The sequence below is a fragment of the Tamandua tetradactyla genome, chromosome 4 (assembly GCF_023851605.1).
Source record: "Tamandua tetradactyla isolate mTamTet1 chromosome 4, mTamTet1.pri, whole genome shotgun sequence".
In the NCBI taxonomy this organism is placed as follows: Eukaryota; Metazoa; Chordata; class Mammalia; order Pilosa; family Myrmecophagidae; genus Tamandua; species Tamandua tetradactyla.
The window spans coordinates 147,923,088-147,990,719 of record NC_135330.1 but is presented as its reverse complement, the minus strand read 5'-3'; the positions used below and the strand labels follow the sequence as shown (position 1 = coordinate 147,990,719).

The following is a 67,632-nucleotide window of genomic DNA, read 5'->3' as shown; positions in this document are numbered from 1 at the left end:
TTTCAAATGCATTTATAATTGCATACTGATTGAATTGAAGGTAGATTTTTTTTTAAAATAGTGTTAATATTAACTACTTGAGCTATAAAAGAAATTTGTGAAAATCAGCTATATGCACAAAAATTGTGGGAGAATGTTTGATTTTATAGCTTCATATATACATGCATTTAATGTGATTGCAGATCTTAAATAAAAGATGAATTACAGTGATTGTTATAATGCATACATCATGTGATATTAAACATATAGTCATTTCTCAAAGATAATTCTCTGATTGACTAGGACGGAGTGTAGGTATGTGTGAAAGACCTTTTCTATCATTTACTTGTGGATGATAAGAAGAGACCACTCATTTTACTTCAGAGGCTGAAATGTCTAATAACCTTTAAGTGCCATGCTATTTTTCTTTCTCATTCAGGTCTTTCCCCTGCATTTCCCTACCGCTAATCCTTGTCTACGTGAATTGATGGAGCCCTTAACCAAAGCATAGTGGGGGTGAATAGCTAAATCCAGCTATTCTATTTTCAGACAGAAAAGTGGTCATTTGTTCGGAGTTAATGCATGTGGATTAACATGACAGACAGCAGCATCTGTAAATAAAAATGTGTCGAGTTCAAATCAGAGCTCAGAAAGGTATTTTTTAGTACACCTTCCTTGGCTCATAGGGAATATTTATTTCCTTCTATTCCCATCACAGGTTCAGAGTTCAAGGAAGAAAGTTGCTGATTAAAGTTACTTTACACAAACAAAATGCAATCCAGCTACACCTCATGATCAAACAAGTTGTGTTTGACTTCAAAAAGTTGCTTCGTTTGCAAGTTACCAAGTTTTATATGTTACTCTTGATAGCCAAAAACTGGACTAGGTATCAAAATCCCAAATAGGGAAGCAGCTTCTTGGGCTTATTATAAGGTCTTGACCAAACCACATTTTTACAAATAAGCTAACAATCACCTGCTCTTTTTCTATCTCATAGAATGTTGAGAAGAGAGATTACAAACAATGTGGTTGTTCATAATTATAGTAAAGTGTTAAAGTTAAGATAATTTGGGAAGGAGGCACAATCAAGTGTTTTCAGGAGCCTAAATTTTTTCCTTTCATCTTTAAAATAAGCCAGTTTTTCTACATTTAAATTGAAATAAATTGCCTTAATTAAAAAAACCTATCAAGATTGCCTAACAGCTTTCAGGAATCTGCTTTGAGAGAATTCTAATTAACATAGCTACTTCTACATAAAATGAATGATCCTTAAAATAATTTGTGGTCTAAAGAATTTTGAAAATTGCTTTTACTAATATTTTACCTACTATTTTCATACTAATAAAATCCAGGTATTTGTTTAATAGATTCCTTTGGGGTCCACTTGTGGTAGAAATTATGAATATAAGGATAAATATGGCATAGTTCCCACTCCCCGCTGTCTGTCTGGAGGTGGAGGTAACCACACGTGGTTCTTAGTGAAAGCCCTGGTAGGAAGATTGTGCAGTGGGTGTCCTGGAGTTTGACCATGGATGTGTGCCTGGGCATAATCATCTAAGTCACAATGTGGGCAAAAATAGCACATCACTGGCAGTAGGGCAGGGAGCTCACCAGAGCAGTTTCGAGTTGAGGTCTAGGAAGGGTGGAGTGCAGGGGTTGGGTCACTGACTCCTCAGAGGCAGAATATCATTAAGAGAAGATCCAGGTTGTTTGAAATCCTATGTCTGCTCCTAACTGTGTGATTTAGGCCAAATAATTTTCTTTCTCAGTGTCCTTTTCTTTTAAAATAGGGACATGAATAATAATTCCTCTTAGGGTTATTGTAAGAAAAAGCAATGATATAATGCATGGACAAGGCTTACAACAGTGCCCAGTACTAAGCAAACCTTCAGTGGCAATCGCCTGTCTTTTAAAAACATAGTTAATATATGAGGAAAAGGAAGAGAAAGGAAGGATGGAGGAGAAGGAAGGGAAGGAGGAGGGGAAGAAAATCCAGGAAGGCTGATAGTTGGTATCTAGCAGATATGCCACTGAAGGGCTCGGGCTAAGCTGCAGGTCATGGGTTCTGAGCAAAGCTTTTAGGGAAAAGTGAGCTAGGGAGGAAAGACAGTGCACCAAGCCTCATGTGTAGATTTGAGTTGCTACTAAGAGGGAAACCAAGGACACTTTGTCATTTTAAAGCTCTAAAGTAAATCAAGCCACAGGACGCAGGGAGAGCAGTGACCTGTGGAACCTTTACCATGCTCTGGATCCTCAGGTAGAAGACAGGGATTATCACAGGGAATTCAATTGTAATGCAAGAACCCAGGGGTGCCTCCTTCTTGCAGGAGAGGGATGCTATAAGTTTAAATTGTTTACATAGTTTGTCTCTATTATGCCCAATTTGGTTTGGGGATCTGGGTGAGACCCACTTTACAGTAGAGGGTAATCACTGGGAAACTGGGGAAATCACAGTCCTGGGAAAATAAGTTCATACACTCAAAGAACTCACAAGAGAATGGGCAGGGGTGCACATGTAAATGAAAAGTATATATTGTGGCATGAGTCATTTATCAAGTGTACTGGGGTCTTAGCAAGGAGTATGGTTAGTTCTGCCTGGATGGAGACAGGAAAGAGGCTTGGAAGGGTATCAAACTTTGGAGCCAGACTTTGGAGGATAAATTCCCCAGGAGACAGGCAGAGGGAAGGACATTCTGAGCAGAGGAACAGTATGAGCAAAGGCATGCAGGTGTGAAAGCGGAGGGCATCTGTGGAATACCTGATTCTGTGGATACAGCATGAAGGGCAGGTATATCAATCCTGGGAGGAAAGGAAGAGAAGGAGATGAGAATGGAAGGGAGGCCATGGCCATTTTATGAAGAGTCCTTATGTCTCATGTGTATTTGTAAATCGGGTTTTAAAGAATACATTGTTTAGTGTGCAATAGGTCACTAAAATTATATGTACTATACTTGTTTATTAATTTACTGTTTACAGAGTAGCTCCACATTCTATTTATTGCAACAGCAGAGAAGAAAGATAGGTTTTGGCATGCCTGATTTTGCAAATGAGGAAAAAGTCTCAGAGGATGTTAAGTTGCATGCCCAGGGTTGCCGCACTTAGACCGAACCCAGCTGCCTTGGTATTCATTCATATTCAGCAAACATGTACTGAGTTCTTACTCTACTGCCGGGTACCCTGCTAGACGCTGGGAATATGAAGACAATAATCAAATGAATTCACAGAAAGAAGGGGGAAATTAGTAAATAAACTGACTTATAATACAGTGAAGTAAAAACTACTTTAAATCCTTGAGGTTGTTACTTAGAAAATGTTCAGAGGAGCATAGGAAGCTGCCCAGAACAGGTTGCCACCTAACTACATTTAGGATGATGAGCAGGTGTTTAGCAGGTGGAAAAGAGGAAGGCTGTTCAAGGCATGGGAACTGCACATGGAAAGCCATGGAAACATGAGAAAGCATTATGTGAAGCCAAACTACAAGAAGTTCAGGGAGGATAGCTGCAGATTGCAGATGAAAGCCATAGAAGACTGATCAAAAAGTTTTTGTATGTTGTACTCAGGAGCTTGAGTTTTCACACTGTTTAAGTGGCTAGGATCCACTGGAAAATTTTAATTGTGTGCATAGCCAGATCAGGTTTGTTATTCAGAAAGCACACTCTGGCAGCAGTTTAGTGGATGGAAAGGAAAGTTGTTACCTTGGAGATGGGAGATCCATTAGGCAGCAATGACAATCATCCGGGAAAGAAAAAATGAGGATAGTGATTGGAGAAATGAGCAGAGTCAAATATTTTGGAAGTGGAACTCATGGTTAGGAAAGATTATTTGGAAATGAGTTTTGAATAAGAGGAAGAGTCAAGGACGATAGTCAGGCTTCTGTCTTAAACATCTAGATGGACAGCAAACAACTACTCGAGATGTGGAATACTGAAGATTTGGGGGAGAATAGGAGTGTCTAAGGGATGAATTGAATTTAAGGTGTCTCTAGGACTTTTAGGTGGAGATATTTGTGTGGTTAATGTAACATATTTAGAACTCAAAAAAGAAATTACGCCGAAAGATGGAGATTTAGGAGTCATCATCAAATAGGCTGTTGTTGAAGCTTTGGAAATCTCTAAGACAGTGAGATCGTGGTCTTGCTACCATTGCTTCTACCCATTCTCTTGGACCATTTCTGAACTTCTAGCCTGAGGTTTGTTTCAAAGCACAGATTAGCATAGCAGCTCAGTAAACAATGTCTGGGTAATGCTCAGGACTTCTGGAAAGAATGATGTGCAGCTGCCATAAGCCCAGAATTAACGAAAAGTCCTAGAAATAATAGTTCTATCCTCTAGTTGCTGTCGACCTTCAAACTACTCTTTGGGAACACAGCCAAAGAGTACAGAAATTGTCAAAGAGAACAGGGCAGCGAGGAACTTGTTTTTAATATTTGTTCTAAACCACGTATGCAGTAGTTTTTTGAAACTGCAAGTTCATATACTTGACCTGAATTTCTTTTCTAATTGAAAAGTCAATTTTTAATTTGATTATAGCATGTAATTTCTTTAGATAAATCTCCCATGAAATGAGTTCCCGCTTATCGTATTTTTACCAATAAAATTACAAGATCTGAATGATATTTGCTTATGTAATAAAGGTATTATCTGCATTTCAATTAGAAAATAGTTTTTGGGGAAAAAATGTGTTTGCTTGCTGGTGGGAAAGCATCAACAATGTAAATGTAAAAACAATCAACAAACAAAAAAGAATGTTTTCTTTCCAGTTGGGTAAAGGCAAACATAATGCTAGACCAGAGTATTTTCTATCATTAATACTTGGCAAAAACATCAAAAGCCTATAATTTGTCTCCAAATTGTGATAGATATGAAATAATCAATTCAGTGATTTTCTTCCCTTCCAATCTCTTAGCTTCCTACTTTGTGTAACAGTGAAAAGAGTAGGAGATTCATTTGCCACAACATATCTTTGGCATCAGCAGTAATTTCAGACTTACCCATAGCATTTAAGAAAAAAGAAGGAAACCCTGGCAGGCACTTTACATATGTTACCTTTGGTTGCAGTTAGCACTATAATCTTATTCTCAGAGTACAATGAGTTAATAAACCTAAGGCTACTAAAACAATAGTAAAATTATTAAAATAGCATTTAACGCATGATAAATGCTCAATAAGTGTTAAATAGTATTATTACTAATTAGATCTATCTCTCCCTTTTTTTTTAACCTAAGGAAACCCATACTCAGGGAGTTGAAATGCTTATGCAGAATGATAAAACCAGGAAAAGATGAGCCAAGGTTTTGAACCCAATTTTGCCTGCCTCACATTCTTACACTCTTTCCATTATTCTATACTGCCCCTTAGTGACAAGGAAACTTAGTCTCTATTGAAAATATTCCTTCTCAGTATATTCTCACGGAATAGGTATGAAAAAATTCCTGACTTCTATCCCTTGATAGCTGATCCCAATTAATCTTTAAATTTCCTGTGCATTAATTTCCTCATTTGGAAAATAAAGGTGCTGTTACTTACTCTTTTCTAACAATTTGCTATTCATATATTCAATATGATATACTATATTGCAATTTCTCTATTGTAGCTTTCATATGCATCATCTCATTGGGGCTTCACAATAGAGCTAAGATGGCCTAATGAAAAGCACATTGAGTTTGCAGTTTCCCAAACTTGGAGACATTACCTAAGTTAATGAAATTCTTTGGATCTTAGTTTTCTCACTTATGAAACTAGAGGGTTGAATTAGATATTCCCCCTCAGTTCTTTTTAACAAAGTTATAATATGCAGTTGTGTAGAGATTATTTTTAATTTTAAATGTGGAAAGGGGCCCAGAGGAGATAAATGACTTCTCCCAAGGATACCCAGTAAATAAATGATGAAATTCTAGGACCTAGGTCTTTGACTCCCAATAGAAGTTACTTTGCACTCTACAGAGCTTCACGTTTATTCAGATGGACAAAAAACACATTAATGATGCTTGATGTGAATGATAATCTGACTCATCAGATGATTGCTTTTGCCTTTGGGTAGACTGATAAGCTTAAAACAATTAGCATCTATAATTGTGAAGCTGAGATGTGAGTGACAATTGATGACCTGCCAAAAGGAAATAGTTGGCACCAGACTTCCTGAGTTGCTATTTGTCAACAGCTGCACTTTAACCCAGCAATATCCACCATGCTTGCACCTGGACTGCCCTCTTAAAAAAAAGTTACCAAGTGTGATCTTTCTCTTGAATTGTCTGGCCTGGCTGTGATTATCAGTTATCATATGCTATTCCAGAAAGCAACCGCGATCTCTACCTTCAAGTTGTCAGCAATCCATCTGGAGAAAAATGGAGTTTGGTTTTAAGGACCTGGCAATTCCTCTCATTGTTGGAATGAACAGAAGGATCCTTTAGTCACCTGAAATATCACTGAGTACTGTATAACTGTTACTTAATATTTCACCTGGGTGAAAAGCCACAAAAACTCAGGTTTCATAAAAGCAGAGCCTCAACTATCAAAGCTATCAGAGCCTTAAGGATTATCTAGTTTAACTACATTATTTTACAAATGAAAAATGTACCATCATCTGTGTGGTAAGAAGAAGAAATTGAAGCTATTCTAACTTCACGAGTTATTTTGTCTTAGGGAACTCTAAAAGGCAACAGGTACTTGGTGAACTTCAACTATACAAGAGTTACCATGTATTTCAAAAGGCACCATGCATTTTCTAAAGTCTGCCCATGTAACTCCAAACTAGTCTGCCTCTGCTTCATAGGCAAGAATCCCAACCCTTACAAATGCTTGAAAACCAATAGAGAAATAATAAATGCAGCAGCACTTCCTTTCTTTTTTTATCTAATCACATCTTGGTCAGGTGCCATCATCCACTGGCTCCTCTGATCCATTTGTCACACTGTCATCACAGATCTTCTCAAAGCTCTGTTTCCCTTCTAAGAACCGTCCAACAGAGTAACTCATGGGCTGCCCATGTTTTTCTCATAATGTTTTCCTCTCTCCCCCAACTTGGCAATTCATCTTTTTCAGTTGCAACTGCATTACTCTCACCATTTCTGGTTTGGCTTGGAAAATGGGAAGAATGCAAGGGCTTTTGAAGAAATCAGTGTGCTCTCTATTGGATCAGTTAAAATTAGAGAACAGCAACAATTTTTTTAGATAAATAATAATGTGTTCTAAATAATAATGTAGAATTTTATTAAATCCCTTTTCCAGACCCAAGATGAGCTGATGGAACAGCTGGCCTCAACCTCCTTCCACCATCTTTAGGCTGCAAGATATTATTTTTGGGGTGACTTTTCTCTTTCAAGGTTTCCCTTGATGTTCTGCTTAACCTGAGTTCACCTGGATAAAGCATGGATGAGGAGAAGGCACTCAGATGGTCAGTGTCCTGAGTTCAGCATCTGCCAAGGAGGGCGAGGCTGCAAAGGAAAGGGTCAGATGATATAATTTAAGAGGCAGAATTTATTGCAGCCTTAACAGAAGGAGAAATTAAGAATGTTAAATTAAAGAAATAATTACAAATGGATCTTAGATCCAAGTAACACATCATAATTCATTAATTTGTATAAGATGGGTAAATTACCAGCTTCATTACTGAAACTGATGACCAAAAATAATATTAAAGGACGGAAAATTTGTGGGGATTATTCTTTCTAAGGAAAGAAGATGCGACCAACTCACTAACAACAGTCAGAAATGTTTTTTTCAGCAGTGAGAAAAGATTTGTAACATAACTAATAACAATCCTTTGAAAGTACTGACTTATATAGCTATAAAGCTGATAATAGCTCACTGACTTTACCCTCATTAGTAACAAGGCCCATTCATTTTCCCTGCCATAGCAGCTCAAATACCAACACCCTCAAAAAGAAAAAGATTTTATGAAGCATAAAATGATTAGGGGTTCAGGCCAACCCTTAAACATATTTTGCTGTTGCAAACCTTCAAAAACATTCACAATTGTGTAAGTAATGAAATCAGATATTTAAAGAACACACAAATAATATTACAAAGAAAGGAAAATGGTATAACTGATCAAAGTTTTAAATTAAATATTATTTTCAAAAATTAATTTTGGTATTTCTAGATTGCCATTATCTGACTGATAATAAGTAGAACGAATACGTACTATTGAAATGTAAACAAAGATGAACCTTATTTTATTGGTAAAATTTTTGCATGGGAGGAACTTCTGCTTTGGATTATGAGGGAGTAGCTTGAATCAGACGAATCCTCTGCCATAAACAACTGTAAAATCTGTATTTGAACAAATAAACAAACAAAACTTGTTTGAAGGTATTAGAAAATAACCAATGCAACCAGGATTTGAGGATCCAAGGTTCCAGAGGAAAGGGAAATACTTTGAGGTGAGCCCCACAAGTCTTTGTGGAACAGGCTGGTTTTGGCATAGAACATGAGATAAAACCAAAAACAGTGGTGTGGAATCTGTAGACGTCTCACTACATTGTAGAGATAAATATCAAAATTTTAATTGTGGAAATTAGAAAAATTTTGGAATTGGATGATATCTATGTTATGCAGAAAGAGCAGTGTTTTAAGGGAAAATTTAAAGTCTTAAATACATGGAGTAGAAGAGAAAAAAGAGCTAAAAAACAATTGTATAAGCATTCAACTCAATAAACTGGAAAAGAGGACACATTTAACACAAATAGGAATGAAGAAAATATTTTTAAGGGTACTTAATAAAATAGAAAATAAATATTCATTTAAGAAAATAAAAAATCCAGAAGTTGTTTTTTTGAAAATTCAATTATAATTGATAAATTCCTCAGCAAAACTAAGGAAGAAAAACAGAGAGAAGAAAATATGAGGAACAAGTTATTAATCTCAAGAATAAAAAGAGAAATCACTGCAAACATTAAAACATAGGAAGAGGAGATCATTGTTGGGGACTGAATCATGTCTCCCTGAAAAGGCATGCTCAAGTCCCACCCCTGGTCCTATCGGGTGTGAACCCATTTGTAAATAGGACCATTGCAGATGTTATAAGGTAAAGTGTGCCCAAACTGAATGAAGGTGCCTTAATCCAATATGGCTGACGTCCTGATGAACAAAAGAAATTAGACACTGAGTGAAAACCATAGGCGAAACAAGAAGCTGGGAGTCAACAGAACTCAGAAGAGAAAGGAGAGGATATTGGCACGTGACAAAAATTAAAAGGCCAAGGAACCCTATGGATCACCAGGAGCCAGAGCCTAGCATATCACGTTGTTCAGGTAGAATGCACCGCCCTGTTGACTCTTCAATTTTGAGCTTCTCTTAGCCTCAACATAGTGGGCAATAAATTCCTCTTGCTAAACCAAGCCATTGTATGATATTTGTCTTAGCAGTTGGAAAACTAAGACAGTTATGAACAACTTTATGTCATTCATTAGATAAATGAGATGAAATGAATAAATTCTTTGAAAAATACACAACTTATCCAAATTGACAAAATAAAAAACCTTGAAATCTGAATGGTGTTACTATCTGTTAAAGAGATCAACTTCAAAAGTAAAAATCCACAAAGAATACTGTGAGCCCAGATACTTCAATGGGGAATTATTCTGGATACTTTACAAGAAACATTTCAATCATGCACAAGTTCTTTTAGAGCCCACATAAATGGGGAATGCTTCCGAATGCACTTATCAGACCATCATAATCAGATGAAACCAATATTTGACAAAGACACAAAACAGGCAAATCATATATGTGTCTCTGATGAAGAGAAAAAAATCTTAAATAAAATATTAGCAAATTGAACCCAATATAAAAAAAATGATAATAGATTCCTACAAAATTGGATTCAAACCAGGAAAGCAAAATTGATTTATTTTTTAAAATCACTATAACTCACTACATTAAAAGAATTAAGAAAAAAAAATACCCATTTCAACAAATGCAAAAAAAAAGAAGGAAAAAATAATCCATTTTATAAAATACTACAGACATTCATGATCACAACAACGTCTTCTTCGCAAAACAAAAATAGAAGAAAATGTCCTTAATATGATAAAGAGTATCTTCAAAGAAATGATGGCAAACATCATACTTGATGAAATATTAGAATATTGTGTCCTGAGATCAGGAATGAGAGAAAGATATCTCCATCACCATTTCCATTCAACATTGACCTGAAAGTCCTGCCAGTGCAATAAGGTGAAAGAAATAAAATACGTAAGGATGGCAGAAGGGACATGAATGTGTACATAAAATCCAAAAGATAAACTATTAGAATCAATAAGTGAATTCATCAAAGTCAGTGGAAAAGACAATGTATAAAAATCAGTTGTATTTCTGTATAATAACAACAAAAAATTAGAAAATGAAATTAGAAATCAACATGATGTTCTTTACAGTAACATACAAAAATATATAGGATTATGTCTACCAAAAATTGCACAAGAGAGAAAATGATAAAATATTGCTGAAAGAAAGGAATAGAATCTATAGCAGTCTCACTGCATTATAGATATGCCCTAAATCAACATAGGGCGTACTGTGTTCATGAATTGATGACCCAATATCGTATGAAAGTTTTTTTTTTCCCAAATTAGTCTATAAATTCCATGCATTCCTAATCAAAATCCTAACAGGGATTTTGGGGGATTTCGAGAACTGATTTAAATCAATGTAGAAATGTAAAAGGTTAAGAATAGCCAAGATAACCTTGAAGAAGAACAAAATTGGATTTTAAAACTTATATATAGATCTCATAATTAAAATAGTTTATTATTGAAGACAAGATAGACAATAAATGTATTGAACAAATGTAGTTCAGAAACAAACCCACACATATACAATTATTTCATTTATGGCAAAGGTATCATCACAGTGCAATGGAAACGATACCACCCCACCTCCACCCCCAACCACTAGTGCAGTGTGAACTGAATGTCATTAAAGGAAGAAACGATGGTCTTCGAGCCCCACCTCACTATCTCATATTAGATACAAAAATCAATTCAAGATGGAACACAGATCTCAAAGTGAAGTAAAACAATGCTCTTTCTAGAAAATAATATGAGCTTATTTATGAACGTAGGTAAGCAAAGATTTTTTTAAACAGAACACAAAAACATATCCATAAGAAAAAGATGTTAGATTTCATTAATTTAAAACTGTTGGATCATCGATGCTCTAGCTCTCTCTCTATGTGTTAGAAGAAGGTAGAAATCTAGGTTTTATTTTAAATATCCAACTTTAAAAGTTGATAATTATTTCAAAATTTCAAAAGCCAATACATGGGTAAATTACACCTTTATAATTAGCATAAAGCTTATGGTATTAAAAAAAAAAGTATAATCATTCGAAGACCATGGCGCCCTTCAAGCGAGATGCAAGATAAAATGAGATGATTATAATTCACCTAATCCTGTTTCAAATGATGCATTAGTAGACAAGAATTAAGTCTGTTCCACAGAAAGCATTTTAAAATTGAAAAGTGGTTTAAAAGGGAAAAGTTAATCAAAATGTCTGTGAACATCTGGCTTTACTCTTTTTAGTTAGGCTTTTCTGAAATGTATTTTTGACAGCATGAACTCATTTAGACACAATCTTAAAGTGGAACTAAGTAAGCTTTGGGAGACTATCAGGTAAAAAGCGAGTATATGAAACATGCATAGAGATTCTATCTCAGTCAGAGAACTAAGGCCACAAAAATGCATTCAGAATTTATAATGGAAGTTAGCCTTAGAGCTACAGCTCACATTATTACCTGTAGTCAACATGTCCTGTTACTAAAGTATGTCTGTGTTGGGAGTGGGGTAGGCAAGGGGTTCTAATTCTAATATGAGAGTAAGAATAATACCCTTCCAACCAAAAAAACCACGAGTATTCAAGTCCCATAAGTACAAATAAATCAGCCCCAAATGATGAGAATGCAATTTAAAGAAAAAAGTCTTCATACCATCAAAGCAAAAGGACTGAGCTGCCAAATGTAACAGGCAGATCCAACTATATATTTTTGGGGGCCCAATGCAAAATGAAAATTCAGGGCTCCCTGGACCAGATAAGTCCTGAAACCTAGAAGGGCCAGCCTTTCCAAAACATCAGCCAGTTTCACCTCCCGACCCCTTTTTATTGACAGCCCTTCTAACATGAAAAAGGTAGAATAGGTATGGCCCAAATACCCCTAAAGAATGGGAGAAAAATCAAAGTGATGGTGAAGTTATACCAGAAAGTAAGATTTAACAAACAGGTATGATTGCTGAATCATAAAATTGATATTTCTTTTAGTCCCCAGTATCTTAGAGCAGCTAGGAGTAAAAACCTAAAATTGTGGAATTGTAACCCATACAAACTCTGTAATTTGTTCTACAACTAATTGCTGCACTGTGCTTTGAAATTTATTGCCTTTTTTGTATACATGTTATTTTTCACATAAAAAAAAATGGTGTTAAAAAAATATGTATTCCTTCTAGCCTCCAATATTCTGCAGCAGCCAGAAGGAAAAATCTGAGATAATCGTATGGTAGCCCATGACAAACTCTGGGATCTATCCTGTAACTACTTGTTGAAGAGTGCTTTGAAAACTATTGTTTGTTTCTTTCTTTGCTTTGTATATATATTATATTATACAATTTTAGAAGTTAAAAAATAAAAACGCAGGGCTCCTTTTTAAAAAATTATTAAGAATGTCAACATGGTGACAGCAGAGCACGGAGCCCTTCTGAGCCCAGGTCACACATTCATAAAGTCAGCCTTGTCATTGGGCAAAATCTGCATGGCCCAGACCAAAAAGAGATTCAATAGCCTTCTGAGGGTGCCAAGCAAAACCAAGCTTTTCTTTTATGCTTGCCTTCAGAAAAAATTCTACTATGAGCAAACTTGCTTGTCACTACAGAAAAGTATAGTGTGAATGTCTGGAGTTTGATGTGCTTTTCCTATGAGGTTAAACAGAGGATACGATCCTCACATTGAGTCTTCGCTGTGCTTTTACTTCTGAAAATGATAGCTTGCTGATTCAAGGTTGTGATGAGAATACATTCCCATTTCTGTCTCCAGTCTTGTGTTTGTTAGACTGCCCAGAAAGAAAGCATTATGTGATGATTTTTTCTTCATGCCCCAGTAAGCTTTCAAACCGGGCCAATCAGAAATAACACATGTAACATACTATCTAGCATGCTTTGATTCCATCAATTAATATAGAGGGGAACACCAACTTTTTAGAACATTTAATACAAAGAACATAAGGATGCCATGGCATGAAAAATGTTAAGAACCAGTTTCAGCTGTGTGTATTCCATCCTCCTTTATCTAGCCACTTTATCTGCATGGATTTCTTCCAGGAGATAAATCTTTCAATCAAATAGATTTGTGTGTGTGTGTGTGTGTGTGTGTGTGTGTGTGTGTGTGAGTGGTAGCCAGTATCCTGTCAGGTTATATATCAAAATTGCAGGTAAAATTTCCCCTCTTGATTAACTAAACTGTAAAAGGGCTTGCAAAACAAGAGAATTTAGATGTTTCATTCATTCTAGAAACTGAGAAACTATAAAAATAATTTTTTGCTTACCAAATATCAAATACCCATCTCCTAATATGTTCCCCTCAAGATAGGACAAAGCCCAGGTCTTTGTTTTATCTGAAGGACATAAACATAGATTTAAAGTTGAATTTTAAGATATAGTTGGCTATCCCTACCATATAAAGAAATGCATTTCCAAAATTAATATCTACTCCTATTTAGTTTTCTTGGAAGGGAAGATTGCAATTGAATATGAGAAAGTGTAACTGGTAATGAACAGTAAAAAAAAGGGGTATTTAGACTTTATCTTTTGCAGTCCATCCTGTGAAATAATAATGAAGCTGAGGGATTGATGATAAGTCTCACTTACTTTTATGTGCTAGGGAACCACTGTCTCAGACTGTAGAAATCATTGAGGAAGAAACACTGCTGCAGGTGAAAGCAGAAAAACCTATGAATAATTTAGGCATAATTGTTATAGGACGACCTTTATCAAAATGTGTACAAAGTGAAGAGTTAGTGCCATGTAATATAAAATGTAATGCTCCTGTTCATTGGGGTTTTAGGGAGATGCATAAACAAACTCCTTATATTTTTAGATGATCCTACCTCTTATCGTTCCCCCTATCACCACCATTTCTTAAATTTTTCTTTGAAATCTTTTCAACATTAGATTTTTGGTTTAGTGCATTCTTACACACTTTTCTTCCATGCCGTTTGATAAGATCAGAAAATAAAAGCCCCCTCTCCCTGTTGAGAGACTCTCCGTCCACCTTGAGAGTCATTATTTTCCACTCCTGCACCTTTAACTGTTCCTCTTCTCTTCTGCATGTGTTCTTAGTCTCTCACCTGGAATTTTTAATTGCCTTGATTGCCCAGGCTCCAGCCTTTTCCTTGTCGGATCTATCATGCAGATAACTTCAGGGTTCTCTTTTTCAATATACATTTAATCATGTCAGTCTCTTAGCCTGCAGGATCAAGCCTTGGCTCTGATTTTGATTCGAAGGAAATCAGCAGAGTCCAAGGGGTCAAGGGAGAGAAGTGAAGCTTGGCCAAGTTAATACATATTTAATTCCCCATCCCACCCCAGCATACCAAGGACTAACCCCAGTGCCCATCAAAAATCAAAATAAAATTTGATCTTACCTTAAAATTGGAGACTCTTGACTACATATTCTAGGCTCTGGAGAGTGTTCAGTATTTCTGGGCTACACCTGGCTGACCACCGTCTTTGTCCATTCAAAGACACACTTCACAGGGGGTAAAGAAAAAGATTTTGAGATGAGTCCAGGACGTAGGTGGGGTTCTAATTGGACAAAAAACAAGAAGTTTCTTGGGGGAAGGAGATAAAGCAGGTTGCTTGGACTAGCTCAAGTTCTAGGTATAAGGCTAAGAGGTGAGAGAAGACCAAAGGTTCATGTTTAATTCAGCCAGATTAATTAGGTCAGGGTTTCATTGGAATTTGCAGTCAAAGTCCACAACAATCAATTGTGCATTTGACTGAAATGCTCCTTCTGTGTATACCACTGGGAATCTAGCACATATTCTGCTTTATGAATTTGGAAATTCAGACTCTGGACAAATCTCTTTCCATAAAAGTCCATTAGCCAATACCATATATACCACATCAGTCCACAATAGGAATTTGAATGGTTTTCCCTAATGACATTGAATGAATCTGGTGAGCAATAAAACATTACAACCCAAAATGAGAAATCATATTACTCACAGCTAAATTTCATAATGTGTTTATTAATTTTTTTTTGAAATCACATATTTAATAGAGTACTCACATGAAGGGTAAGCAGAAGGGTACTGAATCCCTGAAAGATCTTAACAAATTATGTAAACATCACTTTATTTGCAGTGTAGAGCCAAATATTTCCTATTAATGAAAGATTTCTTTACCAAATTCCCATAATAAAGCTGTTTATGGTATTTTCTAAATGAACTGAGCCATATCAGTCCTCAGTACAACACTGTCGCCTTGTAGCCTTAGGAGATTTTTCATATTCCACAAGGGATTTCATTTAAAAACTAGATTTCCAACAATTATGTTTTTCTTAATATTTTAGCAACTTTACAGATCTCTTGGGGTGCAGTTTTACACTATAGCCTCTTCAGGCTTCAATGTAAAAGCTCTCTGAACTATTCCCAGAACCAGATAAAACTTACCTAGGAGAAATGTGGATCATGCGATAACACAGAACATAATTGTTCCAATGTCATGTTACTATTTCTATAAACCAATGACTTTTGTTTACTTTCTTTCAATAGAAGACATTTAAGATGAAAATGGAAAAAATAATACAACTTATGATCCTTGGTAGCAATTTAATAGCTGATAAGCAAAGGGCTTCATTACCACAGGATACTCATTTTCACATGATACTTGTTCTGACTCTGTTAGAACGTGAATTCTGATTCAATACATGAACAGATATGTTTTCCCTGATGCTCCTTGGCAAAACTTTATAAGGAACTTGCTTTCATCATTTCAGCCACTTAAAATTGAATAAAAAGCAAATGCAGTTGAGACAGCAGAGCTCACAGGCCTGACAAATGGATAAAATGTTATTTTGCTAGAATATATTTTTTTAAACTTTTAAAATCTTTTTGACACCCTTTTATGAGTGCATTCACGTACTACCCCCATGAAACCCAGCTCCAACCTGTTCTTTTAATCTTTCCCTCCCTCTTTCTGGCTCAGTCATGTTTTCCATGACTGCAGTTTGAGCTTTTAAAAATGAAGGTGCTGACATCTGCAGTAGTTTCAGGACCTCCTTCTTGATGTCTCAATATTTTAGGAAAACAAGATTGCCAAAGTCCCTTGACCACAGAAATCACAAGATGGACTTAGGATTTAAAGTCTGAACAAAAGTAGTTTGAAGTCATGATGAAAGGACTTGGACCAGACACAATACACTTTCAAATGTATTTCCTATCCCATTTTGGCCATTTTTTATCCTAAAGATACATAACAGTGGCTATCAAAATCAAAATGCACAGTGACTTTATGGCGATGATTTGAAAAGCTACTTCTGTTGGATTTAAGAGTCAGTAAAGGCAGATATTTCAAGAACAATAAATGTCCAGCTAGCATCAATATGAAAATAAAATGTAAATTACTAAAACTATATGTACAAAAAAGACAAGATGTGGGGCATCTTTAAGGTGTCTACCTTGGCTAGACTGAGGTATCAGGCCAAGACCCTCAAGTGTCCTGCTTGCAATAGGACTCCAACATTTTTGGAAGATATAACAAGGAGAATTCATGGATCTGATAATCATTGGGATGCCTGAGAGCCTGAGGACTGCTGAAAATAACACCCTTGAACAGAAAAGAGAGGTGAGGCCATCCGCCCATGTCTGCCAGGAACTCAGTTTCAGTTAGGAAGAGTCAAGGTTCATGGATTCTCTCCCAGCACATGATGGCACGGCACTTTACAAATACACTCTGACCCAAACTCTAAGGAAATTGCCCTAAATGATTTTACATAATGGTGTATAAATAGAAAGAACAAGGTAGCTTTTGGGTAAGAAGCCTGAGAAAGAACTGTGTTTGCAGCACAGCAAAGCTATAGGTGAAGAAGGGTGCAGTGCCCTGAGCGGAGGGACAAGCATAGGAGTAGAGCAGTGACAATGACCTCAAGGTTATTATATATGTGACAGTCAGGTGCTTCATGTGGGGTGCGTAGCCCACTCAACAAGTATGGTAAGAGGTCTCCTCTGAATGTGGGTAAAGTGGGTCCTTGGGACAGAATGTCTCTGCTCTGGTTCCAGGAGCTATTGGATAATAGGTTACTGGCAGATGGGAATTTAGAGATTGAGTGGCTTTGGAAGAGGGATTAAAGTAGAGAAAGTCACAACACATCTAAGGGTAAGAAAATCGCACTGCCTCTGGAGCCTAATTGGCATAGATATTTTACTTCACTTGAGAGCCAAAATGAGTAAGTTAGGCAAGAGAGAAGCATATGATAGGAGGAAATGTTTAACATCCTAAAACCACATAATTGAAAGTTTTAAAATGTGGTTTACTTAGAAAAATGTAGATTCCCCTAGCTATAATAACAGTCTGAATTTATCCTTGGTGGTAGTTTATAAATATCTAGTACTATTTTCAAAGGCTCTTTTCAACGAGGGTTTCATTTTTTAAAATTTCAACCCATTTGACAGATTAAACAACTGGGACATTGAACAACTGGTTCTAGATGTGCTTTTAGATGATTGTTTTAGGCATTTCAAACCCATTACTGAACTCATCCTTTTCTCTCGAGAAAATCGTCCTTTGTTATATCCATTGCGGAAGCTGATACCACTACCACCCTGAATGGCATAAGTCAGCAAGCCAGAGATCATTCTCAACTCCTGTTTCTCCTTCTGTCCATTTATTCATTCATTCAGATATTCAATCCTTTTTCCACTCAAGAAATATTTTAGAGTTTCACATAAATGCAGGATATTCTACTACTTACAATCCTGTACCTTTGGCACCTTCTACATCAAGGCAGTTTTTAAGAACTCTTGAGTTAGCCTTATAAGCATTGTCTCAATCTGTCCACTTCAGTCCTTCTCTTCTCCCTCTACCTTCACTTAGACTGGAGCTTCTCATTATGGGCACTATTGACATATTGGACCAGATTATTCTTTCCTGCAGGGAGCTGTACTATATATTAAAGGATGATTAGCAGTATGCCTGAACTCTACCGACTAGATGCCAGGATCACTCCCCTAGATTTGTCCCATCGACTCATTGAGAATCAGTGGTCAGGCCATCATCTCACTGCTGAGTTACTGAAATGAATTCTTCATGAATACCCTTTCTTCCTAAATTCCTCTCCAATTTGTCAGAAACAATTTACAGGCACCACAATTTACTTATCCTTTTCTAAGCGTGTTTTCACCTCATCCTTGCATCCTACTATGAGGTGTATTATTAGACTGTTTTGCAAACAAGGAAGCTCAGTGGGCTGATTTTCCTACAGACACAGAATAAATAGGAACCCAGATTTAAAAGCAAGATATGACTGAATAAAAAAAAAATGGTGCTTTTAATCAATGAGCAATACTCTTCAGAGTGCATATTCTAAAATTAAGAATGAAACATATTCTTCTCAGCTTAAACTCATTTGCTGATACTTCCAGCAGGGATGTGATAATTCCCCCACCTCTATTTTTCACCCCCATTCCCACTTCTCACCATAAACTACTATCCCATTGACCTTTGCGCATTGCCTCAAGCATAAGGGCTCTTGGCTTCTGAGGTTTTTCTCATGTTCCTCATTGGCTTGAAGCCTTCTCTTCATTCTTTTCTTGTCTTATTCGATCTGTTCTCTGGGACTTAGTTCCAGCACCATCTTTCCCATAAGCCTTCTCTGGCACCCTGAGTCCATGTTAGAGATACTATCTTTGCCTTTCCATAGTATCCTGCACAAATTGCTGTCATGGCTCTCATCACAATGTAATCATTGTGCTGTGTGTCTTCCCTCTTGGTCCCATTTATGAGGGGCTCCACCATTTAACTATTTGGGTTGTCTTTTGCAAGTCAATGGAACCACTACATGCCTCAGTTTCTTTGCCTGTAAAAAGGGGATAATAATAATAGCTGCTTCATTTGGTTGTTGCAAGGAATAACAAGTTGAATTAAGTATTTAGGAGAATGCCTGTCAGGTATGAATGCTACGGACACATTGCTTTATTCTTATTTAAATTCCCCAAATCTAGCAAACTCCTGGCCTGTGTTGGAAACTTAAACAGCATTGGTTAAGTGAATGGATAATTCTACTATCACTGTCAAGAGAATTCTTCAGTTGAGGTTTAACTCCACTGGAGCCTAATCAACTTTAATTGAGCTACCACATAAACGGGACAGAGCTAATTAACTCAGACAAGGGCCACCATTGGATTAAATGTGCATTTGCAGCAGTCGATCATTCCTTAGCCCCACAGTAAGTCCAGGCAGAGCCAAGAATCAAATCTTCTGCCTTGCACTGCCCGTTTGATACTCCAGACCCAGAGAAGATAATATCCAGAACTACTGCCTCTGAGAGGACCCTACAGCAGTTCTAGATGGCCTTTTCCCTCACTTATCATATGTTTTCTTTTGGTTTTTCATTTTTCCTCCTCCTTTTCCTGGTAACTATTTGTCTTTGTCTTTGTACTTTTTCATTTCTTCACTCTCCCTTCTTTGTGAATAGGCCTTGCTGCAGCTCCCTTGAGAGGTTCAGAGTCTCTAAGTATTGGTCAGACAAAATATATATTTTTAAAATTCTGATAATTATTATCAGACAGCTTACTGCCCCAAACTCAAAGAAAGCTGTGATAATGTTCCTATAGGCAAAAATACCAAACTACTCACCAAATTACTTGGATAAAGAATTGGGTTAGGGGCATAACTGACTTATCCCATCTGAAAAATGTTTTCTATTTATCTTCTAACAAAATTGTCCTACAATTCCCGCTAAAACCAATTGTATAATATTTTGACAGTCAGTACTGTTTTCTATCATTTATTCAAGTCCCCACTGGAAATGGTATAAATGAGTTTTAAGGAATGATGCCTTTTAAACACAAATCAAAGTCCTTGACTCTTATATAGATCCATTCCTTTCCACAATATTTTTTTGACTTGTCTAATGCACTAAAAAAAAGATTGCATTGTCTTATATTAAAAGAACTTATGAAAATAGAATTGTACACTAGGGAGAAGGATTATGATTTCCTTGGAAATAATAATTCTGAATTTTCAGACTTTGATGTAATTGAAATCTTCTTCCTAACTTGGCATTAATATCGTTTGAAGCATTATAATTTATAATTTTCTATTTATTAAACATTCTTTAAAGAATTTTCATAAGGAAATGATTTATTATTTAAGTAAATTATAGCAAGCTTGAAGTAGGATAAAAGGCATTTTAACCCTCATAATTTGGGATGGTCTTGGCTTGAGTTAGAGACATACAGAGCATACTGGCCATAATGGTTTCATGAGTATTTAATCTTCACTTGTCACATAAAAGAGTGCTGGACCAAATCCCTTATGGGAATTGTTTAGGCCCTGTCTGAATTATAAAGTGGCCTGGAATTAGTGGTTTAATAATCATAAAATTTATGTATTTTTTCCTGCTGCCATAAACCCATGAAGTTGAATTAAAAAGACATTACATATAAAATGTGTGTACATATACATTTTCTTGAATTAAAAGCAACTTTTGGTTTTGTGTTTATTTGTAAAAAAAAACCTTGACATATTCTGAGTAGTAGCTTTGTTATTATTTCATCTCTTTAAGGTGTTTTGATGAGCTATATACATGACTGCTGTTTGTAATTGGGGATCAAGGTATGATGGCAGTTAGTACCATTATTAATGTTGATTTTAACCAGTAAATAAATTAGAAGTACAAGTGAGAAATTGGAGTCAGTGATGAGACTATAAATGGCTTAGCCTTTACTTAGCTTCATATGCCTCAGGTAAACATATATGAGGATCTGTTTATTCTTTCAACAAATAGTGACTTGGCACTATTGTGTGCTAGGCCCCACAATAGGCATTTAAGGATAATAAGAATAAGACAGGCTCTTTCCCTGTCCTCACAGAACTTGAAATTTATCAGGAAAGATAATTACACAACTAGACTGTGATATGAGCTCATGTTCTAGGGAGATGTGATGGTTAATTTCATGTGTCATCTTTGCTACGTCATGGTGCCCAATTGTTTGGTCAAGCAAGTGCTTGTCTGATTGTTACCATGAGGGTAATTCAGAGATGTCATTTAAATCATTGGTTAGCTGATGGGTCTATGGCTGATTACATCTACAATCAATAAGGGAGATTGCCTTCAGTAATAAGAGCAGTTGCCTCAGCCTCAAGCAATCAGTTGGAGACCTAAAATGGAGAACTGATGAGTCCAGCAGTCAGAAGAATTTCTATCTCTGCTCCAGCCAGCCACTTCTTATGGGGAATTCAACATCACCTTCATCACTCTCCAATGTACAGCCTCCCCCATGAAATTTGGACTCATAATCCCCACAGCCACATGAACCAATTTCTATAATAAATCTCTTAATGGTTAGACATAAATATCCTGTCAGTCAGTTTCTCTTGATAACCCTGGCTAGTACATGGGCTATCAGGGAAAGTTTCTCAGTGGAAATGACTTTGATTTTTGAGTTGAACTCTGAAATCAAAGATAAATAAGACTTGACTGGTAAAGTTTGAGCTAAGAGCGCCAGAGAGAGAGAGCCAGTTAAAGGGACTGAAAAGTGTTGAAAAATTGTTGAAAAATAAATCAACAGTTCAGAGTGGTGTGTATGTGGCGGGGGGTGGGGAGTGTGTGCTGGAGATGAGGCAGGAATATAGGGAGAAGACAGGTCTTAAAGGACCTTGGAAACCACGCTGCATTTTTACTTTTGTCCAAGGATATTGGGAAAATTAAAAATGTTTTAAAGTGGGGAATGGCACAGAGAGTTGACATTCACAGAAGATTATTTTACTGGTGTATAAAAAATGGATTTATAGGGTTTAAGAATGGAAGCAGGGATCCAGGCTATGAGTTATTAGCAGTGGTCTAGGGGAGAGATTATGATGCCATGCATTGAAGTGGTAGTAATAATGCCAATGAAATGACCAGAATTGAAACATAATTCTCTTATTCACTGTTTATTGACCTAGTGATTGATTAAACAATGAGAGACAGTCATCAATGGCCCTTATGGTTCTGACTTGGGTAACAGTTCTACCATTCACTGGCACTGAAAACACTAGAGGAAATATGACATTAAAAAGACAATGAGGGGTGAGCCACAGTGGCTCACTGGCAGAGTTCTTATCTCATGCCAGAGACCTCGGTTCAATTCCCAGTGCCTGCCCATGCAAAAAAAAAAAAAAAAACAAGTTGTCTTTTTGAAATGTTGAGTTCGAGGTGTTTAAATGCCTCTAAGTAAAGCTATCCAGTAAGAAGGTGACTATATGGCTCCAGAGCTTTGAAAATAGTTCAGATTTCCAAATATAGATTTGGGAGCTATTTCAAAGACTGCTACCTGCTGAATAAAAACCATATTTTCTCTTTCCTTATGGACACAGAAGAAGACTACATTTCTTTTTATGCTTTGCAACTGGATGCTGCTATGTTACTGAAATCTGGCCATTGGAATGTGAGAAAAAGAAAAATGCCCAACCAAATTATGGACCTGGCTCATAAAACCTCCCATGAGCACTGTTCCATGGTCTTTTCCCATGCTTTTTCCCTTTTATCAAAGGTTGAAGATGGTAGAGTTACTGAATGACTAAAGAGCCATTCTGCTGCCCTGTTTGCCTAACCAATACTGTTACAGGGGCAATATCTAGGTTTTATTATGATTGAGAAATTATATATTGGGGTTGGGGGGTGAATTTGTTATAGCAATGTAATTACCATAACTAATTCAAGAGCCTCAGAATTCAGAATGAAGGTGAATAAAGAATAACAACCTTAAGTCTCAGGTGAGATTTTCCAGGGACAGAGTTGTACGGCTGCTGCCACCAATTATTACAGATTTAAGTGTCTTCAAACAACAAGAATGTATTATTTTACATTTCTGGAGGTCAGCAATTTGAAATGGGTCTTACAGTTTCAAGGTGACAGCAAAACTGTACTCCTTCTGGAGGCTCTAGGGGAGAATTTGTTTCGTTGCCTTTTCCAGCTTCTAGAGGCTGCTCTCATTACTTCAAAACCTGCTTCCATCATGTCATCTCTTTCACTGACCCTGCATCCTTCTTTCCATTATAAGGGCCCCTGTGATTACATTGGGCTCACCCAGATACCTCAGGATAACATTCCCATCTCAAGAGCTTAACCTAATCATATCTGCAAAGTTTCTTTTGCCCCTAAGGTAATAACTTCACAGGTATCAGTGATTAGGATATGGATATCTGTGGGGTGGGGAGGTAGGTGCATTATTCTGCCTTCACAGGAAAAGCATCCAAGATGCTTGAGTGGCACTGGTTTAAGAAGTCAGGTCAAGAAAGAAAAGATGGAAAGATAATCATGAATGAACAGATAACAATATGGGGAAAAATCAGGAGAGTGAAGACTTGGAAAATACTGAAAGAAAGTGTTTTAAGGAGGAGGGAGCAATTAGTTGTGTTTCTGTCAGTAAGCCATCAAGTAAGATAAGGGCTTTCAAATATTCTTTGCACTTAGCCACAAGCAAGGCATTAGTGACCCTTTATAGATGGGCTTGAGAGAAGCAGGAAGAATGAAGAGGTAGGGTCAATCATTTTGGGAGAGGGTTCTCTGGAGATAATTAAGACAATTGTTTCAAGAAGATGGGCTCTAAAGGGAAAAGAAAGCTAAGGACAGGGCAGGGGATGGAGTGGGGGTTGAAGGCAAGAGGATTTTTGTTTTTTGTTTTATTCTAAAATGAGTTCGTATATTTAAATATGGCAGTGGAGAGAACGATATTAAATTTAAAGAACTAGAACAATCACATTTAAGAACTTAAGGAAAAGGGAAAGGAAGAGTTCTTTCTTTTTAATTGGGGAGGGGGGAATGCGGAGGGGGATGGGAGAGTTTTATACAAATAAGTTGAGAGAGTTACTGTTTCATTTCTTTCTCTGTGAAACTGAAGACAAGGTCAGGGACTGATAGTACGTGAGGTGGGATGGGGAATGGTTTTGACTTTTGACAAGCGTAGGTAATGTCTGAGATGCCATATTCAATGGGAACATGTTACTGTGTTGACCAAGAAAATTACAATAGTTTTATCAGATTGTCACCAGTGCCCAGCTAAAATCAGAGACATAAATACACAGTGAGCCCTTCCTGCATTCTATATGATTTTTTTTTTCTTGAAATGTCAGCAAGCTGGATGCAAAAGCAGATGAAGTGCCAACTGGATTGACTAACATTTATAGGTTTTTCTCTCAACATGTAAGATGGGAAGACAATAGGACAAGAAGTTTTAGAGAACTGGTAAGCAGCGAAATGAAGTGATGGCATGGGTAGGGAGCTAAGTGAAGCTGGGCGTGACAAGGAATTCTAAAAGGATACTATGGAAGTGAAAGAAGTAATATATTAGGAAAGACAGAGTGAGAGAGAAGGATGGTCAGGAACACTTGTCTAATGCTGTATTTGAGAAGTGGCCTGATGTAGATGAGGCAAGGTCCAGGATGTGACCATAGAGTTGATGCCTGAAGTGGGGGAAGGTCTTTGGAGATGAGGCAAGCCAGGAACCATGAGGCCTGCTTGTCAGATGGAGTCTCACCCATGATGATGTCAGCCTGAGGGTGGAGAGGAGAACTGTGGTCCAGGTGTCAAGGTTGTCCCATAAACTTGTCTTAACCATATCATAAGTAAATAGGTAGGAAGAGAAAGCACAAAATCCACCCAGTGAGACAAAATGCATTTAGACAATTACCTGAATAGTTCAACAAAAAATGCTTTTGGTTTTTAAGGGACAGACTTGCCCTCTGTTAGCTTAATTGTTGTACTCACCTGACAATTTATAAGTCCTGAAGTATTTTTTCTGTCTCAATAGTCTCACAACTCACAGACCATCTTTTGCTCCATCTGGTCTTCCACGCTGAGGATCAATTAACACTGGACCTCCCACCAACGAAAGGGCACAACCGAATGCTAAGAACTTTCTTCTGTCAGATTGGTCAAAACACAAAGAAAGGGCTATGTTGAATAGGAGAATGTGCAACGACACATTACAAAACCCTGCCATCAACTCTGCTATTGCCCACTGAGCTGAAAGGACATTGTTTACCCACACCAGCTACCTCGCACCATGATTCAGTCCTGTCATAAAAAAAGACTTTTTTTTAAAACAGTTATAATACTTTATACTGTTTACTGTACTTTGCAATGTAAGATAAGCTGGCGCCTTTCTTGCCCTCCAGGAGCTAACAATTATGTGCATTTTTTTTAACCTGCCTAGAATCATAGATTAAGCCATTTAGTTTAAACTTCTACTCAACATGAGTAGAGTTCAAGTAAATAGGAAGTGCTTTTAAATGGTAATAAACAGGGGATTCTTAAGAAAGGACCCATCAAGAATATCACCATCTTTCTTCTTCCAACTCTGAGAATTATAGCATTTCCTTACCGAGCACCTCCCATGTTCCCAAAGCCAAAGGAAACACACGAAAGGGTATTGCACACACACTCTGCTCACTGAGGAAGCTTATAGTCTTGTATGGAACATACATCTATATCCAGAGAAAATAAGAGTTTATCAACTATCAAAATCTTCTGAAATAAATAAATGGTATATATTATATGAGTGATAGTTAGTCCCTATTCTCTCAAAGGAGGGTAAATTATAGTTCCTGTTCTTTAACAGGTAGCACTCGGGAGGTGGGGTAGAATCAGTAATGTACAGAGCTGAACTGAGCTATGTCATATTCAGAGAAATATGGGACACAAAGAGTCACTCACAGAAATTAGGAACATCTTCTCAGAGTAGGTAACTTTGGAACTGAAATTGTAGAAATTTGCTAGAGCTGAAGGTGAGAGATGGGCCTTCCAGGTTCTGAGCCTTCTCCAAAGTTGTTTTCTCTAACAAACCTCACTCTCAATGAGTCTCTTGTTTAATTATCTATATTTATTAAATATGTTTAGAATTAGAAGGTAGAAACCTCAGAGATTTTATGATTCACTGGTTCAGGAGCAGACCCTGAAATCCAGGATAAAAGGAGTGCTTATTAGTGCTCACACAAAAGGGAACAAACTGGGACTAGACAAATCAATGAATGTCTGAGATAAGTGACGGCACAGGCTAACCAGTGCTGCAACAAAATCTGTAGGGGAAGAGAATAAAAATATAGAATACAGGCAAATTTAACATTATTTCTAATGGTATGACAATGCAACTTTTTGTGCTTGGGATTCTGCTCTAGGTCATCCAATACCATAGAAATTAAATCAGATATAACTAAGCTAATGTAAGCTTTATCGTCATGTACTTTGCACAAATATTTTGCCCTTGCATATGATATTTTTAAAGTTGCAACTGAGTCATTCACCTTGGGTGGAGACCCCAGGCCCACAGTGAGCAATTGTTTATTGGAGGGGCGGGAAAGGTAGAGTCATCCTCCCCAGTGAAACCTCTGTTGCTTCAGAGGCAGACAAGCAGGACTTTTACTTTTGTCAGTTTGTAGGACAAAGTGAGAACCAGATGTACTAGAATTTAAACGAAAAATTCTCTGATGATCCAAATTTCTCAAAATGAAGAAATCCAAATCTAGACTCTTGCAAACTAGCAACAACTTTATTATCAAAACTGAGGAGACTCCACAGATGTTGTGGATAAATGAGAGTTTTTTTTGAAGGGGCCAGAATAATCCCCTTTCGGATTCTTTTAGAATGATAGCCAATAATTTGACTGGGGATCTGAGTCAAAGGAAGATGAACACTGGATCTAAGATGTTAAATTTAGCCGAAGATAGTTTGAAGCTGAAACATTCTAGAACTAACTGATGGAATTTCTTCTTGGAAAAATCAATATTGCTACAAAATGACCATCATTAATATATACATGATAGGCTACATTAACTAAATACCAGCCTCAGATTAAATATGTATTTTCAAGTGAATAACTTTCCGTTCACACAACTCTGGATGTCAGAGGCCAGGTATGGCATAATTATAGGATAAAGATGGATAGGAAAAACAGAGCCAGGCCACAGCTCTCTACTCAGTGAAATGGCCTTGGACAGAGGGAAGTAAGCCAGAGCACCATTCTTTGGGCCTTGAGAAACCCCACAGTCTTTTTTTTTTTTTTTTAATAATTTTTTTTCCGTTCTACATATATAATCAGTAATTCACAACATCCTCACATAGCTGCATATTCATCATCATGATCATTTCTTAGAACATTTGCATCAATTCAGAAAAAGACATAAAAAGACAACAGAAAAAGAAATAAAATGAAAACAGAAAAGAAAAATTATACATACCATATCCCTTACCCCTGCCTTCCATTGATCACTAGCATTTCAAACTAAATTTATTTTAACATTTGTTCCCCCTATTATTTATTTTTGTTCCATATGTTCTACTCATCTGTTGACAAGGTAGATAAAAGGAGCATCAGACACAAAGTTTTCACAATCACACAGTCACATTGTGAAAGCTATCATTACTCAATCATCATCAAGAAACATGGCTACAGGAACTCAGCTCTACATTTTCAGGCAGTTCCCTCCAGCCTCTCCACTACATCTTGAAAAACAAGGTGATATCTACTTAATGCATAAGAATAACCTCCAGGATTACCTCTCCACTCTGTTTGGAATCTTTCAGCCATTGACACTTTGTCTCATTTCACTCTTCCCCCTTTTGGTAGAGAAGGTTTTCTCAATCCCTTGATGCTGGGTCTCAGCTCTTTCTAGGATTTCTGTCCCACGTTGCCAGGAAGGTCCACACCCCTGGGAGTCCTGTCCCACGTAGACAGGGGAAGGGTCGTGAGTTTGCTTGTTATGTTGGCTGGAGAGAAAGGCCACATTTGAATAACAAAAGGATTCCCTTGGGGGTGACTCTTAGGCCTAATTTTAAGTAAGCTTGGCCTATCCTTTGTGGTGTTAAGTTATAATTATTTATTTTTAATTGTGTTAATATAAAAATAATTTTAACCATATTTGGTGAACAATTCATTTAGTAAATTGATAATGCTGTGTAATTTTCACCAAGCCTACGTCCAGACTATTTTCATCAACCCAAACCAAACTCATACTCATTTAGCAATAACTCTCCATTCTCTCCCCTCCCCACCTATGGTAATCACTATTCTGTTTCCTGTCTCTATGAATTTGTTTATTCTAAATATTTAAAATAAGAGAAATCATACAATATTCATCTTTTTGAGTCTGGCTTATCTTATTCAACTTGATGTCCTCAAGTTTCATCCTTACGGTAGCATATACCAGCACTTCACTCTTTCCTTTTTTTTTTTTTTTTTACCATTTTATAATATTCCATAGTATGCATTTATCTATTCATTGGTTGATGGACACCTGTATTGCTTCCATCTTTTGGCAGTTGTGAATAATCCACTAAACATGGATGTGCAAATATTTGTTCGAGTTCCTGCTTTTTCTTTTGGCTGTATACCTAGAAGTGGGATTGTCAGGTCATATAGTAATTCTTTGTATAACTTTCTGAGAAACTGCCAAACTGTCTTCCACAGTGGCTGCACCATTTCATATTCCCAACAACTATATATAAGGATGCCTATTTCTTTGCATCCTCACCAACACTTGTTTTTCAGTTTTTTTTTTTTAATTATAGCTATCCTATTAACTGTGAAGTGGTATCTCATTGTAGCTTTTTTAGAAACCCCACAGTCTTAATTAAAAACTAAGATGACCCCAAGACTAGCATTAGGGAGCTGTGCCAGTTTGAAGCTATTAAGTACCCCAGAAAAGCCATGTTTAATCCTGATCCAATATCGTGGGAGCAGCCATTTCTTTTAATCCTGATTCAATATTGTGGGGCGGAAACTTTTTATTAGATTATCCCATTGAGATATGGCTCCACCCATTCCGGATGGGTCTTGATTAGTTTACCGGAGTGCTTCAAAAGTGGAAACATTTTGAAGAGAGTTCAGAGCACAGCCGAGTCAGATATTTGGAGATTGAGACAGAAATAGCCCAGGTGCTAAGCAAGGACTTCAGAACCTGAAGAGAAGAAATGTCTGGACCCAGCAAATGCTAGGCTAAGAGATGAAACCCAGAATTTTGTCCCAGAGCAGCTACCTGAATGCCCACAGATGCTTGGAGAGGAAACTACTGTCATCAGAAGCTGGAAGTAACAGAAACAAGGACCAGCAGATGCCAGCCATGTGCCTTCCCAGATCACCTTTCCTTGAGCCAAGGTGTCTTTCTCTGGATGCCTTAGTTAGGACATATTTATGGCCTTAGAGCTGTAAACTTGAAACTTATTAAATTCCCTTTTTAAAAGCCATTCCATTTCTGGTACATTGTTTTCTGGCAGCTTACAAACTAATTTAAACTTAGTGTTTAAACCATTATATATATGCTGAATTATTAAAATAATAACTGACACTTCAGTACCTTCCCTGTGTCAAATACTGTTCTAAACATTTCACATATATTACAGCTGTGGAAACTGATATACAGAGATTAAGCAACGTGTCCAAGGCCACCCAGCTAGTAAATGACAGAGTGAAGACTCCAGCCCAGACTTGGGTCCCGAGCGCACACTCAGATGCTGCACTGCCCTCACACACAGAAACTGACCACTGTGGCCAGTTTGGCTCATTCCCTGGTGGCTTTGGTCATTGTGGTGCTTTTCTGAGCATCAGACAAACCATGGCAGACAAACCAAGCTGCCCCTTGATGTTCTGTCAGTAAAGACAGAAGGCAACAATTCATCAGGACTTATTATCTTTTGTTTATTTTGTCCTGGTTAATTTGTCAAGTACCACCTCAGATCCTTTGGCAGAAAAGATGGTATTAGGTTTGCTATCAGCTTTCTGGGCAACACTTTGAAGACTCAGGAGATACTCAGTGATTCAGCACAGAGTAGACAGTCAATAAATGCTCGAAGGAACGAGTAACTGACTTAATGAACCAGTCAGTGCAATCGAATAAGTAGCTACTGGCTTAATAACTTCCTTATCTCACTTATGCCTATATCTTCCCTGAGTCATAACCATACCACCTTTTATAATATAGCTATCTCAAGCTACTTCTGCTCAAACAACTTCAGTCAGTTCATTTGCCACACTTGTCATGTTTTTCTTCCTTCATGGCCTCACTCATCTTGTTAACTATACCTGGCATGCCCTCTTTTGTCAAAGGTGCAAGTTCAAATCATGGCCAAAGTCTGGCTCAAACACAGTTTATCTCTACTAGAGAAAAGGAATCTGTCCTAGCTCTGATCTGCTATATCACCTCACTTTATGCTGAAGCTGTGTCTGCATGTGCCTTATCTTCTGGCATTAAGTTGTTTGAGGAAAGATGACATTTCTCCTTTATTTTTCTCTGTCCCTCTTAAGTGGTACAAAGTGGCCTCAAAAAAAAGTGGTGGATTTGAGTGGTGAATGTCTATGAATAAACCCTGTCTTCCATATATTGTGCTATTTATCAATTTTTGACTAACAATTAACCTTTTATTAGGAGAATAGCTCAGTTATTAATTAGCTAACTATGTGGTAGGGGTCTTCCAAATTGCTTTCTCACATTTTTTCCACTATATTCATAATTATGTGTGATTTTTTTGTGAATTAATAGCTACAATAAGGAAATTAATTTATTGTAAATTATACCAATTGTTCTTTATCGTTTTAGAAAAAATTTGGATTATAAATGAGAAAAAGAAATATGTAAGTGTATGTTAAAATTTATATTTAGTACAAGATTTATCTTTCAAATAAAATTATGCATCCTATGCAAAAGCCTAAAATCCTATTTGGGGCGTTTTGTTTTTTTTTTTTGCATAGGCAGGCACCAGGAATCGAACCCGGGTGTCTGGTATTGGGGTGATTTTTTTACCAGAAAGAAGATGCAGTCAGAGTTACATGTAAATTTTTGAATTGTAAATTTAGTTACTAGCATATGGATGTCACATGTAAAAGAATTAGAAAAGAAACAAACGATCCTGATATTTGGAGAAATGCAATAGGAAAATAATAATGGATATGATATATAAATGTGCTTCTCACAATAATTTCACATTGCCCTACTATTCTATTTTGAAATCACCACATATTATATTTAAATTTGAGAATTCGGTTGAATTATATGTAGCATTTAATTTTTTTGACAATATATTATCGTGGTCCTCTATATTATGATCTACTAGTTTCTATTTTTAAAAAAGCATTAAAATATAAATATTAATATACATCTGTAAAACAATTGTAATGCTTATAAATATGTGGCCTATATAGAACATCCAGTCCCAGAGTGGCAGCCTGATAGTTTTTCCAATTGCTACTACTATTTTTATTTCAATCCTTTAAGCAGATTTATGGCAAGTTAGTTCAAAAAAAATTCTTATTTTTGGGGTCTCTGAAATTCTTGGAAAGCCTCACTTTTCTTCACCTAAAGACCTCCATCTTTTGTCCTCATCATTCCAGTCTCTCAAGTCTTCTCTCTGCTGTAAAATGTCCCTCAATTGGGATTTATCTGACTTTTTGTCATGACTAAACCGGGGCTATGCTTCTGGGGGAGGCAGGCCACAGAAGGAAAGTGACATTTTCTTTACATCATATCAAGGTTTGATACTATCAGCCTGATTTATGAGTGCTGATGCTGACTGTCAGATTTCTCCACTGCAAAGTTATTCTCCCCTCCTTCTAGCAGATGAACATTTTGGATGAGAATTTCTTGAATATGAACCTGAATCATATTGCAAGTTTTAGGGTATAAGATTAGTTGATACCACTGAAAAAAAAAAACTCCAGCTGAAATGTTTAATAGCAAGAAATTAGCTTTATTTTTCCCAATGAAACATGTTTGTTTTTCAAAAATTTCTGGGGATTCCAGTCATTTGACCCAATTTTCAGGGACTTGGAGGTGGGCAAGAGGGGATAGTATACATTTTTTTCTGATTTGGTATTCAGTTTGTGTTTCAGATTATGTGAGGAAGATCAAGCAATTTTAATTAAAGATCTTTTAGCAAATACATTCCAAAATTACTTGGTCAACTGGAAAAAATCTGGCTTCATTTGCAACAAAGCCAAAGGAAAAAATTTTAACCTATACTCCCAAACACACATATAACGTGCACATAAAGAAAAGAAAGAAACTACCTAAACATTAAGAGGAGATCTATGGTCATAACAAGCCAGATGAAAGTTGTTTTTTTTTTCCTACAGTAAGTCATTGCCATAAACAACACTTATGACAGGCATCATTAAATTAAAATGAAATTAAATTGGAAAGACAACATAAAAGACCGCTAAACCAATACGATGAAGGTGTGAAGAAACTACTCTACAACCTCCTTTCCACAATTCTATTAACATCCTTCAAGCTCCTTTTCTTTCTTTCTTTCTTTTTTAAATCTCATCTCTAAGAATACATTTTAAATGTTCACATTTTACAACAGATTTTTTAAAGTAGATACCTTCACTCAGGGCTCTCAAATGTTCAAATTTCTGTCTGAGTTAAAACTGAAACAAGGTTTCAGACTCTTACTTTCTTTTCTACTAGGTTTTAAGTAGTTTAATAACAACAGCAAAAGTCTTATGCTGGTGTGAAACCACAGTGGCATTAAGAAGCTGCTTAGACAGGCAGACTCCCAGAGTTCCATTCTGAAAGGTCAATAAACCTTACGGAATAAATCAGAAATATGGGGGCAGTTAATTCAGGTTTCCTCATTCAATTTCTTACATAACCATAGAAATGGAAAGTACCTTGAGTAGAAATAGATTTTTTTTAAGTTCTTGCCATTCACCCCCTAAAAAAGAACATCACAAACCCTAAAATCAGCTGGTGTCTATTCATACGAAGTTAGCAGTGTCAGGGGAATTTATAAAAGCGGATCATGGAAATCAAGGGTATTTCACTAGGAAGGATTTACTATTTGATTAACTAAAATTTAGATGGGTTACACTAAGAAGTTGCATGAGAAATAACAGTGAGAAATAACAACTAACAAAAATATGTGATGTATTCCTTATTTTGCTTTATTTGTAAGATTTGTGAATTATTAAATAAGACTCCTGCATACAATATAAGATGAAATGACACTATACGGTGGACAGTACGTCTTCCATTCTCTCCTGTCCTCCAGCCACCATCGCACTCCTCAAAGAGAACCAGTTTATCGTGTACACCTCAAGGGACTGTCCATGCAGTTCTAATGTTAACCGACAGAAATATTTTTTCCACGTTAACAATGCCATGTTTATGTTGTTCTGCGACTTGTATTTTTTCACCTACTATATCTTGGAGATCTTTCTATACCATGAATACAGAATGGTACAAATTTTTAATGGCTCACATAGTACAGCCCAGTGTGACTGAATCATAATTATTATATAAAACCCCATTGATGGACATGTTCATTGTTTATAAAATTTGGCTATTATAATTGATACTCCAATTAGTATCCTTGTGCATATGTCATTTCACATATGTTCCAGAACAACTGTGGAAAAATCCCTATTAATTGAAAACCAGTTTCTCTCCAGAATCCAAATAAGGATTACACTAATATTTTTATTGGTTTGAAAGGAAGAGTGAGCTGTAAGCCTTGAGAGCCTCCACATGTTTCAAACTCAACCTGGGGATTTCAGTGTTCTTTCTACTTTGGTTTCATATTTTCTGAAACACAAATCAGATGCAAGGTGAAAAATAAAGGGATTTCTTTTTTTGAGATTTGTGAATTTAATTATATGAAGGTTTTATAACTATGAACATTAAACAGTGCTATTTTCTTTTAAAATTTTTATTCTAGTAGCATTTATACAAACTAAAAGTGCTATTTTATTATATATCTAAAAAATGATCAATTTCTTTAACTTGAAACTCTAACAGAAATTCTGAGGTGTGAGAGTACCCTACACATAGATGTGGAAATGGTTAAGAACAATAGCTGCACTTGGTATGCTGAGATATGAGAGATTTTGCCCTGTTCCATCCAAGTAGGGTTAAAACAGAGACACAGTGTCAGCAACGATCTGTGTTTACTATTGAGCAATACGCTTCTGTCAATAGTAAGGTAAGAAAATTTCCTGCCAGAAGGGCTGAAATGCTGTTTGCTAAGAATCAACATTTTTCATTGACTATTGACTCCTCTGAATTCTTATTCTTAAAGGGCTGACAAGGCAATAGACAAGTGAAAACCTGAGGTCTCCCACAACTAGAGCAAAACTGCAAGTGAAAAACATGGCAGTCAAATAGAATAATTTAGGAAATGGTATTTGTTGGATCATGAGGACCCAAGTTTGAACTCAAACCGGAGGAACAAAAATTTTTTTGTTGTTGTGTGGTCTACATAAATACCTGGGTTTTAAAAGGAGTCCCAATTTCAGATATGTTCATTCTTCTTAATCAAGGCAGTTTCTAAAGGATGTTATTAAATAAGAAGCACTCGTTATACTATTAAGCTTTGTGAAAAATTCCATAAATTAGAAACCATAAAAAGAACTGCTCTTGTTACATAATACTACTTCTGCTCCAGCTTAAGAATTAGCAGTTTGTAATAAGACAAGGGACAGTTTCAGAGATGTAAAAAATCACAAGTGGTCTTTTTCACCTTCAATGTAATCAGGCACCATTGAATATCCAGCAGCCTACTGTCAGAAGCAGCTTCTGCCAGCATATTCTAAAGCATTCATGAAGAACTAGCTACCCTGATTTCTGAATTGTCAGAGTAAAGAAAGCACAGCTGCTTTCAATGGAAAAAAATAGATTGAACAGAGAAGAGGCAAAGAAGTATTCCTATTGTCTGTGAAAGTATCTTCCTCTTTGGGCTCCGTTAGTCCACAGGCTATCAGGAAATACAACCCTTAACCCAATATTTTTACACACATCTGTGCATAGCTAGTTCTGCCCTGCACATGCAGAAGAGCATCTTTTTTTCTAATTCATCAGTAAAATCAAACACATATTGCATAATCTACAGAATATTAAAAGATGGTTTTTCAGGGAATACAATATAGAGATTTTCTTGTCACTGATACACACGAATGTCTTTTCTATTTTCAGTCCAATTGTTTTAAAACCTAAGCCTCTACATCTACACATATGTCAGGGAGTGAGCTAAATGCTATATATATGGATTGTATCACTTAATTTCAACCCTACCCTACTATCAGGTGTTTCAGTGCAGACTCTTCAAAATGCCTAGTGAAGCTGACAAAACAGTACAAGAAATATCTATGGGCTCACGTCCAGCAGGCATATAAAACCCAGAGGTATACTATGGTTGAAGATGTAGTGGACAGCAAGGTTTTTAAATGTCCAAACTCTAGAGGTTTGGATTTTAAGATAAATTGAAGTACAGGAGACATGACCTTGGACCTATGAAACATGGAAGTTTGAGCTAAGAACTCCCTCTGCAAAAGTCAAGATCTAAAGATCAATATCAGCAGTAAAAGGGTGTGCTTAAAAAATCCTCCTAAAAGCAAACAGAACTATAAGGTAACTTCTTGGTGCCAGCTGAAATCTTGTAGGAAAAAAATCTCCTCTGAGAATCTGTAATCTCAACCAGGTCTGAGATTCAAATTTATACAATTTATCTGGCCTTGGAAACTCCACTTTGGGGCCTAAACTTAAAATTACACCCAAATTTAATGGTGCCTAGGAAAGAACAAAGGAACCCTTTAGAGAGAAACCTACATTCTTCCCTAGGCCTTAAGTAATTGCCAGGTATAGAGTCCAGAGAAAGATGAGCTCACCATCCACAATTATAAAGCACCAGCTCAATCGAAAGTCAATTTGAGAGGGTCAGCAAAAACAATAAAAAACAGAATCCAGCCTTATTGAATTAGGACATTAGATATTGGAATTAAAGTTACAGGATATTTGATAATTTGAAAATGTAATACATGTTTATAATGTTTAAAGAAATAAAATAGTAAATTCAAAACGGAGGCAGTGGGCAGGCGATAGTGGCGCAGTGGCAGAGTTCTCACATGCCATGCCGGAGACCTGGGTTCAATTTCTGGTTCCTGCCCATGCTAAAAACAAACAAGCAAACAAACAAACAAAAAAAACTGAGGTGGTAAAATAGATACAATTGAAAACTTTTGGGAATATTTGAATTAAATTGACTTCTAGAAAGAAAAAATTATCATTTAGATTAAGATACATTGACTTAAAAAAACAAGGCAAAAATCAATGAAGAGAAAACTCGAAGGTATATCTGAACAAATTACACAGATTTCATCACAGTGAAGACAAAAAAATGGACAACTTAAGTCACGTGAAGTACAAGACAGTCTAATATATCATTAAAGTTCAAAAAAAAAAAAAAACGGAAACAAAGAATGAGGAGATGCAATACTTAAAAGAATAATGGCTGAAAATTATCCAGAATTGATGGAAACTTTAAATTTTTTTCTCTATGAATCCCAATAGAATAAAAATAAGGTAAATAAAAAGAACTCTATATACAGTAGTGAAATGGCAGAAGAGTAAACACAAAGAGCAGAGGTTAAAAGCAGCCAGAAAACACATATACACACATTATTTAGAAACAAGTAATACTTGACTGAAAGCATAACTGTTAGCAAAAATGAAAACCAGAAGACTTGAAAAATATTTTCAAACTGATAAAAAAAAGTACCGGTCAGTCTAGATTTTTCTAACCAACCTATCACTTAAGAACAAAGGTGAAATAAAGACAATTCAGCACAAACACCAAGAGTATAAAGAAACTTTTGGATGATATGATATGGAAACTGGAAGATAAATATTTCCAAGAACTTGTTTTGTTTGGGAAAAATAATATTGATTTTGTTCCATGTGCATGTTAAAGTCATAAGGGTAATTACTAAAAAACTTTCAATCAATGGAAAGAAAAAAAATAGAATGAGAAATAAATTAGTAAGACAACTTAAATATATCAGGAAAAAAATGTTAATGGGCTAAATTATTCAGCTAAATAAGGGGTTGCATTTAAAATAACAACAACAGACATTTAAAATGACTAAAAGTAAAATTACTGCTTTTAAAAAGATATGCCAGGAAAATCTCTAACAACAAGTAAAAGTATCAAGGGTATTAGAACTATGATTAAGTAAATGTTGAGGAAAAAATCATTATTAATCACAAGGAATCAGAGAATGCAATAATTCTTAAATCAGAAGCATTTAATGAATGACCTCTAAAAAGAAAATGAAAAAATTAACAGATCTACCTTCAGAGTGGGAAGATTATAACATGCCTTTCTCAGTAATTGATAGATTGAGCCAACAAAATTTGAGACTACTGGTTCTTTATGGAATCATTATCAACTATCCTCTTCTTATTCATTAATTCAATACCAATTTTATCACAAGTGGCAAGGAACCCAGCTAAAAAATGACATTTCTTAGCCTTTTTACATGTTTGGGTGGAAGCGAAATATAAGCAGAAGGCTTCTCTCTCCTTTTTTTTCCAGAACCCATTTTTAATCATGGGGTCCTTTTGAGGATAGAAGATATGAAACTGGAGTGGTGGAGTAGACTAGAGACAAAGCCTACATCTCTGAAAAGATTGTGGAGTTGCTGTACTGTATTTGTCTTCATATCTCCAACTCCTTGTGTGAGTGAGATGAGATGGGAAGGGGGAGAGGTGAGAGGGCAGAGGGAGAGGAAGAGGGGGGGGGGTGGGAGTTAAACAGGGCCGGAGAGAGAAGGAAAAGACTGTTAGCCATAGCCAAATGGATTTCTTAGTGGTACATATTTAAAATATTTAAGCGATATAATAAGCTTGATCTAATAGACGTATGTAGAACTCTGTACCCAATAAATCAGAGCAAACATTCTTAAGCACACAACGAATGTTATGAAAGCAGACTATGTGCCAGGCCATAAAGTGAATGTCAACAATCATCTAAGACTAGGTATCATACGAATTGTGCTCTCTATTCAGAATAAGATCAAGTTAAATATGACAACAAAAAGATAACTAAAAACAGCAATGTATTTGGAAAATAAAGAATATCTTTTTTTCATAATATATGGGCCCAGGGGGGGAAAAAGGATATTCAAACATACTTTAAGCAATGCTGAAAGTATTACATACCAAACATTATGTTGCTAAGAACATTTTTATAAATGCCCTTTGGGTTCATGTGCAAATTTCTCTAAGGGTCATACCTAAGGACTGGAATTTTTGGGGCATAGGACATTTTCATGTTCAACTTTAAAGATAATGTTCATTTGTTTTCTAAACTTGACATACCAATTTACACTCCCATCCCCATCATTATGAGGCAGGATTCTTTTAAATAGCTATTCTTCAAATTTCTGCATAATTAAGTATTTATAATACAGTAAGTCCCCAAATTTCACATTCTAAAAACTCCTGCATAAAATATTCTATGTAATTTTTTTGTTCTTGTCTAATTTTTTTTCTTAATATAAGTTCCAAAAATGGGAACATCAGAACAACATATATATATACACATTTAAAATTGTATTATGTGTTGCCTTATTGCCCTTCAGAAAAATCTACGTGGGGGTCCATTTTTCCACATGCTTGACAACACAGCAGAGTATCAACCTTTTGTATGTGCAATCTTAGAGTTGAAAAAATGATATCTCATTTTTGTTTCTATTTCAATTTATTTAATATCCATTTAGTTAGGCATCTTTTCATTAGTTTATTGTACATTTGTATTGTGAATAATTTGAATTGGCCTAAGAATATGTAAGATAATTATGCAGAAAATGGCAAAATCTGTCACTCTTCTTTATAATTTACCTTGTATTTATATATTCATTTAGTAATCATTTTGAGGTCAATAATACTATGATAAGCTAATTTCTATTAAGCTTTTTTATTTTCATACATTTGCCTGAAGACTTCACACACCTGATTTATTCTTTCATCTATCTGTCCGTTCAACAGTTATTTAGTATATTCCAGTAGTTATTAGTTATGCAATGGTGAGTGAAACGAAGTTCCCTCTCTCCTATTGCTTAGTGGAGTGACAGATGATAAATAATCAATCAAACAAATAATATATGGAGTGCAGAACAAGAAGTTTAGTATGCGAAAATACAATATAATATAGGGGGTAGAGGGGAGCATCCTTAAATGGAAGAGTCAAGGAAACTTCATTGAAAAGAAGATGTTGATCCAGAGCCCTGAAGGATCAACAAAAATCTGGGAAAGGAAGGAAATTTCCTTCAGAGGGAAGAACATATACACAGACCTCACCAAGGAAGGTGATGAACTGAAAGAAGTTACCTGAGATTAGAGTAACCCGTAAAGTAAAAGGGATATGAAATCAAGTAGGAGACGTCAGCAGAAACCAGGCCACACAGGGCCACATTGGCCAAGAAGAGGAGACTGCTTTGTTGCTTATGCTGCAAGGAGCCCAAGGGGAGCAGAAATGTCTGGGGATGTTGTTGACTTTCTGCCAATGATCCAACTCTTCAGTGAGTTTAGCACTTCATTATAATATTCTCCTATTATTCCATTGTTCTTCAATTGTGAGAATAAGCATATTCTTCAGAAAGTATGCAACTGGTATGTCTTTCATAGATTTGAAATAGTTGAAAAAAAAGAATAGATTTGAACTATAAGTATCTCCTGTCAACTCACAGTTACTAAAACTTGAATGGAGTGTTCCAAATATTCAATGAGTGCTCTTTCTATGTCAGCACAAAAAAAAGATCTATTTCTGGTATCTACTTGCAGCACTCCAGTATTTCCTTTGACATGAGATTTGCGAGTGCATTTCTTATTTGAACTAGATTTACTGAAAGGTTCGTAGAAATACTCCCACTAGTTAAAACATATATATATACAATTGGACAGCACAATATGCATCCTGATTATCTTGATTCCTCTGTCATCTTGCTTCATCTACTTTTAGATTTTCATAGGTTTATAGTAAATCAGTTTCCTTCTATTCCTGTCTGATCCTCACAAACAAACAAACATTGAGCCTGTGTCTAAATCTGATTGTCTCCATTTTATAGATGAAGAGGTGCAAGTCAACCTCACTGAGTTTCAGATTTTTCAGCTATGAAATGGATGCAATAATGCTTACCCTGCCAGCCTCTCATATTTACTGAGAAAATCAAATAAAATAATGGGTGGGAAAATACCTGAAAAACTACAGAACATCATAAAAAGTAAGCTATTATTATATTATCATAAAAGGAGTCACATAGAGATGTGCAAAAAATATATGGATTATCCATCAGTTCTCATCTTGTTCTGAGACCCCATTGTAATGGACTTGAGGGTGAGAGAAGACCTAAACCTACCAATTCAAATTTACTTGGACTCTTCCAGCTTAAAACATTCTCTTGTCGATTAATTCATCACATTTTTGGCAAAGATTCCATCAAAGTAAAGTTGAAATTCCCCATCAGAATGTCTCACCTGAGTCAGATTCCTCCTCCCTCCCTCCCCAGCCCCCTGCCCATTCCTAGGTAATGGGTAGGTCCAAGGGGAAGCTTGCATATCCTTACAGAAGGGACCCCTGGTAAGCTTCTCTGTAGGCTCCTGTTGGCCCTTGGCTAATGTAAACTCATTTTACCTACATTCAAAGCAGAGGGTGCTTTGCCAGGCAATCTCCATCCAGTCCCAGTCAGAAATTATGACACAAGTCCATTCCATTTTGGGCTTCACTATTTTAAACCTTTCCTTTTTATTTTACCTCTGTTCCTCAACTTGAGTTTCAATGAGAAGATGGGAGGAGAACAAAGGAACCATACCACTATTGCTGCTGCTTCCTCTTTCTCTCTCTTATTTCAAATCTCTCTACTGTTGTCCTTATTGCCAGAACTATTGTGAGCTTCTTAACATGATATTTTCCTTCTCCCTATGGTGAATATAGTAGCATATCTGTTAACCAACAACAGGGACTCTATCTGCAGGTATTATAACCATTACAACTTTTTACATCTCTGTCCTTACAATGGTATAAGACCCTAGAGACAGAAACCTGCTTTTCTTTATTATAGCAACAACATATGGCCCAGTACTTTGCCTATAATCGACACTCACTGAAAGTTTGCTGGGTGAATCAATGATGGAGTCCTCAATCAATAGGTGAAGAAACCAAAACTCTCAAAAAGTAAATCGTTTTACTCAAATCAAACAGTCAATGAAAATGCTAAGTAATGAATTCAGCCTCCGAAAAACAGGGCTGGTTTCTGTGTGTGTGTATGTCTGGGGGAGTAGCCTCTAAATCTTTGGAATTTCCCATGATAGGAATGCCTTTTGTTTTGGTGGGCCCAGGACCACAGCTAAGTTTTCATATGTTAACAAGATGACAGGGAGAGGCCAGCCACACCTCTAGCTTCAGGGTTGGGTTTGGCAACACTAGAAAGACCAACCGTATGATTAGGGGCTTGGGACTTTGAGCTGCATCATAACAACTGGAATTCCCAACCTCTGGGGGGAGGGGTGTGGCAAGGAAACTGGAAATTTGCATTTGACCAAATGGGCATTGATTCCACCAATCATCCCCATATATAAACTATGGACGTCCAAATCTTGCCCAAGCTTCCTTAATAGATAAGATACATGGCTGTGCTGGGACACATTCTCATTCCACATGAAGAGGACATTGAAGCTCACATTTGATATCCTCCAGATGTCACCAAATGCACCACTTCTTTTTGGTTTCTTATTTGTATTTTGTTACTACAATAAAACTATATTCATAAGTATAGTGCTTTCAGTGAGCTCTGTGAGTCTTTCTAGTAAATTATCAAACCCAAAGTGGTGGTGGGAATACCTGAATTTGTAGCCAATTATTCAGAAATACTAGCGGCCCTTGGTACCCAACTTGTGACCATTGCCTGAAAGACAAATTTATGGAGGATTTCCCTGAATCTGTGGGGTCTGGCCTAACTCCAGGTTGTTAGAGTTTGTTCCAGCCCAGGACAACCCTGAAATCAAACAACACGCTAGAGGGAAGATTACCCAGGTGCTTAGAGTCTTATGTACAGGAGGAAGATCTTCCCCAATGGTGGCTGGTTGAGAGATGAAAGTCTACACTCACATCACCCAAAGCCAAGGGGGGAAAAAAAGAGAGAAGCATGCCCAGGAACAGTTTATAAAGTTTAATGGTCTCGTGAGATTTGGTTACAATGGAATTTCAGCAGACTCTGTGAGATTTGGTTATTAGAGGAGGGGGATTTTATATTCTTTGACCTTAAATGTCTGTCCCTGGTCATGTAGGCAGCTGTGTGACTTACTTTCAAAATGGAGGAGGGAGCAGAGCCCAGACCCTGGGTCTTTACAATCCACCCCATACAGCAGCCTATGTTGACTGCTGGTATAGAGACTGCAGTCGCTGTATCTATGGCTGTAAAGACATATTTTGCACCTGCATATAAAGTGGAAGGGGCTCAGTATAATTATTTGCTACGTGGTGACCAGAACCTGCTCATGTCCAAGTTGATGAGGAAGCAACCTTGGATGTCACAGCAAATGGGAGGGGCAGGCATCCACAATTTCTTTCAATTATTTTCTGTGATGGGCAGCTGGAATTGCTATGCTGGTCTCCACAGAGTCTGGTAGTCTTGGTGTCCTGTTTTTCTATGCAACCATTCAGCAGCCTTGTGCAATGTTGGCTTTAGTCTATGTATTTTTGCTGTACCATCTGCTTCAATATTGCCAGGTAAAGAATCAGTCTTATGGCCAGAGACATAAAATACAGTCACCTTTCACTTGTGACAGGTATTCCAGCTATCTCCCCATATTTCTTTTTCCCCATCAGGGGCCACAGACAACAGTACATTATTGCTCTTGCTTCCACGTGGCCAACCACATTGCCAGACCCTGGTACACTGCCCAATTGTCAGCACAAATAGTTAATCCATCTCCTGGCTCATGAACAATGACCATCCACAGCTCTTAATTCAGCCCATTGGCTGCTTTGCCTAGTCTAATTTTCTCACCATGAGTGTACATATTAGGTCGCTACTGCCATCCAGGTGACAAACTACCTATGTGCTGATCCATCAGTATACCAGGCAGACTTAGGTATACTGCCACATCTGTCAATGGTGAGCACAGAGACAGCCACTTTGGAAAGATAAGCAGGAAGGGACAAGTATTGTTCTTCCACATAGGAAACAGGTCTCAAAATAACATGCGTTTTTTGCACATAAGGGGCTGTTTTTGAAAATGTCGTGGTCTAGCAGATAAATTTTCCATTTCATTAATGTTCTCAATTGTATACTACCAGAGTGAGACTTAGTGACAGTGTTCTATACCCATGTCTATAGGGGGATGGCTGTCCTCAATTTCACAGGGCATTTCTGAATTAGTCCTTCAACTTTCAGTAAGGCATTATAAGCAGTGCACAGTTGTTTTTCTAGAGAACTGTACTGCATTTCAGCTCTTTTAACCCACTTTGCTTGTTGCCTTTGCCTTAAGCACCACCCAAAGCCAATATTGATACTGGCCCTATCTAATTTACAAGGCATATCTGTGTCCACCTCCCATAAAGTCTGAGCCAGTCTGATGGCCCATTCAGCTTCTTCAAAAGCAGTCTGCTATCCCAGGGATACCTAACCCAGGGGTGGCTTTTCCCACTCAAAACATGCACAGGTTTAACATTTGGGCTGTGTGAGGAATGAAAAGTTTCTAAAACCCCAACAATCCCAAGAAAGTCATTAGTTGTTTTGGCATATGCAGCATAGGAAAACATTGTACCTTATCAATTACTACAAGAGGGATAAATTTTGCCTTTCCCAACCATACAATACCTAAGACTTTGATAGGGCAGCCAAGTCATTGCAGTTCACCACAATCAGTCGTCCATCCTCGGCTGTTAAGATGAAACAGCAATGAGCCTGAAGCTTTAATTAGTTCTGGAAAAGGGTTTACTGGTTAACATGACATCATCAATATAATGAAACAGAGTTCCATTTTTTCACTTAGCTAAATCCTTTGCGAGGAGCCCACAGCAGATGGTCAGGTTATATGAATGGTCTCCTGGGAGAACAATGAGAATCCTTTGTTCTTCCTAGGTGAGGGTGAAATGGGTTAATTTGCCCTACTTAAGGGAATATTAAAGAATTGAGTGTTAATTCTTTGAAACAAAAAAGACAACCTTTAGAAACATGACATGCAAAGGTGGCATCACTCCACCCTTTGCCTCGCAAATTTCTTCGTTTTTATCTTTCATTATCATATCCCAGTCAGAGGAAGTCAGGATATGCCCTCTTACTCCACCATACCGGCATGCTAATATTTCTGAACTCTTATCTACAAGGCATAGCTTCTCATTCAATGCATTCTCCAAATCTACTGATTTCTCTTTCTAAAACAGTCTACTGCAATAGCCTTGCAGACTTGTGGATTTCTCTGTCTTCCTCAAGACAGCCTGCCATAGTTGACTGCACCACACATAACAGCCGACTGACTAAAGTGCAGTCAAGCAAGTGGGTGACCCCTTCCCAGAACAAGGAAGCATGCCACCCCGGGATTACCCCCACAGAGTCCCCCATCCCCAGACTCATGCTCTCTGTGGCCAGTGATTTGGACTTCTGGCTAGCTCACCAAATGTTCCAGCCCAGCACAACCATGAGACCAAAGAGCATGCTAGACAGAAGGTCATCCATGAGTTTAATGAGAGGCTTACAGACAGGAGGAAGACCTTCCCCAGTGGTGGTGGGTTAGGAGAAGAAAGTCTGTATTCCACCCAAAGCCAAGCCAGAAAAAGAGAGAGAGGTATGCCCCGGAATTTAACAGTCCTGTGAGATTTGGTTACAATGGAGTTTCAGTAGACTCTAATGAGATTCAGTTATTAAAGGAACGGGTTTTACATTCTTATGGTCATGTAGGTGGCTCTGTGTCTCTCAAAATGGAGGAGGGGGCAGGGTCTGGGACCTGGGTTCTTACAGAGCTGAATTGAATTACTGCAGCATTTGCAGTTATTGTCAGGAGCTTTTGGAGTTCTTGCAGTCTTTATGAGGAACAAAGTCAGGTACTCTTTTCAACACTATATGCTACTTTTTATCTAGTCTTCCCCAATTGGCTGACAATAGAGGGTCTAGAACATGAGATCTAAATAGTAGAAGGGATGCGGGAAGTAAAATAAATCAATAGATCCCCACCAAAGAAGAACCAAGCTTCATAAAATAAATCCAAAGACAAGTATGTGAAATAAAAATGTGGCTCTAGAGGTCCAGTGGGGGGCTGCCTTTGGGAGATCTGAGAGTGGCTGCTAGATGTCAGGAAGCAGCGATGTTCCAGATGGAGGGCTTCACACTGAAGCTGGACCCAGAGGAAATGAAACGGAAGATGCAGGAAGAAGAGGGACAATGAGCTCTCCTCCATATGGAACTTCCTCATCTGTGTGGTGTGGCTCTGCTGTGAGTCACTCCTTTTATCTTAAAAAAATTGGACAGCGTATGAAGACTGAGCATCTCATGTGAATACATGAGGTGAAGATCCTGGTTACAGTTTCTACTCCATCTGCAAGTGAATAGGCCCAGAACATTTTAAGAAACTCTTTGACTGAATGGACGTAAAAATTTTACTTGTTAAGAAGAAGTCTGTCTCTGGTCACCAACCTTTGTATCTAAAATACAAAACCATTTGGGGAGTATGAAAGGACTTCTTATGGTCTTAGTGCAACCTTGTGCCTGTGATATTCAGCCTCCATGAATGTTTGTATAATTGTAAATACTGTTAAGCACCATTTTCTAGCAAGTATTAAAGGGGACTTATGATTGAAATGGAAAAAAAAATCTCCTTTTTCTTTTTATTCATGAAACATTAAATCAGCATAAATCTTTGTTCCCGAAAATCTCTGAAAGGGATCCTGTAAAATGCCATGCTTCTGTCATGATCACCTCTTTGTGCTAAGGGAAGGGGTTAGAATTTCCTTAGACATTTTTCCCATTAGATACATATAAAATGAGGGTGATTACCTCCCAATAATGGTATATGAAAGGGTTAACAGAAATAATCATGCTGAGTGTAGGATTCTTCCATTTAACTGATTTAAAATTCATCACTTGTCAAAAATAGTCACTGTCCTTCTCTCTTTTTAAAAGTTCAATTGCATTCAGAAATCCAAATGGAGAAATTGCTAACTGCTACGCATAGGGTAGTAACAAATACTATTTCAAATTGCAGCACATTGATCCTCAAATATAGCATATTGATATAAACATTGATGATGATATTTGGGGATAGGATTATGAACTTGAACAGTTGTTTCCTAATGGACAACAATAGCACTATTCACAGGAAGCGTATTTATTTTTAGGCCTATTTATCCCTCCAAAGGAGATTTAAGCAATCCTGCTTTTGTACAACACATGCCACAGCAGACCAAAGCAGCAAGTAAAACACTAGTGGGGCAACTTTATACCAAGAATTATTGTCCTTTGGAATAATGAAACATTCAAGCAGAAGGAAGTCCTTTTTGTCCCCTTACTTCTATTTTCCGCTTTCCCTTTACCTCCACATTAGGTGGACTATGAGATGAGACGACATGTTTGCTACTGAGGTTTTCTGGGCTATAATCTCTTAAAACCATCATGCACATGAGCTGCTTAGCAAGGTCTTGTACACAATGACATCATTTTGAAGCATCAAAATTTGTCATTAGAATTGTTTTCCTCTGCAGATAATATAACACAGCTACAGATAGTAACATATTGTGTATGTGTGTGTATATCCTATGGGAGAGAAAAAAAAAAACACTTGTAAAATTCTTCTTAAAAACTAAAAATGCATCAGTGAATAGGTCTTTATGTTGGATATTTATGGGGATTTTGGTTTGTTTTCTGATTCTGTTTCAACTTTTAAGAAGTACCATTAATGTGATTAATTAGCAAGAATTTACTGACTTGAAAAATCTCGACAGCTAAACATATATGATTTTTTTTAAATGTATTTTTTCAGGTGAAACTATAAACTGGAGGCCTAATTAAGACCTGCTGTTTCCTGAAATTTTGTGTGCACAGCCCTGGAAAGGAGTGGCACGAAACTTTACTTGAAGGAGTACAGTAATCTTAAGAGAAAATGCCAGTGTTCTAGTCACTTCTTTCAAACATAGTCCCCACTTAAGAATCACAGTGGATTGATGTCCATGGTAAACATGAAAGCCCATTCTGGAGCCAACTTAGGGAAAACTCACATCAGCACACACATCATGAGTTTAGGATGTTAGCCATGCTCTAGCCATTATTTCCAAATTTACGCTGAAACACTGTGATGGATCATGCACTTTCAGTCTTTTGACACATTCTTACACGTTCCCTTGCCATTACTTTGCTAAAAATGAAAGTCTCTCTTTCTAATAAGAGAAAGTAAACCAGCTTGCAAAATTTATTTTAAAAATAATACGTGACTGTTTAGTGTTAAAAACAATTTGACTTCTGATGAAGTTGTAAAAGGCCTAATTGATCTAACTGTCCAGGCCCCACGTCACCTGCTTCATTAGACAAATCTATCTCCCTTTCCTGACATTGTCTTTCCACTAAATATTTTCAATGTAGATTTAAACTTAAACTGCAAAGAAAAAGGAAATCTACTTACTTGTAAAAATTATTAAAGTTTGATTCATTCAGTGCTGTATAATGTGGGTTATCCCCAAATGTCATGATCTGGTGGTAATCAACTTCTGAAATCAGAACTGCTTCAAAATAATGAGGGAAAGTTTTTTTTACCCAATGAAGGATGCTTTCTTCTACTGCCTCAGGTAGAAAATGTGAACTACTCACAACTTGAAAAAGTAAGCGATCTCATAGCTGTCATTTAGCTAGGCATTTTGAACTGACATTTTGGCAAATGTATTAAATTGTAAGGAGAGGGGGAAAAGTCAGAAGGCTTTTTTAATTTTACATTTTGCGACAGTCTAATTGTTAAAATAAATGTGTCCAGTTTGTAAATCTTATCTAAGGAACAAGTTATTGCCTTTAGATAATGCACTAAATGTCAGGTCACCAAGGATCACCTAGCATTTTACAGTCCCAGTGCATAATTATGTTACCCGTAAGCTTGACAGCCAGACACTTACAGTTAATACCCAACACAAAAGTTCCCCTTCCACCTTATGGGAAGAGCCTCAGTATGTGCCTTCCTAAACATGCAGGTCAATATAAGTTTCTCCTCCCCTTTATACTGCTGTACAGTGCATTTGTCTAATAGCTCATTGCCCCAGAAAATGTCCTGGGCATTTCCCATAGACAGTCTCCTGCCTCCTCAATGACCTGGAGATAGAAACATTCATGGTTTCCACTTCTTGTGACAATCTACCTTCCCTGGCTCCATCTTACTGAATTTCTACCTCTTCCCAGACCAGGCCAGGCCAGGCCAAACCCCTGCTTGGAAGCTCAAAGCCCCAGGCCATATCAGGGCAGCGCTACCACGTCAGAGCTGCTCCTGGCATCAAGGAAAATGATTTGTCCCAGGAGGCAGACACAGGCCAGGCTGTGTCCACAGTATCAACTCCTCTTTTCTCTATTATAAAAGGCCCTATTGTAGGAATACAAATCATTCAGAAATAGCATGTACAATGTCTGATCACTTTACAGCCACTGGGCACCACCTGGGTATGGCCCCAAACAGGATGGTCTGTAACCTATGTACTGTAGGAAGGAGGAGAGTGGAATATTCAGCTCCCATTCTGGCCCTTTACACCAAGGCCAACACATACTTATCCTTTGAACATGTAAACTGCTGCAACCCCAATAGAGGTCAGAATCTTTTTCTTTGAGAAGGAAGGTAAGAGAGAGAACACAGGCTTGGGTTCACATTGACCTAGTTTGGAATTCTACCTCTATAATTTATCAATTATGTGACCTTGTGAAGGTTACTGAATCTCTCTGGGATTCTCTCTTTGCGAAGTGAAAATTAACTCATAAATGCCGTGAAGGACACTTTATTGGGTGTATAGGAATGGCACCTAGTTGGCATTCAACAGTCTTCGTTCCCTTCCTCATTGCTGGAATTCTAAATGGTTGTCAAGACATTTTATAGACAGTGTCCCATTTGATACTTACCAAAATCCTACCGATATGTATTTTAGCGTCAAGGGCCAAATCATAGGTCTTTGGAATTCTTTTTGTTTCCTTTTGGGAAATTTCATTGAAAAGATGCACTTACTTTCTCCGATTACCCTAGCTCTGTTGTTTGGGAAGTTTTACAAAGTACCTGAAGCAATGAAAAGGGTTAATTTTATTCCAATGTTCCAGATGTCTTCAGCACCTTGACTTTAGTAATATACTAAGAACAGTAAGCCTTTTTAATGCAAGTGAAAGGTATGCATTGTACTTAAATCTGGAACTTTTTCCCCCTGAAGAAACACTGCCACTGGGACTGCCATCCCACCATTTTAGACAGGGTGAGATATGTTTTTGCTCTGGTTTACCCTTTTTCAGCACATTTTCAACCAACTGCAGTTGGTATCCAAGCAGTTAAAACTACATCAGCACTAATAGCTATGAGCTCATCTTGTATAAAGACATTTTTAGTTAAACACCACAATCTTGGGGGAAAAAAAGTTAGTGTGCTTAACCAGGCTGGCTTGGAATAGCTCACAATATGACGCATACCACAGGAAATAGAGTGGTATGAGGCACCTACAAAATATTTTTCAAACAAGTCATTGACGCTGTAAGCCCCATGCCTCAGCTTTAGGAAGTCACTTATTAAGAATCAACACCAGCCGTGCCAAGCTAAGCTTTTGCGCTTGGTGATTTTCCAATTGAATATTCAGGGCCCTGTCTCAGTCTTGTTTTCAGGGAAGTACATGCCTGGAATGTTAGCAAGCTATTTGCTGGAAAAAATGCCCACAACAGGCCCAATGTTGATCACATTAATGCGTTTGAGTGGGTATAGAGTGCAAATGATTGAAAATGCTTCCAGATCCCTGTTGCAAGGGACAAAGCAGGCTCTGTTCTCCGATCTGATGGTCATTTTTTCTCCAGCGGAGGATGTGGCGCAGGAAGAGGGAAGAGTGCCAATCCCTGTCTAATGGTTCCAAACAGGGCCTGGGCCTAGCTCTTTGGATGCTGATGAGTGGGAAATGAAACACAGATGGGTCAGATGGGTGAGGAAAGGGGGATTACAGGTCAGGCCAAAGAGTTGGAATAAATTAAGTGCTTATGAGGTACAGAATGGCACATTGTGTAAGTGAATGGACAGGGAAAAAAACATGCCAGCATTGTTAAGTCCCGTGAGCAGGACCAACGTCCCTCTTCCCAGACTAACACAGGCCACAGAGGTGCGTCTCATCGGGACAGACACAAGCAGTGGGCAAAAATGTGGCCAATTGATGCCTGGAACATTCTTCTATACCCCAAACAAGCCATTTTTATTTTATTACACAAGAGATGTAATTTACTGGGGGGAATGTTTGGGTTCATGTGTCAGACCATAGAGAGCCAGATTTGGGGTTCTCTAGAGATCTCTGAGGAGAAGGTGAGTAACCACAAATGAATACAGCACGGAAATAAAGTGACAAAAGAAACGTTTCATTGTGCTTGAAATATTGAACTAATTTCCCCCCTTTTTAGCCTTTTAAACCTTTGCTCACAAATCAAAAAGTGGCTCAACTTAGAAAACTCAGCAGTAGGCCATAGGGCCCAATAACAACAACAACAAAAAAACTGAAGTCCCATGTTCTTCCTTAGATTTCAATGCCTTCATAATATAGCAAAAAACAGTGAGAAAATTAGAGAATAAGTAAAACAATCAGATAACTACAAAATGGAGCACAGATCATGATACTGAATCTGTCCATTTTGAGTTACAGGTGTCTTAGCAGAGTCACGAGATCTTAAAACATATGCAAGCCTAATCACGTAATATTAATATTTCTAATCATAGAAACGGCTGGAGAAATTATGAATTCAACCAATAAAATGTTGAAGACAGAAAGTGTTACAAAAATGTGCTGAAGTTGCAGTTACCTACAGAATTAGGAATTTCTAAAGCTTGGAATTAATAGTTTCTTTACTTAGTATGACAGAAATCATTCTCAGAAGATTATTCTCACAATAGCCATGTTTCCATTTTATGGGTTTGACCTTTACAGAATATCCCACGGCAAAGCTGGAGAGAGTTGTCACAGTCACAAGGATGCTAAGAGATTCTGAGTTTAACCATACACTGCAACTCCCAAGAGCAGAGGGAGATTATTCAAAACAAACAGCATAGAAAGTCTCGGTGCAGTATATTGTGGTATTTTTGTTAGTTGATTCATGAGTGATACTGGTTATATGTTCATGTCAAACCTTGTTTTCCATGCTTTAAGGCCAGGTCAAAGCCTATTAGCCTTATTACTTGTCATTTTCCCCTTAGTCATCTCCCCTCCAAACTTTTATTATACCATGTTCTAGTTTGCTAGCTGCCAGAATGCAACACACCAGAGATGGATTGGCTTTCAATAAAAGGGAATTTATTTAGTTAATGTATACTTCTTCAGAAGAAAGGCAGCTAACTTTCAACTGAGCTTCTTTCTTACGTGGGAAGGCACTGGGCAATCTCTGTTGGTCTTCTCTCCAGGCCTCTGGGTTCCAACAACTTTCTCCAGGGTGATTCCTTTCTGCATCTCCAAAGGCCTGGGCTGAGCTGTGAGTGCTCAGATGAAGTATGCTGAGCTGCTTGGGCTGTGCTACATAGAGCTCTCTCATTTAAGCACTAGCCAATTAAATCAAATATCATTCATTGCACCAGGCACGCCTCCTAGCCAACTGCAGATATAATCAGCAAAGATGAGGTTCACATGCCATTGACTCTTGTCCACAGCAATATGACTAGGCACCACCACCTGGCCAAGTTGACTCCTGAATCTAACTACCACACATGTATGTTCTGAGTCTGGGAAAGGAATTCCAAGAATAAGTAACCAGTACATATAGCAAATTTAAAAGAACCATGACTCAGGCATCAATATTGATAGTCAGAGGGAGAAAAATGATTGAAAGAGAAATTCTAGCTTATGCTAAGCAAAAACATAAAACTTATTCATGGGAAAAAGGATAGGTCCATTAGAAACTAATATTTGGTATTGCATATGTAATGCTTCCTCTCTAATAAAATGGATGATTTTTACTTTCAGTTTCCTTTTCTCTGATCAATAAAAAAATGACAATGGAAAGTATTTGTGGAAGAATCTGAAGGCAGGGGTTATTTTGACTACATGTTATATAATACAGTTGGATATGATTCTTTTCAGAAATAAATATATGTTCAGGCTAGGACTCCCATAAGATTGCCATGTTATCTGGGTGTCACCTCTACTGGGAGGTCTGAAAGTGGGCAGTGAGGTGGGGAGGCCATCACGAAGCTCTCAATGAGATGTTCTAGAACTAGACACTGAAGGTAATCGAGAAGTAGTGAGCAGCACAGAGGGTTCTCACCTGCCTCTGGGTATACCTAGGTCACCTGACTTCTTGTCAAGCGTTAGTAATAGATGGAAAATATTTCTTCCCAGGCCAGAAATGGACAGCCATTAAGCCTAACACAGTACAGAAACTTCCACAACCAACACCCCTGAGGTGGAACAGCGAGGCCAGTGTCGGGGAGGGCAGTGCTACCTAACTGCAGCCACGTCTGACTGTCTACTCAAACACAAGGCACGGGCACGTCTTCTCAGGGGTGTGGTCCATGGGCTTACTAGGTTGGAGAAAACACTAGAAAAGGACAGATTCCCTAAAACATTGAAATGAATCCAACATCTATACCATTTTCCTACAGTTAAGCTGCAATTAGCATGGTCCAGTAAACAACAATTAGGAAAAACTATCTTAAAGGGGGTCCCCAAAGTGTACAAGCTCCAGACCCCATAAAACTTGGGTCCTTCCTTAGGATTATTATTTCTGTAAGAGACCTATAAACGGAGATTTTGGAGGGTGAAGGAAAGATATACACTTGGTTTCTGGATAGGTCTGATTTGATGTCCTGCAGAATTAAGGCAAAGCTGTCTGTTTGGCAGCTAAACTCATGATCTGGAGAATAGAACTGAGAACCAGTTCTTTTGATCTCCAGTATTCTGCTATTGTGCTATATTACACAACTTTCTTGAAACAAAGTGCAGGTGTAGAAGCCTTTTACCTAACCTGAGCAGTCACCTAGGAGTAAGTCAACAATCTCCAGGCCCTGATTATATCAGTTTCATGTTTCTGCCTTTCAAAGCAGATATGCAAACAGAAATGTGAGGACTTGGGGTCAAGCTGTAGGAATTTTCTCTTCCACCAATAAATTCAGTAATAAGGAAGGAAGTATTGGCTGATAATCTGGCAAACACATGCTTTAGGCTGTTTTCAAGTTGTGGGGACAGATTCATGCTCCTTAAGCACCCTTTTTCCACTTGCCTCTCTTATAAACAGAGGCAGGTATTCACAAGGCAGCTGACCAGAGCAGGATGTATCCGGTGGCCATGAGACACAGCAAAGCCCTTGGTAATAGAAAGGGGTTGCCACACTTAGGAGACGTTTCAAGACCCATGCAACCATGAACCTCCATGTAGCAATGAATAAGGCTCTGTCCCATTAGAGGCCAGCCGAGAGAAATGCTCCTCCTTCGGTGTAAACCCTGACATTACTATCTTTGTAACGGTTCTTTGGGAATAAGTGCAAGGCAAATGCTATCACTCAGAAGATTAAAAAGTTGGGCTCAGGCACTACATACTAGAGATTGAATTCAAATGAAGGTCTTCTGCAAATCTGCAATAATATAGCATACAGACCATTTCATGTCTATAGAGTCACTTTACAACACTTTGGTGTTTGCTGTGTGCTCAATTAAAATCCTACTCTGGTGGGAAAACCCAGATTTCCAAATGGTGGCTTTATTGGTTCAGTAAAATATAAGAAATTCTGCTTATGGAAAAACTCATTACCCAAAACTAATAAATAAGGGTTTACCCTGCAGACTGGTTCCTCTTTATTTGACCGAATTAAAAATCACCCTGGAACAACTCAGTTCATTTTCTCACTTGTTAATTGAGTTTAATGGTTTAGTAATTCCTTCTCTGTTCTATGATTGTGAACTCTTCACTCCTTCTGCCAACACGTGCATTCTCTTGCTTTTAACTTTACAGAGCATATATTTATAAAGACGTTTAACAGAAACAGGGGAGGGGAAGAAGTGAGAACTTTTTACTTAAGCTTTAAAGACATAGCTCAGCCCCGCCTTTGGGGACAGGTGTCAAGTTACACTGTACTGTTAGGAGGATTTCTCAGCATAGCCTCAAGTGCATTGTCCAGATGAGGAACAATTTCATTATCAACTACATGTCACAGCAGATTTCCTCTTCGATTCAGCACTTATAACAATTGCAAAACGCCAAGATCATGTGTATACGGGACCAAATCTTTCAATCAATTTCATCCTCCGGCACAAATTTTCCTTTGGCAGTCTATTACTGTGCAAAATATTTTTTCTTTATTCAAGTGGAACACATATTATGTGAGTCTCTTTTTAGAGCAGGAATTCATTAAAAGTAGCTTTCGCTGAATATGGATGTGTGATGACCCTGGATATAAAGTGAAAAGCTTGTGGGACAATACCAAAATTGACCGAGATACTTTTGTTCCTCTTTAACTCTCCTTTTAATTCCTCAATATATGCCCAACAGCAGTCTTGTTCCAGCCATAAGTCATTCTAGATTCTCCACCATGCTGCCCACCATTCAATAAGCAACCAGCCAACCACCTAGTGCACGCATCTTAAAAACCAGCAACTGGGGTGCAAGTCTGCCTAAGTTATGCAGCCTTTGAAATAGCATGTGGTTCCATTTTATTCTACCTTGTGGCCCTTTGTTTAGGCTATACTGAATGAAATTATCCACTGCAAAAGAAGTAGAGAAGAAAGAGGATTTTTGTGACAGGCAGGAACATTTAAACTAGTTCAATGTATACAGACAAAAGTAAATAATTTGGATACTGATTGGATATTACAAAAGAAGCAGCAGCAGCTGCCGCCACCTGGATGAAATTGGATGATGTCAAATTAAACAATCACTTCTTTTGCCTATTTCAAGTGTTTTTACATGTTTGAAATTATAAATTAATTCAGACCTATGCTGGCAACAATGTGGAACAATGAGAACACATACACATTGCTAGTAGAAACCTGAGTTGGTACAACCACTTTGAAAAACAATTTGGCATTATTCACTTCAACATTTTCTCTTCTTCTCCTTAATTAACTTACTTCTTAATATTTATTGCTACTTGCAATTATTCAATTTATATCAATGAATACATAATATACATTTTACTCATATATATTATATATACATAATTTACTTATGTATTATCTATTTCCACCTCTAGAATATGTTCCAGAAGAGTGAAGAAATTTCCTCATTTACACTGTGTCTCCAGAACTTTGAATAATGCCTAGCACATAAAAGGCTCTTTTAGTAGCCTTTAAAGTCAGCTTTATTGGGGCATAATTTACCTACACTATAATGAACCCTATTTGCGGTCCTGTTCTATGAATTTTGACAAATGCATAGTTGTGTAGCCACCACTGTCAAGCTATAAAACATTCTCATCACCCCAGAAATTTCCCTCCTGCCCTCCCCCCATCCATTAGCAACCACTGCCACATTTTCTGTCCCCACAGTTTTGACTTTCACTGAATGACTTACAGTGTACTGCAATAATACAGTATGAGGCCTTTTGAGTTTACTTCTTTCACTCAGCAGGTGTGTGTTTTTCCTAAACAGGCTATAACTCACATTAAAATACAGTGTGATGCTGTTTCCAAAAATATAACTTTAATCCATCTCCTAGGGGTCATTACTTATCACTTGATAAACCTCCCTCAGGAATCTGCACTTCGGAGCTAGCCACTGGCAAGTGCTAAAAATCTCATTTTCTAAATTCGCATGAAAGGCCTTTTTAATTACCATAAAGGATATAGCAAATGCTTTTCATTTATGAGATAAGTATGCATTTAAAAAATGTAGTTGACTAGGAATTTAATACAGATACAACTGCCTTTGCATATAATCCAATACTAACTGAACACTGCTTGAGTCCAGAGCTCTGACTGGGTTTGCTGATAGAGTATTCTATCTCTGACCCAACTGGAAGTTGGGTTGTTACTGTCCTGAGAACATCACTATATCTATCTTGGAGTGAGCTAAATCTATCTTGGAGTGTTATGCAAGGTGCTTGTCTCTGCTTGAACAAACACAGAGAAGGAAAGTCCTCAAGCTTCAAGGAGGTTGTAAAATTGCTGTTGTGCCTACTTTCTAATAAATAAATAAATATATATATATGTCACTGAATTTGGTCTGAGATTTGCTATCTTTGTAAAATACTGCCTGATAACAAGGCTTGGGAAAGAAAATGGAGAGTTCCCTTCTCTGTAATTCACTGAAAAGAAGCTGACAGCTGTGACTGGCAAGATTGACTCAAGTCAGTCCACATCAAAATCCTCAATGTCAATTTTTGAGCGAATGAAGAATTAAATTTCTTATCTGTTAAAAAAGGATTCACTCCTCACCCCACCACTACTCAGAGGTTTTAGTCTCCAACCATTTAGATCTCTATATCAGGTGGACCAATTTCAGGGCTTTTGATTGCATAATTTTCCTCCAGTTGTGAACCTTCCTTCTATGCAATTTGGCATCTTGAGTTTTACTTGACTTTATAATAGACCCTTGACCTATTAGCATACACAGCTCTCCTGAAAACACAATTCAAAGGGCCTACATAAAATCCCATCATGTAAACCATACATTCTGTTTTTCCATGTCTTTATTGCTGAATATTCATCTTATTCCTAGATAACCTGTGTAGTTTGATGCTATTAATAATTTATTTTTCAATTTATTCATGTAGATAGCAATAGCTAGTACATAGAAAGGTAGATGAATTTTATGTTGATCTTGTGTCAAGTCACAGCCTTAAACTTTTATAACTAGAGTTAATTTTTACTAATAATAGTTATTCAGTTATTCAGTTGGTTCCTTGCTGTTTGCACTGTTATACAAATAATAGGTAGTAGAAATAATGTAAAACAATAGAAATATTATTTTTCTTTCCGTCCCCAAAATACAATTTGTTTCATACTCAAGCATTCGACAGTACTTCCAAAACAATGTTAATTGTTAACATTTACCCTATATTTCATGCTATGTGCCAAGCTCTGTTGCAAATGTTGACTAAATAGTAAAAATATTTTTTCACTTAATATATTACTTTATATATTATTTCATTATTTCCTAAATGTTTTGCTGATCCCTTGGTTAAGATAGTGTTTTCCAGTCTTCCTCACTGCAGTTATTTTTTTCCTGTTTTCATACTCTATCCACTAAGCAAGTTACTAAAAGTCTAGCTCACACTCAAGTTGGGAGAGGGGAATTCAGCACTACCTCTTGGAGTGGTGAGTATCTACATAAATTATTTAGAATTCTTCTGTGAGAAAAATTTGTGTCTCCTTCATCTATTGATTTATTCAAACATCGATTTATATCAGTATGGATTTAGAGTTATTTTATAGTCTAGGTTATAATCCGACACTTTTGTTATTTATTTTAATACTCAAGTTCCTTCAGTTTGGACATGTTGGCTCTTTCTGTCTTGGCCAACAGACCGTGTTCCTGTGACCTGTTTGTTGTTGTTGTTTAAATATGTTTGTATGAGCACTTACTGTCTGGCAAGCTGTTCCAGGGTGACTTGAACTTTCTCTGCTAAGTCCTAGAAACAGTCTCTTCTTTAAGGAGCCCTAGTTCCTTTCTTTGGACAGTGATGCTTAGAAACCCAGATCTATATACCAAGTGTTGAACTCCTTTTTACATTTAAAGAGCTTAGTTTTATTTTTAAGGCAGGCTTTTATGTCACATGAGACCTATACAGAAAATAGGGTCTTGGATGGCAGATAATGGAAGATAAAGGTGAAGTCAAGACAGGTTAGGACAACCTTACAGAAGGCCTAAAATGTAAGCTTAAGAATTTGGAGTTGGTCCTATATGTATTTGGAGGTTCTTGTATAGGTAAGAAGTATAGTTACAATCAGTGTATCAAGAAAAATATCCGTAAGTTGTGTGCAGAATTGTTTTTCAGGAAGCAAAGACAAAGTGACCAGTCACAGTGAAAGCCATTGCAAAAATCCAGAAGACATATGATAAGGATGCCTATTAGTATACCTAATTATTCTCTATGAAATTATTTTACATATCAAGAAGATGTTAAAATGAATTTAGAATAAAAATAAGCCAAGATGATGATGGGTACAGTAAAGGTTGAAAATAAACAGAATATTCTTCAATATTTCTGTGGCAGTAATGAATTCATTGAATGGTAAGTTCAATTTAGCCACAGAATGGGCAGATATTTGTATGGGGATGATGCTTTCAGAAGGGAGAATTAAGATAAGTATTTATCTTTATTAGCTTCAAATAATAAAATTTTTATTTGACTTCTTTCTAAAAGCTGATCATATTCATTCTTTCACAGTAGCTATCCCTTAGCTTTACTCACTAAAGCTAAAGCTTTGTGAAGCTTTAGCTTTTTCATTTTATAAATGAAGCTTTTTCAATTTAATAAATGAACTTTGACTTCATTTATTAAACCTTTGGCTAGCTATTTTCAGTGAAAATGCCATGTAGGCAACTCCTAGTGGGAATTAACTCAACTTTTAAAATAATTGGTGTGAGAGTAAACTGACAACTTAGCAAAGCATGTTGGGGGGTGAGCAAACCTTTTGGCACCATATTCATTTTCTTTGATAAACTCAGTGAGGGGAAATTTGTAAGGATGAAAAAGCTTTTCAAGTGGACTGATTTAACAACCTCTGTCCTAGCAGAGAAAAATCTTTTCAGTCTGATGAAGCTGAAGGAGTCTAAATGGACATATTGGTTCCCACAGATTTCTGTCAGCTTTGATGATAATACCTTCTGCCTATTTCCTTTTGATCTGGTTTAAAAAAGATGCTGGGAGAGACTAGGACCAGGCTCCTTCACTGACCAGCTGCTGATACAGCTGTGGCTTGTTAAGGCCACAGGACAAGGAAAAGGGCCAGCATGCTTCCTGTTTTATCACAGTCTTAACATTATATTGCTGAGAAAAGTGATACCCACACAGATGTAGAAATATGGTATGTTCTAAAGGTCAAAGGGATTGTAAAAATGAAGATCCACCTATGTATTTCAAGAAATTATTATGATGTAAAAGCTTATCAATTGAAGTTTTCTTTCATCTTGGCAACTTGAAGCAAAGATCAGAGTTTTAGATAGTTTGGTCGTCCAAAACTGGTGGGGAGAGAATTTGAATTCTCTGGAGAAACATACTTTCTGGTCTCAAGTATCCAGATGGATTTGCATCCTAGATCCAATCTCAGAGGCTTAAGGAGTACTGCAGAGGCCTCCAGCTGATACAGGGGGTTCTTAACTACGACTCTTACTGCTTTCCATTAAGGAAATGAGAAGCAACTCACTTTTTACAAGGTGTTAACTAAGCTTGGCTGAGCAGCCCAACTGAAAAATCAAACATGCCCAAACACTTCATGTTTATAAAAACAAACTCCATTAACATGCTTGGCTTCCCTTTTCATAAAATTGCAGATGATTTACTGCACATCTTAGTGCAGTCCAATTTCCCTGTAAAATGCATGTTCTGTATTATGTTTGGCACATTTTAGGTGATCAATGTGTAATTGTTGAATTGAATTAGAATTGATTTTTTTTCATGAAAATTATAATGCAGGATTTCACAGAACCTGTGACTACCAAACTGGCATAAAATAGAATAGTTATACAAGCTATAAGAACTGGTATCTACTTCTGGAAGGAAGTAAAGCTGTTTTTTTTAATATCACAGTGCTCACACTTCTTAAATCAGACTTAAAAGGAAGAAGAACAAACTTTCAAACAACTTGTTCCATCAAGTTAGACCTAATGACAAGTAATTTATGTACCTACGGTCCCATATATAAATTACTTCAGTGAATCCAATTCTAGGATTTTCCTAAATTTCTTAATATATTTCCAGGATAATGTCTGTGTTCTTCCTCATTCACTTACAAAATTGGATATGTAAAAAATACATAAAGAACATACCATGATCATCTCAGTTCCCATCCTAAGGAAAAATATATGTATTAATAAAATTGAAAGCCTTCTATTTACCCATCCTGCATCACATTTACCTGCCCTTCCTTCTCAGAGGTAACTATTTATGCCAATTTTTCCAACTCTAAACTCAAATTTGCACAATGACCTGTGACCTGGGAACAGGGAAGAGTTAACAGTTCAAAATGAAAATTATTTTCACCTTTTAGTTTTTGCAAAGTATAGACTTTAAGTAGGGTTGTGGTATTGCATATGCTCTTCAGAAGGCAACTGATTCTTTTTTTATCACAATATCATTATACAGTTGTGCATTCATCACCACAATCAATCTTAGAATATTTGCATTACTCAAAAATAATAAAATTAAAAATAAAAACGGGTGCACGGGTAGTTCAGTGGTTGGAATGCCTGCCTTTCATGCGGGAGACCCGGGTTCAATTCCTGGACCATGCATCCAAAAAAATAAAAAATAAAAAGTGAAAAGAACTCCCAAAACATCCCAAACCCATTATCCTCCCCCCCCCCATTATTTATTTAAGTATTTGTCTTTATTTTCTTACTAATCTGCCCATATACTGAATAAAGGGAGCATCAGTTATAATGTTTTATAATCACGTGGTCACACTGTAAAAGCCATATAGTTCTACAAACAACTCCAAGAATCCAGACTACTGGATTAAAGTTCAAAAGGTTCAAATATTTCCTTCTAACTATTCTAATGCACTAGAAACTAAAAACGAATATCTATATAGTGTGTAAAAGCAATTCCCAGAATGGTCTCCTGACTCTATTTGAAATCTCTTAGCCACTGAACAACTGAATCTCCTAATACCGTTGTAGAGCTATAAACTTACTAAAATGTTGGCCAAGTAGAAATAAACATAGTAGAGGCCTCTAAACCCATATTTCTTTCATCACAGTAGACAATTTAGTCCTGGCATTCATAGGCAGGTCTCTGGAGTTCTCCATGCATAGCCCTCTACAGTTTTCTGCCCTTCTCTAACACTGTGCCTGTGTTCTAAAGAGGAAAACAAGTTTTAACTTGATAATGATGATAAAAAAGTTGATCCCCAACTTTCCAGCTACTTCTCTAGAACTGTGGTATGCTCCAAGCATAGTGTATACACCCAGTACTGGGGCAAGATTATCCATTAAACTGTGGACAAATACCATTTTAATTTCTATTTAAGTTTCTTTTCATCTAAAACAAAGAAGAAAGGAAGGAAATATTATTAATTTTAATATAATGTTTAATAAAAGTATGGGTGCAGTTTATGAATATCTATGCATATATTGGAGATGCATGCTCAAAGTCATTTTGTTTCTTTTGTCTTTTTTTAAGCTGAAAAGTATATTCAATCAACAAAGTTTACAGGCCACAGCTCTAAACAATTCATGATTATTAACCATGTGACCTAAAAAAGTAAAATAAAAAACTTCAGGAGATATTTGTGTGTGGATTTTAACCACATTTCGGTAATATTTATGTACAAATATACATGACAGATTGAAATAAATTTTCCTTTGTGTCCACATAGTTAAAGTGGTTTAGCCCCTAGAACTTGTAGTTCAGCTAAGGGAATGAATTTAAAATGGACAATTCATGACCTATGTGCTCTAAGTCTTGTGTTAGTCTTAAAACAGTTTTACCTTCAGTGTCAAAACCACATGGAAGAGCTAATTGTACCATTCTACTCAAGTCCTAAAAGTATTGTTTTGGTTTTGGATTAGGGGTTTTATATTTTGGTGTTTTGTTGTTGTTTGTTATTTACAGAAACAGAGGTTAAAATATCTAGAAGAGATTTTCAGTTAAGGATGGTTAAAACCTAAAATTATAAAACAGTTATTTATTTTTTTAATATTTCTTGAGCACCTGCTTTGATGATACACTGATGATATAAAGGTTAATAAATATTTATTTAGTGTTTGCTTTTCTTAAATGCCAGGGATAGAGGAGTAAGTAATGAGCGAAGTAACAAATAAAATGATTCTTGTCTTCATGGAGTTTACCAGGGAGTGGAAGAGAGAGAAAAACTGAAATAAAATGCAGAAAGAGCTTTCAACAAGGTGTGAACAAAGCCTGTACACTGGGTCGCTTCCATGCCACCTCACTTCTGGGGCTTCTTTCAGATTTCCCCATCTATGGCCACTGATCCAAAAAGTGGTCCTCAGTATGCTGATTTGAAGCTGCTATGTTCCCCAGAAAAAGACATTTTCCTTTAATCCATTCTTGTGGGTGCAGACCTGTTGTGGATAGGATCTTTTGATTAGGTTGTTTCAATTGAAATGTGACCCATTCAATTCAAGGTGGGTCTTAATCCTTTACTGGAGTCCTCACAAAAGGGTTAAGGGCAGAAGAGTTTGGAGAGAGCTTAGAGAGGTGTCCCTGGAGAAGCAAGTAAGGACCTAAAACAGCTGAAAGAGCCACTGAAGCCAGAACCTGAAAGTAATGAAACCCGGGATAGAAGGACCAGTGGATGCCAGCCACGTACCCTGCCATCTGCCAGAGGAACCTGAGATGCCTGTAGCCTTTCTTCAGAGAAAGTACCTTCTTTCTGATACCTTAATTTGGACATTTTCACAGCCTTAGAACTGTAAATTAGCAAGCTAATAAAGTGCCATTGTAAAAGCCAATCCATTTCTGATATATTATATTTCAGCACATTTAACAAACCAAAACACTTAGTCTTGTTCCCTATTTGCCCTTATCTTGGAGTCACTAATTATTTTCATTCTCCTGACTTTGACTTCCTACCTCAACTTCCTCTTTTTTTTTTTTTTTGTTTGTTTTTTACCTGGCCAACCTCATTTAAATGATAATAGAATATAATGAGTTTAATTTGATTGACTAATGCCTGTTCTTCTGAAGTTCTTCCCTTGAAGTATAATGTTGTAATTCAATGGAAGTGAAATACACATAGAATTTCTTTAAAGAGGAGGCCAGGAGCAGGAGTTGGGGGCATCAGAACAGGATAGAGGTGAAGAATTTTTATGAGGCAGGCTTTTGAGGGAAGCATAAATCATTTCATAAAGACTAGTCAACTCCACTTGGAAGGTTGAATATGGGAACCCCCTTACGTCTCTCTACCATTGAACATTTCCTTTCATGTGAGCATTTCTTAGATTCTTCAAAGTAATAATCATTTTAAATTCATGTGTTGAATTCTTTTAGATTGGAAATCTCTTTGAAAGCCACAAAGACTTCCTTTGGATTCATTGAAGCTTGCTGGTTTTCCCTATAGCACAAGGCTTTTTATACAACTTGAGCACATTTTTATTCCAGAAACATTTATTGGATAGTACCTCAAAGTAGGCATAGTAATAGCAATGTGGATGACACAAAGATGTAAGCCCAAAGCATTACACACTATTTTAACCAAGAAAATGAAGATTATGTTGTCTCCTTCTTGCAAACTTGGAAATGTGAGCATTCGGTATCTAAAAATTGAATTTTAGAATTTGCTTTCAGCTGCACATCATGCAGCATTAACAAATATATAGTGTCCATATAATATTATCATGTCTCCATTTCCACATCACTCACAAGCTTATCTATATCACACAGTCTCCATTTCAAAGCATTTGGAAGAATCTATGGTAGGTAGTGATTGAGGAAGCAATGAGGATAGTTGCACGCTTCCTAACAAGTCGTGGATTCATTTTGTGGGAACAATGATGATGACCATCTTCATAATAATGATAAGGTCCCCAGCTGTCTGTTGAAGTCCCTTTCTGGAAACAGCTGGATATTCATTTTCTAAAGATCGCATCTGGCTTGATCTGCCAGCACTCAAATCCCATTGATCTGGTTCTGCTCTAGTCCTCTGTACTCACAGTTCAAAGAGCAAGGAGGCCTGTAAAGAAATTACTGCCATATTGCTCAACCGGCCACAGCGAGCAATATATACAATTATAATTAGGAACACATTAAGGGAAGCTGCTCAGTGGAGATAAGCTGCTAGACTGCATACGCTTTTTGATGAGGGCTTAGCGCCAATCTGAGAAGAAAAAGATTAAATGTTTGTTACCAATCTTTTTGAACTTGTGGCAGAACATGTGGTAAAGAATTTTGATTCAAATTAAAAGCATCCTAGGATAAAAATAACCCTATTCTCCCAGGCCTTTCCAAGTGAAACCATTTGGGGACTGATTTATTGTATCGCCCTTAACCTCTTTCCACCAGCATGATTAACGTAAGCATTTCTGAATCCCATGTAAGCCTGGACAGGTATTTGTCTTGTTACACATCTGTGGAACAAATGGCAATACAAATTATACACTCAACAGATGTAAGTTTTCAAAAGGCAGGCAAATTTAATTTGACTGTGCATGTAAATGAAAAGTTCGTTGATCTCTGGGGTCAGTGATGTGGGTTGCAGGTAGAGAGGGTTGTTGCGTCAAACATCACCAAAAACCAGCAATTCAGAAATCCTCAAAAAAGAGCTTCCGGAGTCAAGCAGCGAAATTATAGGCTGCTGCTACAGCACCACAGAAATAAACTTAGGGGAAGTCTGCAAAAAAACCCTGCTTTGACCCCTATTATTAAGAGAGATTTTAAACAGTCGTTGGGAAGAAAAAAAAAGGCAAAACAACCATAGCAAATGTTTTAAGCATCCATGTCAAAAGAAAGCACAATTTAGTAGTTTCTTCTGGAAATGGGGAATACAAAATTTGTTCCAAATTCAAGCTCTTACTTCCTCTGCAGCCTTGGGAAACTCCCAACCTCTCTGAGCATTATTTATCTACCTATAGACTTGACCCATTAGTTTCTACTCGCTTTATAGGAATCTAAAGATTAACATCTTTCTAAAGTGATGATGGCCTACTTAAATTGACACTATATATTGAACATTTCACGAGTCTGGAAACTTTTTAGGCACATGAAATTATTGGACAGAGGAATATTTTAGTTCAAGTTTTAAAAATTAAAACGTGTTATTTTAATTTCTATAAAAAGTGAAATTTCTAAACGCTAATTGGAGAAAAACTAAGTTACAATATTTTCTCACCTAATTTTCCTCAACACACACACACACACACTTAAACAATTCCCCTATTTCTTTCCCCATTCCAAATTTTGAGAACCTTTCCAGTCTACATAATTCTTCCTCTCATAAAGAGGATGTTATCAAAAGAAGTCATCCTAAGCTTCTGAAAGCAGTAAAAAAACAATATTTAAAGCCACAAGTAAACATTGTAACATTTTAGTTATCAAATTCTGTCGTCACACACATTCTATTATCTAGAGTAGCATTTCCATGTTTCCAGGGATTTGGAGAGAGGTTTTATGTAAAAACTCTTTGCCCATGTAATTTGGCACATATTTGGTTAAACCTATTATATGACTCTTTTTCATCCAATAATAAACATTGTGAAATTCTAGAAGGGGACAAAGTAAGAAACATTTTCCTAACTTTTTTGCACCCCTTTACCATTGACTTCTCTCAGGTCTGGTGTTCTGAAGAGCACAATCTGGAAAATGCTAATCTAAAGGATTTTGCTATAGTGGTTCTGCTGTTTGAAAGAGATGAGTGAAAATGAAGCCTCTTAAGGGAAAGTATTCCCAAGCCAGCATGATGAAAATTTGTTCCAATGGATATTGTGAAGTTGTCTGCAACCACAGTCATTTATTTGGCAGATTCCTCTATGTGTGTGTTTGTTCATGTGTGCAAGTGTGTGTGTGTGTGACAAAACAGAAAGAAAGAGAGACTGAAAATGAGAAAAGATCTGCCTTTAGAAAGCTGATAAAGGCAAATGGACAGGGAAGAGTATTCCTTTTTGCTGTCACGTCCATCAGGAAAAAAATGTTGCTATGACTTCTTGGCTTTGTTTTGTTTTAATTCTTTCCTGTAGGAATAGTAATAATAATAAATTATGAAGATTCCTAGCTCTTGCTATTATAAATCTATAGCAATTAGTAGAGGGTCAAACAAACTGAACTCATTCATGATAAACATTTTACATTTAAATAATCCTTATTGCTTTGAAATTCCAGTAGGTCAGGAAACTTGCTCCTGTATAGCCATTAGACAGGCAAAGGTGGATTCATGACTCCACAGTAGTGTGAAAATAACTCACTGCCTCACTTCTAAATGGCAAAGATAAATAGGGGCAAGGGGCATCTTTCAGGTAAAAGTGGTTAAATGAAAACAAAAATCCATTTACAACTTTTACAGCTGATATCTAGGTGACCACTGTGCCCTTCCTGTGAATACCTTTACATCATGTGTTTTGGGTCTGCCTACCCCATTAAACCCTGAGTTTCCGGTCAGAGCCCATGCCTTATTCCTTTCCCTTTTCCTAGAGGAAACCATGAGGTTTGAGCCATAGTAGGCACCTTACAATCATTTATTGAATTGAAATGACATCAAGTGATTTGGCTCAAGAATTGCAAAAACATATTTTCTGATACTTCGAATACTGACATTGAATCTTATAACACCAGATTTACCTAGGTATATCTGGCCTTAATGTGTAGCTTACTTTTGGCTGAAAAAGTCAGATGACACAAAAGCATAAATCTCTTATAATAGTTATTCTACAACATAGACACCTTCCTCAAAAGTATTGTTAACTTATATGATTCATTTTTTTAACCAAAATGAATTTACTATTATCCTAGATAAATGTCACTGTTAGAACCTGTTGACAAAATTATGAGTATCGATTCTTCTGTCAGAAAATCATGTTCCAGTGCTCTGTGGGGAATGTGACAACCTTGCTTTTGGTGATGCCACTAAAGTCTTTGATGAAATTGTTAAATACATGGTGAAGGGAAGAATCTGGTGGCACAAAAATAGACAATTTCATTCAACTAATCAACAGCTTTGGAACATAAGGTTTTGTTCTGCAGGGTTGTGTTCTCAACCAGCCTGCCTTTCTTTAAAATACGCAAGGACATCCCAAGACTTAGTCAAACACTTTGCTGAGAAAGGTATACTTTGATTCTATCATACTTATAAATGCGCTGTTATCATGATGTCAGTCTTAGAAGTGACACCTATCTCATACATAATAGAGCTAAAATAGTCATGAATAGTGACATAGCCAAGACGCTTACAGATAGGAAGAACAATGAATGTCTAACAGCACCAGCACAGGACCGCACATCTTCATGCCTCTTCTTCACTGACATCCGTATGGTCACTGCCATGGTGCTCATATTTATGAAAATGTAACCAATAACTTAGCTCTTTCACACTATCTTAGCTTTGAGCTGTTTGACTGTGAATCCTAGTTTTTATATTCTTGTGTTTCGTTTTCCTTTTCCTCTGAAATGTCAGGTACTTGCAACAAAATGCCTTTAATTTATGGATATTGGATTTTTTTCTAATACTGGAGTTTGGTTATATTATAAACTTAAGCTTCTACACATAATGATGGACACTTTGAGAAGCTAATCCTTATCCAGAAAGCTTTTAATCTCTTAAAAAACAAAGTAAAGCAAACAATGACAAAAGAAAAAAAATAACAATAGCAAAAAACTCCTAATTTATTTTGCTCCTATTCGCAATACTGCACCTTTTAACCA

The 67,632-nt window shown here is 37.0% G+C and overlaps 1 long non-coding RNA gene and 1 pseudogene across 6 annotated transcripts; one reads left to right on the top strand and one right to left on the bottom strand.

Annotated features, from left to right (window-relative positions):
• Positions 1-7,170: 7,170 nt before the first annotated feature.
• Positions 7,171-19,415, bottom strand: LOC143679427 (uncharacterized). Of its 6 annotated transcripts, none has more exons than XR_013173744.1 (6): positions 18,662-19,415; positions 14,608-14,767; positions 14,311-14,450; positions 13,832-13,890; positions 8,122-8,249; positions 7,171-7,411 (listed from the first exon to the last, which is right to left on the bottom strand). It is a non-coding gene; the product is annotated as an uncharacterized LOC143679427 (long non-coding RNA). The 6 variants fall into 6 exon arrangements; XR_013173743.1 differs by having other exon boundaries at positions 14,311-14,508; positions 14,608-14,711; XR_013173742.1 differs by having other exon boundaries at positions 13,832-13,912; positions 14,608-14,711.
• A 25,880-nt stretch (positions 19,416-45,295) lies between these two features.
• LOC143679425 (mitochondrial import receptor subunit TOM5 homolog pseudogene) lies at positions 45,296-45,466 on the top strand (annotated as a pseudogene).
• Positions 45,467-67,632: the final 22,166 nt, after the last annotated feature.